Source organism: Trachypithecus francoisi, unplaced genomic scaffold (genome assembly GCF_009764315.1).
Source record: "Trachypithecus francoisi isolate TF-2019V2 unplaced genomic scaffold, Tfra_2.0 Lachesis_group5, whole genome shotgun sequence".
Taxonomy (NCBI): domain Eukaryota; kingdom Metazoa; phylum Chordata; class Mammalia; order Primates; family Cercopithecidae; genus Trachypithecus; species Trachypithecus francoisi.
In genome coordinates, this window is record NW_022681470.1 from 146,625,727 (window position 1) to 146,694,885 (window position 69,159).

The following is a 69,159-nucleotide window of genomic DNA, read 5'->3' on the forward strand; positions in this document are numbered from 1 at the left end:
GACCTTTCCAAATTCAGAGAAGGGCAGACACCATTTCTGCTCTCCTTGCCCTCCCCTTCCCCCAGGAGACCCTGCATGGCCTGAAACCTCCTGGCTTTGTCCCTCGCCCTCCTCCTTCTCTCCCCTCCTCCCTCTACTCCCCCTCCTCCCTCTCCCTCCTCCCTCTCTTTCCTTTCCCTCTCCCTTCTCCCTCTCACCTTCCTTCCTCTCTCCCCCTCCTCCCTCTCCCCTTCCTTCCCCTCTCCCCTTTCTCCCCCTACCCTTCCTTCCTCTCTCCCCCTCCTCCCTCTTCCCCTTCTTCCTCTCTCCCCCCCACCCCTTGGTTCACTCTGCTTCAGCCACACGGGCCTCCTCGCTGTTCCTCCAACACGCCAGGCGCGATCCTGCCCCAGGGCCTTTGCACCCGCTGTGCTCGCCGCCTGAATCACTGTCCCCAGATTTCCACATGACGTAATAACCCTTGTCATCCCAATTTCACTCAAAAGCCCCCTCCAGGCCGGGCGCGGTGGCTCACGCCCATACCTGAACACTTTGGGAGGCCGAGACAGGGGGATCACCTGAGGTCAGCAGTTGGAGACAAGCCTGGCCAACACAGTGAAACCCTGTCTCTACTAAAAATAAAAAATTTAGCTGGGTGTCTGTAGTCCCAGCTACTTGGGGAGGCTGAGGCATGAGAATTACTTGAACCCAGGAGAAGGAAGCTGCAGTGAGCTGAGAACACGTCACTGTACTCCAGCCTGGGTGACAGAGCGAGACTCAGGCCGGACATGGTGTCATGCCCATAATCCCAGCACTTTGGGAGGCCGAGGCAGGCAGATCTTCTGAGGTTAGGAGTTCGAGACCAGCCTGGCCAATATGCCAAAACCCCATTTCTACTAAAAATACAATATTTGGTGGCACACCCCTGTAGTCCCAGCTCCTAGGGGAGGCTGCGGCAGGAGAATCGCTTGGACCCGGGAGATGAAGGTTGCAATGAGTCAAGATAGGGCCTCCGTACTCCAGCCTGGGTGAGAGTAAGACTCTCTCAAAAAAAACAAACTAACAACAACAACAACAACAAAACCCTCAAAGCCCCTCCTCAGGGAGCCTCCAGCGTGGACTCAATTGTAAAACAGTATCCATCCACTGATCACCATCTGAAGGCAGCCCACCCACTTAACCGCTTATTATCCATCTCCTGCAGTGGACTGCGAGCCCCATGGCATCCGGGCCAGCGTCTCTTGCACACGCCTGCATCCCTAAGCCTGGCACAGGACCTGGCAGAACAGAGTTCAAGTATTCGCTGAATCAAGAGTTGAATGAAACTAACCCGGCTGGGCGCAGTGGCTCATGCCTGTATTCCTAGTACGTTCAGGAGGGAGGATTGCTTGAGGCCAGGAGTTCAAGACCAGCCTGGGCAACATAGCAAGATCTGATCTCTATAAAAATATTTTTAAAATTTAGTCGGGCCTGGTGGCATTTGCCTGCAGTCCCACCTACTTGGGAGGTTTAAGGCAGGAGGATCACTTGAGCCCAGGTCAAGGCTGCAGTGAGCTATGACTGCACCACCGCACTGCAGCCTGGGGGACAGAGCAAGATCCTCTTTTATTTTTTATTTTTCTTGAGTCAAAGTCTCGCACTGCCACCCAGACTGGAGTGCAGTGGCATGATCTTGGCTCACTGCAACCTCTGCCTCCCAGGTTCCAGTGATTCTCCTGCCTCGGCCTCCCGAGTAGTTGGGACTACAGGTACGTACCACCACCCTCAGCTAATTTTTCTATTTTTAGTAGAGATGGATTTTCATCATGTTGGCCAGGCTGGTCTCAAACTCTGACCTCAAGTGATCCTCTCGCCTCGGCCTCCCAGAGTGCTGGGATTACAGACGTGAGCCACCATGCCCGGTGTGAGACCCTGTCTCTAAAAAAAAAAAAAAAAAAAGGGAAAAAGAATGACCTGTGTATGTTAACAGGGAAGATGATGGGCTGGCTTTTCCTCTGAAAGGGGTTGTGCCTGAGTCCACAATGGAGCCAAAGCCACCTTCTGCCTGTACAGACGGGGGCAGCCACTGTCCACTCTTAGCCTTCCTAAGCTCCTGGAGGATCACGTAGGACCCCGAGAAGGTCAAAGCCCTGGACCCTAGAGCCTCCTGAGCTGGTAAAATTTGGTCCAGGGAGGCACAGCCCCCATGCCCCACGCCCACGCAGCATATGGGGGCCAAGCCTGGCCTCTGTCCACTGCCCAGGGAAGCCCGAGTACTGCCCCCAACCATTCCATCCCCAGTGGCCAACGGCCCCAAGCTCCGGGGTCAGGTGAGCCTCTCTCCTGCCCTGCAGCCCTGCCCTGCCTTCCTTTCGCTCTGGGTCCATCCCATCCCTCCCCTCCCCGCTGAACAAGCTTCTCCTGCCTTGTGTTTTGGGGAGGCAGAGACCCCATGCTGGGTTTGAGGCTCTGTCGCCGATTCCTAGAGGACCGTGGTGAGGGGTTGGGGCCCCTGTCAGTCTCTGAAGTTCCCTGGTCTGAGAAGTGGCAGCTTTGACTGCAGGGATGTGGGTCTTGCTCAGGAAGCCCCCAGCAGTCCAGGTCTTGGTCCAGGCCACACACTGGTTCTGGAAGCATCTCTGTAGCCCCTTCTCTGCACTCCAGGAACACAGCAGTGGAGGGGGAACAGGAGGAACCCACCCTTCTCTGCCTCCACCTGGCCTAGCCCCAGCATCACCCACCTGCGCCAGCCCAGTCACCTCTACCTGGTACTAGGCTAAACCCTCACCACCACCTTCTCTCCTCCCCGAAGCAGCTGTCAGAGGGCGCCCAGGAGCACCCAAGTCAGGGCCTGTCCCTCCTCTGCCCACAGCCCTCCATGGCTCCCACCTGCCTCGAGGTCAAAGCCCAAGTCCTCCCTACGGCCCATCAGGCCCTGCACAACCTGCCCCGTCCCCTCCCCTCCCCATCCTGACTCCCTCTGCTTGAGCCACATGGGCCTTCCTGCTGTTCCTCCAACACGCCAGGCCCCGTCCTGCCCCAGGGCCTTTGCACAGGTGGGCTGTGCCTCCGCTTGGAATCCCCTCCTCCAGGTTTCGCCCTGGCTGCCTCATCGTTCAGGTCGCAGCTCAGACACCGTCGCTTCTAGCCACAGTCCACAGGCTCCCGCCTCCCTCGGGGCCACTTCCTCAGCTGCTGCGGCCTCCCCACACCACCTCTCCCTGCTTCATCTTCTCACCGGCACATCTCTGCCTGTCCTCCTTCCCCGAGAGCACAGATCCCAGGCCAGGGACACATGGCAGCTCCACCAGTGTTTACTGAGTCCAACAACTGGGCAGGCCAGGAAGGGGCCTGGACACCAGGCAGAACCTGGGAAGGTCCCCAGGGCTTCTGACCAGGAGGGACCAACCCTAGTTCTGCACCTGCTGTGGAGGCTCTCAGTAAAACTCTGAACCTGGAGTTGGGGTTGGAAGCCGACTTCACACAGCCCACTGCCCATGGTCCAGGGTTGCAGAGTTCCCTCAGATTCACGTCCAAAAGAACCTCAGCCTTTAGCCTCAATTGGAAATGGGATCTTGGCAGAGGTCATTAGTTAGGGGGGAACATCCTCCTGGAGCAAGGTGGGCCCTGATCCAACACGAAGGAGGTCCTTGGAAGACAGAGACAAGGCAGGGGCTGGAACGATGTGGCCATAAGCCGAGGACGCCGGGAGCCCCAGAAGCTGGGAAAGGAAGGAAGGACTCGTCCTGGGGGCCCTGCCCACACCGTGACTTTGGATTTGGGGCCTCGGAGACGCTGAGGGTGGATTTCTGGTGTTCTGAGCCCCATAGTTGGTGGTGCTTTGTGATGGTGGCCCAGGAAACAGGTCCACCCATCACCCACAAGACCCTGCACACAGGCCCTCCTGGGGCAGGCGGGAGGAAGCGAGGCTGCGCGGCCCAGCAACAGCGGGTTCAGCCAGAGCCTCACTCTCCCGCACGGCCCAGCAGCCTTGGGCACAGGCCTGACCCACGACAGGCTGAAGCCTCACTCCAGGAGAGGGCAAGTCAGTGATGCGCTCTCCACACAGCCCTGCCCCTACGGTCATCCCCTAGAGGAACAAGAACCCCCAACGGTTGTCACAATACAATCCTCGCAGCCCCCAGACCAGACACTGGTGGTGATCATTCGATATGGCTTTATTTTCTCATTGGCCGGCTGCATCCCACAGCAGCCTGAGCCCCAGACGGTCAGTCAGTGCATCCATCCTGACGACCTGTCCGGGAAGGAAGGAAGGAAGCTCCCTCCGAAACGCTGGCCCGGCGGCACCCAGACAGAAGCCTGCTGGCTAGCACGCAAGCACTCCCCAGATTCTCTCATGGTGACAAGGTGGCAGCTGACTGGGTCCCAGAGTCCCAGCACAAGTGCCCAGAGGCCAGCGGGGATGGGCCCTTGGGCAAGTCTCTGGAGGAGGCGGGCAACCGGCAGGGCAGACAGGGGAGAAGAGGGTCCCCTGCCAACCTGGAGGAAAGAGGGGTGGTTATCCCCTCACCCCCCCAGGCCGCAGGTTCAGGAGGGCAGAGGTGTTGGCCGAAGAACTGGTGGCCAAAGTGAGAACCCCTGGTCCTATCTGGACAGAACCTCAAGTTCCCATGGGCCGGCCCAGGTCCCTCAGAAAGCACACACCTCCCTGGGCCACGGAAGGCAGATGGCTGTGGGTGCCCAGGCCAGGACTCGCCCAGCTCAAGCCCCTTCTTCCCCAAGTCTGCTCGGCACGCCCTGCGTGGGTTATATTGCTAAAGAACGGACACACCGGGATCTCCCTGAGCTCAACGCGGGCCTCCTTCCCTCCCACGCTCACACACGGCGCCTGGTCTGCGGGGTGGAGGGTTCTGTCCAAGGCTTCCTGGGGGCCCGGACCATCCTCCCAGGAAGGGTGGCCCCAGAGGCCATGCCCCAAGGGTCTCCTTCCCAACAAATGCTCTCACCTGACGCCCCCACCCTGAACACGTCCTTTCTATAAATGAGGAAGCTGAGGCCCAGGGCAGGGAGTGAGGAGAGGAGCCAGCAGGCCTCCCCAGGCCACCTCCTGCCTCCCAGTCCTCCACCTGCACCCAGTTCCCCAGGGAGGACCGGGTGGCCGTGCAAAGCCTGGAGGGCCTGGGGGCCCAGCACCGAGCCCAGGAAACACCAGGCACTGGCTCAGGACTCAGGGCAGGGAGCTGGGCCGGGGTCAAGCAGGTGAGGCTCCTGGGAGCCGGGCTGGGGCCAAAGAGGCATAGGGGACAGCGGGACAGGCTGGGAGGAGAGGAGCGCGGGGGAATGGGGGTGTGCAGTGTGTCAGGGGTCGGGGAGGCAGGGGCCCTGCCAGCCCCCCACGAAGCAGAGGCTGTCAACGATGGCGTCAGACCCTGCAGTCGGAAAAGGGGAAGGCCGAGTGGTATAGCTCCCCGAGAGCCCACTGTGGAGGGGCAGGTCACTGAGACCACATGGGGACAAAAGGCTCCAGCGGGGCTGGAATCCTGGAACCCCAGGGCTGGCACCGCCCTCCTCCAGGGAAGAGGACGAAGAGATAAATAACCATGTCCACGCCGCCATCGGGGAGCGGGAGGGGACGTCCAAGGACAGACGCGGAGCAGGGAGCAGGTTGGGCCTGCAGTCCAGGCCCCTCGCGGCAGGAGGCAGTGGGCGGAGGCTGCGCGCGATCGGGCAGGGGGTCCCGGCGTCTCCTCTTTAATCGTGCATGTGTGCTTACACCGGACCGAGGGCGGCCGGCTCCCGGGACTGCGGGGCTCGTTCGCAAGTCCGTAGCCTGGCCCCGGGATGTCTCCCAAACTCTCCTCCGAGGAAGTTCAAAGACAAGGAAAAAAAAAAGAATCCCCCCCAGTTTTGGAGAGCAACAGAGAAAAGCTCTGTAATTCAGTGTTTCAACCATCGCCGGGGAGGGAGAGGGCCCCTGTCCCCGCGGGGCCGCCTGGGGCGGGGCAGCATCCACTCACTCGTGCTCGGCCCCAAGGACTGGGGAGCGGCGGGGGCTCCGGCTGTGGGGGTGGCTGTGTCACTGTGTCTTGGCCTTCACGAGCAGCCTCTGGACGGTCTTGTAGAGGAGGCTGAAGTGCTGGGGACACAGCAGGAGGGAGTGAGGACGTGGGCGGGGCTGGGGCCCCAGGCCATGTGACTCTAAGCTGAGCCAGGGGACAGGATGCAGTCAGAGACATCCAGCCCAGCTCCTCCAGGCGGGCGGCCCCCTGCCCCACCTGAGCCTGGGCACTGCTCACCTGGACAGCCACATAGGCCATGCCGAGGTAGGCAGCAATGCCAACGGCTAGGAGCAGGTCAAAGACGGCTGGCTTGACTCTGCGGAGAAAGCAGGGTCCCTGTGGTTGAGGACGGTGCGGGCCAGCAACGTGGCCCCCTAGACCCCCGTGGGCCATGGTCCCCTCCGCTGTAACCCATAGGGGTGAAGGGCTCCAGGTCCCGCTGGCCGCCACTCACCTGTACGCATTCATCACTTGCTTCAGCTGGTCGTAGAAGACAAACTCGGGGTCCCTGAGGAGAGAGCAGTTTCTCAGGGGGCACCACTCTGCCCAGCTAGTTCTTAAAACAGGGTGTGTAGAGATGGAGACTGGGCGTGGTGGCTCACACCTGTCATCCCAGCACTTTGGGAGGCTGAGGCAGGCAGATCACTTGAAGTCAAGAGTTCGAGACCAGCCTGGCCAACATGGTGAAACCCCACCTCGTACTAAAAATTTGAAAAACTTAGCCGGGCATGGTGGTGGGTGCCTGTAATCCCAGCTACTCAGGAGACCGAGGTCCGAGAACCACTTGAAGCCGGGAGATGGAGGCTGTAGTGAGACAAGATCACGCCACTGCACTCCAACCTGGGTGACAGTGTGAGACTCCATCTCAAAGACAAATAAATAAATAAATACGGCCGGGCGCGGTGGCTCAAGCCTGTAATCCCAGCACTTTGGGAGGCCGAGACGGGCGGATCACGAGGTCAGGAGATCGAGACCATCCTGGCTAACACAGTGAAACCCCGTCTCTACTAAAAAAAAAAATACAGGAAACTAGCTGGGCGAGGTGGCGGGCGCCTGTAGTCGCAGCTACTCGAGAGGCTGAGGCAGGAGAATGGTGTAAACCCAGGAGGCGGAGCTTGCAGTGAGCTGAGATCCGGCCACTGCACTCCAGCCTGGGTGACAGAGCAAGATTCCGTCTCAAATAAATAAATAAATAAATACATAAATAAATACATAAATAAAAACTTAAAGCTTTAAGTTCATAGAGACGGGGTCTTGCTATGTTGCCCAGGCTGGTCTCCAACTCCTGGGTTCAAGCAATTCTTCTGTCCCGGCCTCCTAAGTAGCTGGGATTACAGGCATCTACCGCCAAACAGGCGTACTTTTTGTATTTTTAGTAGAGACGGGGTTTCACCATGTTGGTCAGGCTGGTCTCAAACTCCTGACCTCAAGTGATCCACCTGCCTCAGCCTCCCAAAGTACTGGGATTGCAGGTGTAGCCACCGCGCCCGGCCCTCATCCCATTCTCTCTTTGTATTTGCTCCACTTGGCATCCCCCAGGGGTGAGAGGGTGGGAGATCCAGTATGGGGAGGTACCCCTAGGCCCCAGGCTGAATGGGGCCAGTGCGGAGCCCCAGCCTCACCGCTTGTCGGCCTTGACGTGGTGCTGCTTGACGTCTTTCAGGTAGCGGCTCAGGTGGTGCTCCAGCGTGCTGAGGAAGGTGCTGTCCTTGTCCACCAACTGCGCGGCCCGGGGCTGGTTGGTGAGCCAGTCCATCACCGAGTCCAGCTGCTCCTGCTGGATCTGCTGTAGGGACGGCAACAGTGGTCACAGCCCGGCCCCGCCCGCCTGTCCGCCCACTCGCTAGCCGGGCCCCCTTACCATCTGCTCCGTGAACACCGGCATGTCTGGCGGCGTCCCCTGCGGAGAGAGGAGGGGACAGCCCTGAGTCCAGGTACCTGGGGCGGGGCTGAGGCTGGGTTTGGGGCGGGGCTGAGGCTGGGACTTGGGGGGGCAGGGGTTCGGGCAGGGCTGGGCTGAGATGGGCTGGGGCAGGGCAGGGCTGGGCCAGGGAAGGGGGCGGGGACGGGGGCGGGGCTGAGCTTGGGCTGGGGCGGGCTGGCGCTGGGGCACGGCTGGGGCTGAGCTCGGGCTGCCGCTGGGGCTGGGGCTGGGGCTGGGGCTGGGGCTGGGGCTGGGGCTGGGGCTGGGGCTGGGGCTGGGGCTGGGGCTGCGGCTGGGGGGCTGGGGGGCTGGGGGGCTGGGGCTGGCACTGGGGCTGGGGCTAGGGCTGTCACTGGCGGCAGCAAAGGCTTACCTTCTCCGTGAGGTTGTAGATGACTCGAGTCAGGGCCTCCGCGATGATCCTGGTGTTACGGGTCAGAGTCTTAGAATCCACACGGGACCTTCACAATTCAAAAACAATAATTTAAAATGTGGACTTGGAGCTGAGCATGGTAGCTCTCACGCTTGTAATCCCCGCACTCTAGCTAGAAGATAGAGTGAGACTCTTTTTTAAAAAAAAAAAATTAAGCTTAGCTTTAACTACTCAGCTGACATGCAGACGCAGGTTCACCCGGGGCTTCCCACCTCCAGGCCCCCCACACCCTGACCCGCCCCTGTGCGCAAGTGAGGCTCGCGCCCGGAGGCCTTGGTTCCTACTGACTCCGTTTTCTGCTCTTCTGGGATTTAAACAGGACTATTCCGTCCTGGTGGAAGAATCCATTCTGGGACCCTCTAGAAATCCCAGGTGGCCCTCCTGGGCTGACTCCTGGTGGTCTTGAGAGAGCTCAGCACAGTTGGGACAGCCATGTGCCCACCCTCACTTCCTGGCACTCTTTCCCGGTTGGTGGGCGACCGCCACCTCCATCCTTTTCAGGACTGAGATCACACACGGATGTGCCCCTCCCTCCGGCCACGGGCTTCTGCAGGCCTCCAATGGCCGAGCTCACACCACTCCTGAGGGCCCAGTGACCTCAGAGCAGAGCAGATGAACGGGAAGGGTCTATGCCAGGCCTGCAGGCGCTGGGGGAGGAGACAGCACCCACCTGCTGGTGCCAGGACTGGCCGGGGTGGCCAGACTGTTTCAGGCTCCACAAAAGCCTGCCCAGGGGCTCACATGATAGCAGGGAGACAAGCAGGACTCAGGGTCAGAGGACACAGGAAGCCAGAGAGACAGTGCCCAAGAGGGAGGCTGGGCAAGGAAGGGCTGGGGTGCAGTAGGGGGCCAGGCTCCCTGAGACAGTCACCAGGGCCCTGAAGAGGCCCAGAGGCAGGAGCTGCTTGCTCCTACTCAACAGGTGATGGGGTCTGGGGGTCCCACACAGGGCCATGACCCCAGGCTGCTGGCCTCGCCCTCCCTAGCCCGGTAAGGAAGAGCTTGCGAATGGCCTGACCGAACAGCCGGCCCCGGCCACGCACCAGCCTCTTCCCCACAGCCTGTGGGGGGGGGCCGCTCCCTCCAGGCTCTCACGGCCCCTGGAGTTGCGACCTGTGGCTCGGCCCCCAGGAAAGCTCTAGGAGGGGCTGGGCGGCACTGCCGTGCTCACCGCACGTCCATGATGCTGCTGCGCTGGCCGTCACGGTGGCTCTCCAGGTGGGACAGCGTGAAGGCGGGCAGCCGGCGGATGGCGAAGCGCTCGTGCTCCCAGGCCAGCACGTCCTCCGCCAGGTTGATCCGCTTGTGCACCATGGAGAACCGTACCTCGGGGAACTGGTGTGCGGCCACCTGCAGCCGGAGGTGCCATCAGCAGAGGACAGGCAGGGGTGGTGGCCACCCAGGTCCACTCCCCAAATGCCCCAGGGGCCTCCCAGAACCCCCGAGGGTGCAAAACAAGGAGAAACCCACCTGCCCCCGGGATCCCCCCTGAGGCCAGCTAGAGCCTCGGTGGACAGTGAGCACTGGGTAAGGAGGGACAGGGGAACACCCCGGGACAGAAGGCCCCAGCACAGCCCCGACGCAGTGTGCCCCTCAGAGCCCCAAAGGCAGACAGCAAGGACACCCCGGGACAAGACACCGCAACCCAGCCCCGCCGTGTGTGCCCCGCAGAGCCCGGGGTCCATCCATCAAAGGGGCACCCACCGTCTCCAGCTCCCGCAGGAAGGCGTGCTGCAGGGTGCCCTCCCGAGGCGGCTTGGACACGTGCAGGTGCAGGCTGCTGCCTCGGCCCACGGTGTCCAGGCACAGCACGAAGGCCACGTTGTCCTGAAGCAGGCTGGAGTCTGCAGGGCACCGAGAGCTGGTGGGGCGGGTGGGGACTGGGAAGTGGCCCCCGGCCCTCCCTCCGTGCCTCCCCACAACACCACCCCTGCGGCATCCCCACCCCCCCACCATCCGTGCTTCCCAACCACCTTTGCGTGTACACCCCCACCGCCACGCGGGGCCGCTCACCTGTGTGGTCCAGGTTGTCTTCCAGCCAGCGCTTGCTTCCCTGGTAGTTAAACTTGCCTCCCCCAGAAGCAAAGAACAGGAGGTTGTACCTGGCGGGGGAAAACCTGGCGTTAGCTTTGACAGGCACGCACCTGGGGTGGAGAAGGGACCAGGCCAGGTCACAGGTCCCTTAGGAGGGGTGTGAAGGCCTCCCCAAAGTAGGAAATCCTGACCAGTCCCTTAGGGCAGGGCATGACCCCTCAGCCCTGTGGACACCAGGGCCGGATGGTTCTCAGGGGCAGGATTGTTCTGGGCACTTGAGGGTGCGGAGCCACATCCCTGGCCTCGCCCACCCCACACCGGGAGCTTCCCCCAACGACAACCACAAATTACGCAGTGTCTCCCAGCAGCAGGGCCTCCCCACATTAGACTCCAACTCTAGAGGCTTCTCTGAGCCCAGGAGAAACCAGGGTGACCAACCAGTCAACAGACATCAGGAGGCCAAAAAAATAAAGTCTATTCACTTAAAGAAGAAGAAGAATTTTTTTCTTCTTTTAGGACGGAGTTTCGCTCTTGTTGCCCAGGCTAGAGTGCAATGGTGCGATCTCGGCTCAATGCAACCTCTGCCTGCCGGGTTCAAGCAATTCTCCTGCCTCAGCCTCCCGAGTAGCTGGGATGACAGGCCTGCACCACCACAGTCAGCTAATTTTGTATTTTCAGTAGAGACAGGGTTTCACCATGTGAGTCAGGCTGGTCTTGAACTCCTGACAGGTGACCCACCCGCCTCGGCCTCCCAAAGTGTTGGGATTATAGGCGTGAGCCACACAGCCGGGCCAAGAATTCTAATGGAGCACGGCCTGGGCTGTTAGAAGGATCACCAGGGTCAGAGAAGGAAACTGCTCAGCACGTCCCCTGCCCTCATCCTCCCATGTCCGCCCCAGACTCTCTCCAACCTAGTCCCTTCTGCCCCGGAAACCCAACCTCTGCCCCAGCTGCCAGGAAGCCCCCGGGCCTGGCAGAGACCAGCCCTGTTCACACGTGTTTGAAAGCATGAGCTTCTCAAAAGGCGTCAGTGGGGGGCTGGGGGAAGCGGTTCTGCAGCTTAAATAAAAAAAAGTTTTGGCTGGACGTGGTGGCTCACACCTGTAATCCTAGTGCTTTAGGAGGCTGAGGCAGGAGGATTGCTTGAGGTCAGGAGCTCGAGTCCAAGTTCCTGCCTAAACCTGGACGTGACTCCCGGCGCCTTGTGACTGTACGAAGGCTGAGAAACGTCTCAGCCACAGTGGCCCTGGCCTCTCTGAGCTGCTGACACAATGACGACAGCAGTACCGGCTCGGGAGCGGGCGGCTGTCTGGGCCAGGCTCTCACCTGGAGGCGGTTCTACCCACCCGGCACAGGAGACACAGTCATGCCTGGAGACATCTGTGGTGGCTACGTCTGGGGGCGCTCCTGGCATGGAGCGGGTGGTGCCCAGGACAGAGTCATCCACAAAAGACGTCCACAGGGCCACGGGGGACGAAGCCTGCATTCATGATCTGGGGAAAAATCGAGTCTGCCCCCTGCTGACACCAGACACCAGGATAAACTCCCGACGGGGCGGATGGTATAAACCAGGTGGCCCCAGCTCCTGGGATTCTCCTCCTCTCCCCCTTCCCACTCAGGGTGTGGATTTCAATGTGTGCAGCCTCCTGGGACCTCAGCGGGGCATATGAGCATGGGACAGTCTCTTGGGGGTCCATGGAATCCCCTAACCCAGGGGGGTCTCAACCAGGGGTGATTCTGCCCCCAGCAGAGTGGGCGATGTCTGAGGACACCTGTGACTGCCACAACTATGGGGTACTGCCGGCATGGAGTGGGTGGGGGCGGGACGCTGCTCAGCACCCTGCAGTGCCCAGGATGGCCGCAACCCAGCAAAAAATCCAGCCCTGCCCGCACAGGGCTGAGGGGATCCCCCGGTTCCAGGGCCCTTAGCCAAAAGTCTCTACCATTTGCAGCTGACAGCATCCCCAGCAGGTTCCTGGGGCGAGCAGCAGCCGGGCCCCGTGGGCCTCCAAGAGACGCAACCTGCGAGGCCTCAGCTTAGCCCTCAATAAACAAGGCACCCCAATTCCTGGGCTAAGGCCCACTTTGGGGCCAGGAGGCTCCACAAAAACAGCTGCAGAGGCGCCCGGTGGGTGGCGCTGTCCAGCAGCGCGGCCCCCGCGCCCGTCCCCCTGCCCGCCTCTGGCACTCACGCAGCGTGCGTGCGCTTGTAGGTGTAGAGCCGGGAGAAGAGGCGTGCCAGCTCCAGCAGCACGGAGACGCCGCTCCCGTTGGAGTCCGCACCCAGAGACAGCCACTGCAGGGGCAGGAGAGGCACGGTCACGGTCACCCCCGCCCCGCTCCCGCAGCCCCACCACCTCACTGCCCACAGCAGCCGCGGTCATCTCTGTCACCCCCACCCTGCTCCCACAGTCCCACCACCTCACCGCCCACAGCAGCCGCGGTCATCTCTGTCACCCCCGCCCCACTCCCACAGTCCCACCACCTCACCGCCCACAGCAGCCGCGGTCATCTCTGTCACCCCCGCCCCACTCCCACAGTCCCACCACCTCACTGCCCACAGCAGCCGCGGTCATCTCTGTGCTGTCCCCCAGCCCCTCTGCCATGTCCAGCGGGCAGCTGGGATTGTTCCCCTCTTGTATTCAATCACCAACTGATGGCCTGGGATCTGCAGGGCCCCGCCAAACCCAGGACTCTCCCCATCCACCTCGGCTCGGCCTGCGCCCAGGAGAAGCTACATGCAGAGTTTGGAGCCGGATTCGCTCACGGAGAGCAGCGTCTGTCCAGCCCTGGTCTTTGTGCGGGATCCCCTCCGTGGGACCAGCCCTTCCACCCTCGAGCACCGACCGCGGGGAGACCTGCACAGCCCGACCACATGCCTTTCCTGCCCTCGGATGCAGCCTTCTCAATAAGGCCACACTGCTTCTTGGACATTGCAAGGGCTTGGGACCGTCCCAAAACCACAGCATATAAAGGGGACCTCGGTGACACTGAATTCAGGGGGACAAAAAACACCCTCCTCAGTGCGAGAAGCCAGATCCAAAAGGCTTTGTTCCCAGCGCAGGATCCGTTCACAGGACCCATCCAACAGGCCAACCCATAGGTGCTAGGATGGACGTGCACGTGCCAGGGTTCGGGGCTGGGGAGGGGACCAGGAGTGACAGCTGATGGGGCAGGGCTGCTTTCTGGGGTGATGGAATGTTCTGGAATTAGAAAGAGGTGGAGACCGTACCACTTTGGATGTACTAAAACCCACTCGTATACTCTAAAATGGTGAACTTTATGTTTTATGATTATCTCAAAAAATAAATTTGGCTGGGCGCGGCGGCTCATGCCTGTAACCCCAACACTTTGGGAGGCCGAAGCGGGCGGATCACCTGAGGTCTGGAGTTCGAGACCATCCTGGCCAAAATGCTGAAACCCCATCTCTACTAAAAATACAAAAAATGAGCCAGGTATGGTGGCGGGCGCCTGTAGTCCCAGCTACTCGGGAGGCTGAGGAAAGAGAATTGCTTGAACCCAGAAGGCGAAGGTTGCAGTGAGCCGAGATTGCGCCACTGCACTCCAGCCTGGTGACAGAGCAAGACTCCGTCAAGAACGAAAGAAAGAGAGAGAGAAAGAGAGAGAGAGAGAGAGAGGAGAGGAGAGAAAAGAGAGAGAGAGAGAGAGAGAGAGAGAGAGAGAGAAAGAGAGGAGAGAGAGAGAGAGAGAGAGAGAGAGGAGAGAGAGAGAGAGAGAGGAGAGAGAAAGAGAGAGAAAGAGAGAGAGAAAGAGAGAGAGAAAAGAAAGAAGAAAGAAAGAAGAAAGAAGAAAGAAAGAAAGAAAGAAAGAAAGAAAGAAAGAAAGAGAAAGAAAGAAAGAAAGAAAGAAAATTTAAAACAAAAAAAGCTTCACAGGGGACAATGAGGACAGAGAAAGGCAGCAGCAGGCGCAGTGGCTCATGCCTGTAATCCCAGCAGGTTAGGAGGCTGAGGCTGGTGGATCGCCTGAGGTCAGGAGTTCAAGAGGCACTGCCCTGAGCAGCTTGAGTTTCTATGTGGGCCCCAGCGGGACCAGGCATTCTCAAGGCTGGGGACATAGCCCTCCAAGGGGTTGGGAACACAGGCAGGTAGCAGATCTGCCCTGACCCTCCGCACTCTGCCTGGTTCAGCTGATTTGTGTTGGGAGGAGGAGACAGGGCCGGGTGTGGTGGCTCACGCCTGTAATCCCAGCACTTTGGGAGGCTGAGGCGGGTGGATCGCCTGAGGTCAGGAGTTCAAGAGGCACCGTCCTGGCTAACGTGGTGAAACTCCATCTCTACTAAATATACAAAAAATTAGCCGGGCGTGGTGGCAGGCACCCATAGTCCCATCTACTCGGGAGACTGAGGCAGGAGAATTGCTTAAACCTGGGAGGCAGAGCTTGCAGTGAGCTGAGACTATGACACTGCACTCTAGCCTGGGCAACAGAGCAAGACTCTGTCTAAATTTAAAAAAAAAAAAAAAAAAAGGAGGCGGGGTGCTGGTTGACGCCCCCGACCCCGCTCCCACTCAACCCGCGCTGAGCAGAACAGAGTTTGTGCTGCAGGCCTGAGACCAGGAACCTGCACCAGGGACCTTGACCCTTGCTGACAGGACAGGCTCTGTCTGGGGCCACAGCTGGTCCTGCAGACACCATGGTTCACGCACACGCTCTGCTTCCCTCTGGAGTCTGGAATCCCGGCATGGGCCAGGCAGCAGGGCCCACAGAACCAGCCCCCATAGGAACCAGGTGCTGGGTCTCTGGGAGCCTTGCTGGTGATGGTGCTTTGGGCTGTCGTCCCAGCTCACTGCTAAGGATGAGGCGTGTCCCATGGGACACACGGGGAGAAGGCCTGGACGCTGGGCCTGGCCTCCCCGACCCACTGCATGCGCCTTTCCCTTCGTGGATTCTGCTCCTTGCTCTGTGGCCTCTCGCTGGGACAAACCACAGCCACAAGGAGGCCTCGTGCGGAGCCACAGCACCCAGCGCTGGCCTGACTCAGACTCCCTGGGCTCAGCCTCTGACACAGCCACCACCGTACCGAGACCTGGGACCCCAGGGCAAGAACCAGGCCTGTTTCAGTCCCACGACACCCACCCTAAGGCCCTTGTGGGGACCGGGATGACTGGCAAAGGCCGTCACAGGGTGAACCACTGACCCCGACCGCCATCCCCCACAGGCGCTTTGCCTCGGCACTGCCTGGAGCCGGAGTCCACGCCCTGTGGGGTGGGGGGATGGGACACTCATACGTACGGGAGCCACTCCGAAGGCGTCGTAGTGGGCCACGATGACGATGGTGGGAAGGTCCTCTCCGCCCAGCCCCGTCAGCCGCCCCTGTGGAAAGACAGCGGGGGAGTGGCCTGGCTACTCCTGGGGCAGGTGATCCATGTGTGGGGCTTGGAGACCCCTCCCCTCTGGACCACGTGGGGCCCGTCCGCCGGGTGCCAGCATCGGCCTCAGCACTGAGGCCCACAGGAGGTGCCAGCCTCTGACTCTGGGAGCCCCAGGGAGCTCCTCCAGGGAGGAGGTGGAGCTGGGAACAGGGACCCACCCATGCTCTGGCCCTCAGGTTGAAATCTTTAAAAATCGAGTTGGGGCCGGGCGCGGTGGCTCAAGCCTGTAATCCCAGCACTTTGGGAGGCCGAGACGGGCGGATCACAAGGTCGGGAGATCGAGACCATCCTGGCTAATACGGTGAAACCCCGTCTCTACTAAAAATACAAAAACTAGCCGGGCGAGGTGGCGGGCGCCTGTAGTCCCAGCTACTCGGGAGGCTGAGGCAGGAGAATGGCGTGAAACCGGGAGGCGGAGCTTGCAGTGAGCTGAGATTGGCCACTGCACTCCAGTCCGGGCGACAGAGCGAGACTCCGCCTCAAAAAAAAAAAAAAAATCGAGTTGGAAGGCCGAGGCAGGCAGATCACAAGGTCAGGAGATCGAGACCATCCTGGCTAACATGGTGAAACCCCATCTCTACTACAAATACAAAAAATTAGCCGGGCGTGGTGGCGGGCACCTGTAGTCCCAGCTACTTAGGAGGCTGAGGCAGGAGAATGGCGTGAACCCGGGAGGCGGAGCTTCAAGTGAGTCGAGATCGCGCCACTGCACTCCAGCCTGGGCAACAGAGAGAGACTCCGTCTCAAAAAAAAAAAAAAAAATTGGGGAGAGCAGGAAGATAAGTTTTTATAGGAACGGGGCTAATCCCCTCAGCCAGGCATTCGGATTCCTTCAGGATCTGTATGCACCCATCCCTGCCTCTTACCCCACCAAAGTTGGATTCCACTCTAGCCCAGGGGACGACAGACTTTCATAAAGGGCGAGAGGGGATATTTTCAACCTCGGGGACCAGATGGCGTCTGTTACGACTACTCAGAAACTGCCATGGGTGGTCTGCACATGCATCGGCTTCGCTGTGAGCCATAAAACTTTATTTACACAGCCGGGCACGGTGGCTCACGCCTGTAATCCCAACACTTTGGGAGGCCAAGGCGGGCAGATCACCTGAGGTCAGGAGCTCCAGACCAGCCTGGCCAGCATGGTGAAATCCCCTCTCTACCAAAAATACAAAAATTAGCCGGGCGTGGTGGTAGGCACCTGTAATCCCAGCTACTCAGGAGGCTGAGGCAGGAGAATCACTTGAACCCAGGAAGCGGAGCTTGCAGTGAGCTGAGATCGCACGCACCACTGCACTCCAGCCTGGGCAACAGGAGTGAAACTCCGTCTCAAAAAAAAAGAGAAAAAAGAGAATTACAAAAAATTAGCTGGGCGTGGTGGCACATGACAGTAATCCCAGCTACTCAGGAGGCTGAGGCAAGAGAATCACTTGAACCCAGGAGGCAGAGGTTGCAGTGAGCAGAGATCGCACCACTGCACTCCAGCCTGGGTGACAGAGAGACTCTGTCTCAAAAAACAAAAACAAACAAGCAAAAGCTTTATTTACAAAAGCAGCGAGAGGGCCGGCGGTGGCCTGGGGACTCCCCGTCTGGCTGTGGGAGTCTACCTGCCGTTTTTGCAACATGCTTTTCCACTTGGAAATCCTTCAAGGCTGAACTCAAAGCCCAGCGGCCAAGAGGGCTCTGCTCATAGGAGAAAGGGCACAGCCAGGGGAAAGGGAGTCGACATGTCCCCATGGGATCTGGAGCCCAGTGCCCATGCCACCGTGGAGTGTGATGCAGGCCAGGCCACAGGGTCTCATCGCGTACTAACTGGCACTGTGAACAGGACCTGCCTCCCGGGCCCACAGGACAATCCAACAGGAACAAACAGAACAGCCGCCCTCAACAAATCCCAGGGCTCCTCCGCCAAGGCCTGTGTATGGGGAGCCAGGGCCTCCAGGACACTTTCCCCACTCCCGCCTAAGCCAGTGCTTTTCCACTCGGGCCCCCCTCCAAGGCCTGGGTCCCTAAAACAGCAGGCATGTCTTGTTCAGGGCTCCCCCAACAGTGAGACAACTCCACATCTGTGTGGACTCCTCTGCGCCCTTCACCCGCGCTGTCCTGTGGGGAAATGCTGGGGGAGTCGGTGCTTTCTCAGGTTTTTTTTTTTTTTGAGACGGAGTCTCGCTCTGTCGCCCAGGCTGGAGTGCAGTGGCCGGATCTCAGCTCACTGCAAGCTCCGCCTCCTGGGTTCACGCCATTCTCCTGCCTCAGCCTCCCGAGTAGCTGGGACTACAGGTGCCCAGGTGCCCGCCACCTCGCCCGGCTAGTTTTTTGTATTTTTTAGTAGAGATGGGGTTTCACCGTGTTAGCCAGGATGGTCTCGATCTCCTGACCTCGTGATCCGCTCGTCTAGGCCTCCCAAAGTGCTGGGATTACAGGCGTGAGCCACCGCGCCCGGCCTTTCTCGGGTTTTTTTTTTTTTTTGAGACGGAGTCTCGCTCTGTCACCCAGGCTGGAGTGCAGTGGCCAGATCTCAGCTCACTGTAAGCTCCGCCTCCCGGGTTTACGCCATTCTCCTGCCTCAGCCTCCCGAGTAGCTGGGATTACAGGCGCCGCCACCTCGCCCGGCTAGTTTTTTGTATTTTTAGTAGAGACGGGGTTTCACCGTGTTAGCCAGGATGGTCTCGATCTCCTGACCTCGTGATCCGCCCGTCTCGGCCTCCCAAAGTGCTGGGATTACAGGCTTGAGCCACCGCGCCCGGCCCTTTCTCGGGTTTTAAGGCCCCTGCCGGTGCTGCAGCAGCAGCGACGTAGGCTTCACCCTCTGGATCTGCCTCGATGATCTGAGCAGCTGCTTCCACACCGGCAGCTCCCCACCTTCTCTCACTCTGCTGACACCAGGGGGTGCTTGGAAGGGTCTGTGAGGACGCAGTGTCTGGGCTGACGGGTGAGGTTCTGTGATGAGGGGAGGCTGGCGACGCTGCAGCCTGGAGGGGGCTTCCTGGGAGGGACAGCTGGTGCAAAGGCCCTGGGGTGGGAGGAGGCGGCTTGGTGTGTGGGGGCCCACGATGGAAGGAAGGAGATGGACCGGAGGCTGGCAGGGGCCTGGGCACTCCACAGAGTGACTCCCCAGCCATGTGCGAAGTTTGGGTTCCTTCAGCTGCCAGCGGAGCCACAGGTTTTCAGCTGGGCGGGGGAGAGATCTGACCCCAGTTTCCCATCAGAGGCTCCCCTCTGCTACGGCTGAGCCCGGGAGCCAGGCGGATGGCAGGGACCCCTGGGGACGCGGAGCCAACTCCGGGGCGGGTGGCACTCACCTCCACGCTGGCGATGAGCCAGTCACTCACGGCCTTGCTCTGTACCCCGCTGGTGACCATCTGGAAGCCATTGGCAGTGGCCGTACGCAGCAGTACTGGGGAGAGGGAGAGGGCGCGTCAGCCTCGGCCCAGCCAGGGTCCCAGCCAGGGGACGTCCCCAGCACCGACACCGCAGGTCGGGGGCTCGGGTGGAGCCAACCAGCTGGGTGTGGGACGTGACAAGCAGATTTCGATACCACGTGATACCCGTGCTCCCCCTAGCACAACCTTCTCTCAAAATGATTCACATCTCCGTTCTGGAACGTTCTGCTGGGGAATTTCTCCTCCATGCCATTCTGATCGTTTCCTCCCGGGCCCTCAATAACAGTTGTTCACTTAGAGACTTAGGGTCAGGGCCTGCCCGATAATGCCTGAGAGTTCACACAACTTTGAGTCTGCACTTCTGTGCTTTAAAGCGTTTTAAAAACACAACTTTATTTTTCTTTTTGAGACAGGGTCTCATGCTGTCACCCAGGCTGGAATACAGTGATGCAATCATGGCTCACTGCAGCCTCCACCTCCCAGGATCAAGCAATCCCCTGTCTCAGCCTCCCAAAGTGCTAGGATTACAGGTGTGAGCCACTGCGCCTGGCCTAAAAACACAATCGTTTGAAATAAAATAAGGGATAATAAAAAAATAATAAAACAAAAATGAAAACGCAACTGTCATGGGTATGTAAAATATGATTGGCCGTGTGCGGTGGCTCACGCCTGTAATCCCAGCACTTTGGGAGGCCGAGGCGGGCGGATCACGAGGTCAGGAGATCAAGACCATCCTGGCTAACATGGTGAAACCCCGTCTCTATTAAAAATACAAAAAATTAGCCGGGCCTGGTGGCGGGCGCCTGTAGTCCCAGCTACTTGGGAGGCTGAGGCAGGAGAATGGTGTGAACCCGGGAGGCGGAGCTTGCAGTGAGCTGAGATCACACCACTGCACTCCAGCCTGGGCGACGAAGCAAGACTCCGTCTCAAAAAAAAAAAAAAAAAAACAGAAATATGATCACTGGGGGAAGCATGCTCCTGGGAACTCTCTGTAAAATATATATATATATTTTTTTCATGTCAGAGTCTCGCACTGTCACCCAGGCTGGAGTGCAATGGTGCGATCTCAGCTCACTGCAACCTCCTCCTCCCAGGTTCAAGGGATCTTCCCACCTCAGCCTCCTGAGCAGCTGGGACTACAGGCAAGCACCACCACACCTGGCTAATTTTTTAAATTTTCTGTAGAGACAGGGGTCTTGCTATATTGCCCAGGCTAATCTTGGACTCCTGGCCTCAATCGATCCTCCTGCCTCAGCCTCCATAAGTCGTGGGACAACAGGCGTGAACCACCATGCCCAGCCCTCAACATCCTTTTTACCAGCTGCATAATACTCCACCAAGTAGATTCCTTGTTCAGGTTGCAGTGAGCCAAGATCGTGCCACTGCACTCCAGCCTGGACAAAGGAGTGAGACTCCATGTCAAAAAAAAAAAAAAAGAAGATTTCGCTTTCCTTCTTCTCTAACTGGATAATTAAGTTTTTGCAGAACTATACTCTTCTGTTGCCACAACAAAAATGGCCATTGTCAAGACTTTTAACCTAGAGCAGGGGTTGAGAACGGTTTCTGAAAAGGGCCAGATAACGCTTTCGGCTTTGCCGGCCAGATGGTCTCTGTTGCAGCCGCAGCAATTCAGCTCCGCTGCTGGGAATGCCACCCTGGACCGTGCATAAATGAACGTGGCCCTCTACCAATAAAACTTTATCAACAAAAACAGGTGGCCCCTGGGCCGGCATTAGCCAACTCTGGATCTAGAATCCCACGGATCTGGCTGTGTAGGATGAACCTTTCTTTTTTTTTTTTTTCTTTTTTGAGATGGAGTTTTGCTCTTGTTGCCCAGGCTGGAGTGCAATGGTGCAATCTCAGCTCACCACAACCTCTGCCTCCCAGGTTCAAGTGATTCTCCTGCCTCAGCCTCCCAAGTTGCTGGAATTACAGGTGGTCGCCACCATGCCTGGCTAACTTTCTGCATTTTTTTAGTAGAGACAGGATTTCGACATGTTGGCCAGTCTGGTTTCGAACTCCTGACCTCAGGTGATCCACTGCCTCGGCCTCCTTTTTTATAACTTGAAACCACAGCACCAAACTGCTTTTGCTGGGGCTGGGCCGGGACACGCCTGCCTGTCATGCCCTGTTCTCTGCCGCCCTGGGCTCTGGGGCCTCCCTTCTCAGCCCTGCTACCCCAGTAGCTGACGACTGCCCTGGGCAGGCCCCTCAGCTGCCTCCTCCAGTTCCTCTTTCTCCTCACTCTCCACAGCGGCCACTCCCATCCTTCCCCACCACAGGTCCCACCACAGAGCTGCAGGCTCCTGCTCTGAGCTCGCTACCAGCGCCCCGGTTCACAGGGCTGGAGGAAAGAAAGGTATGGGTCCCTTCTCCGTAAGAACACGGCCGGCACACCCACACCGCCGGCACACCCACACCGCCGGCACACCCACACCGCCGCCGGCACACCCACACCGCCGGCACACCCACACCGCCCGCACACCCACACCGCCCGCACACCCACACCGCCGCCGGCACACCCACACCGCCGGCACACCCACACCGCCGGCACACCCACACCGCCGGCACACCCACACGGCCCGCACACCCACACGGCCCGCACACCCACACCACCCGCACACCCACACCGCCGCCGGCACACCCACGCCGCCCGCACACCCACGCCGCCGCCGGCACACCCACGCCGCCCGCACACCCACGCCGCCCGCACACCCACGCCGCCCACACACCCACAGCGCCCGCACACCCACAGCGCCCGCACACCCACACTGCCCGCACACCCACAGCGCCCACTCGAGATGTGACGCTGAGAATGTCTTCGGCAGGTAGAGAACTGAAGAGATGGCCCATGTCTTCATCAACCCTGAGCCCCTGAGGATGGGAAAGGCTTCCCCTGAGTCCGTGGTTCTGGTCTTTCGTGTGCACAGAGCCAGTAGCCGGGTGGGGGACAGGGGACTGCAAAAATGCGGAGTCCCAGGTCCCAGCCCGGAGGTGGTAATGAAGCAGGTCCATGCAGGGCCCAGGAACCCCCACTGTTAACCCCGGCGAAGGGATGCCTCACACTGAGGGTGGAAACAGCCCAGGGTGACCGCAGCCCTCGGGACGGGGACGCCTCCCCATGCCCATAGCTTCCGTCCCTGCAGCCCGGAACCCACCTTCAGCAGCAGAGGCGGAGCCCTGGGAGGCGGAGGCGGCTTGGGTCTGCTCGTAGATGGACAGCAGGGCCTCGTCCTCCACGGCAAAGTACACGGGGACGATGGTCTCCATGGCCAGCATCTCGGGCTCAATCTCCATGAATTGCTGTGGAGCAGACGCATGCTTAGGGAGCTGCTGGCCTGGCGGGGGTGGCAAGGTAGCAGGGGGGCCAGTGGCTGTCCCTGGAGGGCAGGCAGGTCCTCAGAGCACGGCATCAACCATAGGACACTCACAGGAAACCAGGGCTTCCCCCATCCCACCTGCTGCATCTCATCTGCACAAGCATCTTCACCCAGGGCTCCTGCTGGATTCTACCAGCTCCTGTTCACTCAAGGCAGGGTCTCTCGTGCAGCCCTGTGGACCCTAGGGCCAGACCTCTCTCCGGGGTGGGGCCGTCCTGGGCACTGCAGGGTGCTGAGCAGCATCCCTGGCCTCCCCCCACTCCACACCAGGAGCGGCCCTCCCTGAACACTTCCGGTCATCACCCAGCATCCTCTGAAGACAGAATTGCCCCCAGGGAGATCAACGGTGCAGGGGAACAGTCCATCCTACTTTCCAAAGGGCTCAGAGAGGCGAAGCGACCTGCCTAGGCTCACACAGTTGCCTCCAACTCCTGCCCCAGCTCTGGACCCAAGCCGGATGGGGCAGGGCAGACGCTCACCCGGACAACGTCCTGGGGCACGGCGGCCATGGCCCTGGGCAGGATGATGACCACGGCGCCCGCCGACTGCCGCAGGGCCTTCTGGTACTGCTCATAGGAGAAGTCCAGTAGCCGCATGAGGACACAGCGGCGGCTCAGCACCTCCGCCGCCATGGTGCGCGCCTCCGTGTTCAGCACCGCGTTCCGCGTGCCTGTGGGGACAGGGGCGGGGTCATGAGCCTCAGCAGGTGGCCAGGCCAACGGAAGGGGACAGATCCAGGCCAGGAACCCACCCAGTAGCCCCAGCCCCAGCCCAGAACCTGGAAGACCTCCGACTTGAGAAGCTCCCAGGGTTCCCCAAGCCTGCACCCCGCACACCGGGTGATGGGCGCTGTGAACGTGTGCCAGGCCCATGCCCACGGGTTCAGTGCCACGCTAACCCTGAGACACTCTGGGATTCTCAGACCTCTTGAGAATCTTTGTTTTTTGGTTTTGTTCTTGAGACAGGGTCTCCCTCTGGCACCCAGGCTGGAGTGCAGCAGCACAGTCTCGGCTCACTGCAGCCTCCATCTCCCAGGTTCAACGGACTCTCCTGCCTCAGCCTCTCGAGTCGCTGGGAATTACAGGCGCCTGCCACCATGCCAGGCTAATTTTTGTATTTTTAGTACAGACAGAGTTTTGCCACATTGGCCAGGCTGGTCTCAAACTCCTGACCTCAGGTGATCCGCCCACCTTGGCCTCCCAAAGTGCTGGGATGACAGGCGTGAGTCACCACGCCTGGCCCCCTTTGAGAACATGATAAAAGCAGAGCCCCTCTCCCGGGAGAAACCCACACTTCCCACCCCCATACCGAAGTCCACACAGGATCCTAGACCAGGGCTTGGCAAACCTCTTCTGCAACAGACCAGAGAGTATTTCTGGTCTGTGTCTCGACCACTCAGCTCTAAAACGGCAGGGTGAGTGCAGCCATGTACAACAGGTGGAGCTACGTGCCAATAAAACCCTATTACATAGGCCCAGGGCGGGCCGGATTCGACTCCTGTTACGGGGGTCCCGGCTGGGGAATGCTCCCCTGAAGCCTGTTCATGGGCCCCAGGTTAAACCCCTGCACTGAGCCACGAGACTGGAACAGAGCCCCTCTCGGGCTCGCCTGCTCTGGGTCTACCCTACACGCCTTGGACATTTGAGCTTTCTAGAAGTCCAGGGGCTGGGGCGGCAGGAGGCTCAGCAGCTCGGGCTGTGGTGCGTCTGAGGCGAGGTGGGGCTTCCCCAGAAGGCCGGGCCGTGGCTGAGAGCCTGGGGCTGTCACCCCCGACAGGCTTCTTCGTTTCCGCGGTGGTGGTCCCCGCAGTCGCTGCTCTGGAAACGCGCCAGGGCTCCTGGTTTTGCTGCTGCTGTTTGCTTCCTGGGACTGCTCTTCCCTCCTCTCTCAGCAAAACGTCCTCCACCCAAAAAGACACAGCTCAGGGGTCCCTGCTCTGTGCACCTGAGCTGCACATGCACCCCCCACTTCCTGCCCCTTCACCCCTGCAAGTCTCAGCACCGCGACAATCTACCTGCTGTCCGCCACACTCTGCGACGGCCACCTGAGGGGCCCTGGAAGGACCCTGGAGAGCGCCGGCCCCTCTAAAGGGGCCACCCGTGTTCAGCTGGGACACAGGCCTCAGTGGACCACACAGGAAAGCTGGAAATCCCGATTCTTACATCACATCGCCCAAATGTTAAAAGACAAGCAATGATCTAAAACATCTCAGCGCCGCACAGGCCAACCCAACGCCACGCAAAGCACGGAAACAGACCTGACGCAGGTGGCCCGGGTACGGGCCTGACGCAGGGGGGGCCAGGGGCGGGCCAGCGGGGCCTCCCATGTGAGACCCATGCAGGAAGCACTCAAAATCACAATGCCCAGAGCCAACTCCAGCGTCCCCGTGGGAGCCAGCCCCACTCTGAAGGTGGATGCTGGATGCTGGGGAACCCTCATTCTCTCACCTCCGCACAGACGCAGCTCTTCCCAGGGCCTGCGCTGAGCCTTGGGCTTGGGGCCAGGGGCGTGCATGAGTCCCCAGCTCTGCTGTCCAGCAATGTGCTGTCTGGGAAGCAGCGGGAGGGAAGCAGCCTGCTCCAACGGGGCGTCCGATGGGCTGAGCTGGCTGTGTGGGGGGGGGACAGGTGGGACACGGAAGGGACACAGATCCCAGGTGGGAATGGGCAGGGTCACAGGTGCAGCACAAGGAGGTGGGCACAGAGAACCACCTCCAAGGCCTGGGATGGAGGAGCCACAGGGGCCACGCCGCCAGGCCCAGCAGCCTCACCCCCGTCCCCCTCTGAGTCTGATGTCACCAGGCCTGTTGGGGGCCCTTCCTCTTCCCGTGGGAAGCCCCTCAGGGAGGTGGCAGCAAAGCCCTCAAGGGAGTCCTGGGGGCTCCTGCAGTGCTAGGAGCACCCTCCCCTGCACCCCACCTGTCCCCACATGCCCTAGCCTCCCGGGGCGGCTCCAATGCCACCTCTTTGGGGCCAGAAGATGAGGCCCACTGGCAGGCACCCCACTGTTCTCCGGGCCTCGAGTTCCTACAAGTGGGACACAGGACATGCTTTAGGGAGCGAGTGAGGCCGGAGAAGGGAAGGAGCAGCAGCAAGTCAAAGGAATGGGGATGGACGCCAGCACCCAGAGCTCCCTGAAGGCCACCGCCTCCCCTTTAGGATGAAACCCCGCCCATCTGGGCCCCGCCTCGTGTCAGCACCAGCCAAGGCCATGCTGCCCTCCGGATCCCAGCCTCTGCTCACTTGGGGCCCAATGGCAAGGGCTCTCTGTGACCAAGGCCCATCTCCCCAGGAACACAGATGGCCTTGGGTGGCCCCAGCCTCCCTCGAGGGCCAGGGTCGGGCCAGGTGGCCACAACCTAGTGTGGACACGGCCCTCTGTGGAGGTGAAACCAGCACCAACTCCCTCAGACCTGCGTATGAATGGGCAGAGGCCACTTGTGGTGGATGCCATGGAGGGCACCGGGCATCCTAAGAAAAGTCACCAGTTCGTGTGACAGGACTGGACCTGAACAGCGGCCTGGGCACCTATCTCTCTATCAAGGGCCAGACGGCCAACCTTTCCCCTCTCAGGCCACAGGACTCTGGCACAATCACTGAGCTCAGCTGTTTCTGCGTGAAAGCAGCTAGAGACAAGATGCTAATGGATGGACATGACTGCATGCCAATAAAACTTTATTAACAACAATAGGCAGAGGGCCAGACATGACCTACAGGCTGCAGTTAGCTGGCTCCCAGATGAAGGAGTTCTGGCAAGTCTGACGGACTTGACAGATCCTGGGAGCTGGGCACTCCAAGGGGTGCTAAGGTTCCCACCTCACATGGGCCATGAGCTCCACGAGCCCCCCTGCTGTGAACGGCAGCAGAGCCCAGAAAGCCTTCACCCAGCAGGGCCAGAGTCCACTCACAGGAGAGGGGCGCTGCGCACCTGGCCAACAAGACCCAGATCACACCCAAACACAAAGGGCACCGCCCCACCCTGCGTCTCTCAACAGCAGCAGGAAGGAAGCTGGGAAAGGAATCTCCAGTGAACAAGGGTTGCAGCTCCTCCCGGTGGGGCACCCAGGGGTGAGAGCACACCAGGAAGATGGTGGTGGAGGGTGGCCTCCAACGCAGCACACCGGGGCATCTCAAGGGCTGTCCTCAGCAGGGCTCTGGTCCAAACCACCCCCAGTCTCTCAGGGGCGGCCACAGCGACACAGAGAGGTGTGCCGACCGGGCCTTGCCTACCCTGCGAGAGCCGGGCTGTGCTTCCCCGGGCGCAGATGAGGAGCACGAGGCTGAGGCAGGAGGCAGGGCGGCTGCCCCACGGGCTCCTCCACTCACCTCTAGAGCCCACGGACCAGCTGGGCGAGTGCCAGATACAGGGGAAGCTGGGCCCAGCTTCCTCACCAGGAGAGAGAAAAGCTGGGGGCCAGGGAGGAGGGTACAGGGGAGAAGAGGCCGATGAAAAGGAAGACTCCGAGGAACCCAGGATTGTGGGCAAAGGCTGCAGGGAAGCGAGGAAAGGGGCAAAGGCTGCAGGGAAGCGAGGAAAGGGGCAAAGGCTGCAGGGAAGCGAGGAAAGGGGCAAAGGCTGCAGGGAAGCGAGGAAAGGGGCAAAGGCTGCAGGGAAGCGAGGAAGGGGCAAAGGCTGCAGGGAAGCGAGGAAAGGGGCAAAGGCTGCAGGGAAGCGAGGAAAGGGGCAAAGGCTGCAGGGAAGCGAGGAAAGGGGCAAAGGCTGCAGGGAAGCGAGGAAAGGGGCAAAGGCTGCAGGGAAGCGAGGAAAGGGGCAAAGGCTGCAGGGAAGCGAGGAAAGGGGCAAAGGCTGCAGGGAAGCGAGGAAAGGGGCAAAGGCTGCAGGGAAGCGAGGAAAGGGGCAAAGGCTGCAGGGAAGCGAGGAAAGGGGCAAAGGCTGCAGGGAAGCGAGGAAAGGGGCAAAGGCTGCAGGGAAGCGAGGAAAGGGGCAAAGGCTGCAGGGAAGCGAGGAAAGGGGCAAAGGCTGCAGGGAAGCGAGGAAAGGGGCAAAGGCTGCAGGGAAGTGAGGAAAGGGGCAAAGGCTGCAGGGAAGTGAGGAAAGGGGCAAAGGCTGCAGGGAAGTGAGGAAAGGGGCAAAGGCTGCAGGGAAGTGAGGAAAGGGGCAAAGGCTGCAGGGAAGTGAGGAAAGGGAGACAGGACTGCAGGGGAAAGGGAGGGAGGCGCCGCCAAAAAGGGGCCGAGAGAAACGGGGAAGGAAATGGGGTGAACGTTAGGAGGCTGCGGAGAACAGGAGGCCACACAAGGAAATGGAAGGGACTCCAGGAGGCTGGAGAGGGTGTCCGTCCTGCTGCGGAATGGCGGGACACCTGCTCACTCAACAGCCAACATGCATTCCCTGGGCGGGCGTGCGGGGAGAGAAAGGGGGCCCACACCCACCCAGGGACAGTGCAGGAGCCACCAGATCCCACCTGCCCGGGGGGCTGGAGGGAAGCCAGGTAAGCTGGGGGCCCAGGCAGGAGACGCCAGGAGTGTGAACACGGCCTCAGAAGGGCCTGGAGAAACAGGGTATCTCCAGCTCTAGGAGTGGGAGCTCTGGAGTACAGACTGCCCTGGAAACCCCACGGGAACTGCTATGACAGCCACAGCCACGTGTGGCTACTTGGGTTTATGACCCTCAAGCAGCACTGGAAATTCTGCCCCTCAGTTGCACAGGCCACGTTTCGGGGGCTCAGAGCCTCCTGTGGCTGTTGGCTCCTGTGCCAGGCAGCAAAGATGGAGGCGATTCTACAGGATGGTGCCGCTCAGGACCCTTCCCCGGGGAAAATCCCAGCCAGCGTGGAAAAACGCGGTCATTGCATTAGGAGCCCCTGGCCTTCCACTGCAGCCCCTCCAGAGCCTGGGGCCTTGGGTTTACACCACCACTCTGCCCCAGGCGCGCTTCCTCTGGACACTGTGGACATTAGGACCGGATCGCTCTCTGGGGTGAGACCGTCCTGGGCACTACAGGGAGTTGAGCGGCGTCCCTGGCCTCCACTCACTCCATACCAGGAGCACCCGCAGTCGTGACAACCACAGATGTCCCCAAACATCACCCAGCGTCCCCTGGGTTGACAACAATGGCTCTAAATGAAAACATCGTAACTCTCGGGCAAAACGGGACCTAAGGCCAAAGTCTGGTTCCATCTCCAGAGATGGGCTCCCCAAGGGCTGCAGAGGCTGGGGTCCCCGCACCTCAGGCTGAGTCTGAGATGTGATGAGAGGGACCAGTCCAGGAGAATCTGAGCTCGGAACTAAGGGGGCCGGGAGAACATGTGGACGGGACTCCTTTACAGGAGAGGCCAGGCCTTGACTTCCAGGGACCTGAGGAGCCAGGCTGAAAAGAAAAACCAGGGACCAGAAGGTTCTGGAATGCCAGGGACAGCTATAGCCAGGAAAAGACAAGCGAATGTGGAATGTCTGGACACTGGGGTCAGGGCCACGACGAGAGGGAGCGGGGCTGTTGAGAAGGAGACTTGCAGAATCCAAGGGCAACGGAGGCTCTGCGGGTGCGAATTTGGAAGGGGATGAGGAAATCCTGGAAAGATGGAACAAGAGGGGTTCTGGGAAGGGGGTGAGGAGGCTGAGCTGAGGGGGTGGGTGTGCATCAAAGGCGGAACAGAAAGAGAGTCAATGGGAACCCCAGGCGAGTGGACTGAACTGGGGACGTGGGAGGAGGCCAGGGAAGCTGGGCTACCAGATTCTGAAACATGACTCACGAACTGGGACCTGAGAGCGTCAGGTGTCTGGGAAGAAATGGGCCCCTGACGCGGGGACCGGTGACCAGAGCGAGAACACTCAGAGCGGGGTGGAATTTGGGCACTGGACAAAATGCACTTGGCACCCAGGGCCGTGGGAGGGGGTGGGGAATGCCGGACCACGGCGTCGGATGGCTCAGCCTGGCAGAAATCAGTGCGAGGGCCTTCAACTCCAAACGCAGTCAGCTAAAGGCGGGAGGCCTGGGAACACGGACGTGACCCAGTGGATCCGGAGACCAACCAGATGGTCTCCAGAACAGGGCCTTGGGCGCTGGAGGTCAGGACGGGAGCGTCTGCTCAAGTGAGCCCGGACCAGGAAGCCCAGGGGGCCGAGGGGGCCCAGGAGGGAGAAACTCGGCAAGGCAGGTAGACGCAGGCCCGGCTGGGGAGAGGAGAGAGGGGACCTAGTGCTCCAGGGGCGCGAGACGCTTGGCCCGGCCACGAGTTCTGGGGCAGGGAGCCCGGGGCAGGGGCCGGGGACTGTGGGAGGGAGCGCGGGGGTTTCCTGGGCGCTAGGCAAGGAGAGTCGGGATTCCAGGGCACCCGGGGGTCCAGGGCATCAGGGATCTGCCTCGCCTGGGGCCTGAGCATGGGTCGGACGGCCCAGGCCGGAGCTAGGGATCGGCCTGGGGCTGGCCGGGCCGGAGTGGCGTGGCCGGGGAGAGCGGGGAGCCCCGAGGGTGGGCCGGGGACACGCACCGTAGGGCTGGCCCTGCAGGTCGTACTGCTGCATGCGGTACACGGTGAACTCGTGCGCGGCGTCGGCGGCGGGCAGCGGCGGCGCCACCAGCAGTAGCACGGCGGGCAGGAAGACGATGAAGCCAAGCGGCAGGCACGACGCCTTCAGCATGTTCTCCAGCACCTCGCCCGCTTCCTCCAGCATCCTGGCCGGCGGCGGGGCCGCGCGGGGCGGCAGCGGGGACGGGACGGCGGCGGCTGCGGCGGCTCCCGCGGACTCACCTCGGCATGGGTAGCCGCCGGGGTCCTGCGGGCGCCGCGCCGGGCAGCCCGCACTAGCACTGAGGTCCTGCGGGCACCGCCGCGAACCGCCCCGCCAGCCGCGCTGCCTGTCGGGAATTGTAGTCCACCCGGCGCTCGAAGCACCCCATTGGAGTTGTAGGCCCACTCTGGGACTCCCGGAAGGTACGGCAGGCTGTTCGGCTAATACTGCTGAGGTTTCACATAAACTCCAAGTCAAAAATGCAATAAAATGCTTTTAAAAACTATTTCGCGACATCACTATCTTAACCCTTAACGTCTTTGGCGTGGGTGGAATTGGGGTGAGGAGCGAAAGGTGAGGACAGGACGTGACCTTCCGACCTGGAAGGAAGTTGAGGCTAAAGGGAAAAGGAAGTGCCGGTGTGGCGCGCTAGGTCTTCTGGGAGTTGTAGTCCCATCGAACAAACAGAAAGAGTCACGGGAACTGTAGTCTTCCTGGCAGAAATTGCTGAGAAAAACAAAAATCACTTAACACTCCCAAGGATGTAGATGTCAAACTCCACGAGGGCAAAGACTTTTGTCAGTTTTGTGCATATGATGTATCCCCGGCACCTAATACAAGACCTGGCGAACAGCAGGTGGCCTATACCATTTTTGAATGAATGAATGAAAAATAAAAAGTCATGATAGTTCCTAAGGGAGGCCGCAGTGGGTTGTGGGACTTGTAGTCTGGAGCCTGTGGTTTGTGCAGGGATCGGTGGCAGGTGTTTATATTTATCTTTATTTATATTTGGGGCATACTTATACTAAAAAAGTATTTGTTATTCATCAGAAATTTAAAGTTAATTTCTGGGTGTTCCATGTTGGTCTTTTTCTAAGCTGCCAACCCTAAGAACCCAGTGTTTCAGGGCTGGAAGTAGCTAAGGAACGTCCCTTTGTACAGATGGGCAGACTGAGCCCCAGGGTGCAGCAGACAATAGCTCTGGCTCTCAGCACATTATCATCCCAGTCTCCGTACAGCTGCCTAAGGAGTCAGGGTTTCCTTTCTGTCCCGAGTGAGAAGTGGCATTTGTGCTGATTAAGAGCCTGGGCTCAAATCCCAACTCCTCCGTTTCCCAACTGTGTGACTTTAGGCAAGTCGCTTCACCTCTCAGAGCCTCCGTTTCCTCACATATAATGATAAAGAATCAAGCACTCTCCCCGCCAGCACCGTGTGAGAATTCTGTTTACTTTTTTATTTATTTATTTTTGAGATGTAGTCTCTGTCGCCAGGCTGGAGTACAGTGGCTCCATCTCAGCTCACTGCAACCTCCACCTCCCCGGTTCAAGCGAATCCTGTGCCTCAGCCTCGCGAGTAGCTGCAAATTACAGGCGTAGGCTGCTGCGCCCGGCTGGAAAGGGAGTTTCTGAGCGTGCTGCTGGATCACTGCGCACCTACTGTGTGCCAGGCTGTGTGGTGGGTGCTAGGGACACAGCCAGGACCCCGGCAAAGTCACGATATCCACCGACACGGAGCTCGAAGTCCGAAGGAGGAGATGGATTGTGTGACCAGGGGCGATGGGAGCTGGGATAGAGGACACACAGGCAGCTGGGGGAAGCCCCGAGGAGGCCTAGGGAGGAGAGGAAATCAGGGAGGCTTCCTGGAGGAGGTGACACTTAAGCTGAAACTCAAAAGATGAGCCGGGGCAGTCGAGTGAAGAACGAGGGGAAGCTGTGCCCAAGTAAAAGCAGAGCTGTCATGCAGGGAACGCAGGCAGCTGTGGGAGCCTAGAGGAGACCTAGGGAGGAGGAGAAATCAAAGAAGGTTTCCTGGAGGAGGTGACACTAAAACTAAGGTACAAAGAATGAGCAGGCAGAAGTTGAGTGACGAATGAGGGTAGGTGCGTGCTAACAAGGCCACTCTGTCAGGGGCAACAAAGGTCAAGCGAAAAGCCCCCAGATGGGAAGGACCGAGAAATAATTCAGCTCAGCCAAAGCAGGGCAGAGGGGGCAACAGGGTCAGCCAACACAGGACCAGAAGGCAGACAGAGAGCTCCGGGCCTGCCCAGACTCCACTCATCCCGAATTCCACCAACACCGCACGTTGCCTGCTGTGGTCCCCACTACACACACAGAGAACAGGAATCAGGAAAACATAAGAACTACCCTGGCTCATCATGCCCGCAGAGGGGTGTTTGGGACTTCACTGGTGAAATGGCCGGCCACAGTTCCATCTGTCTGCAATTGGCCAGCCATAGTAGCTCATGCCTGTAGTCCCAACGCTTTGGGAGGCTGAGGCAGGATGATCACTTGAGCCCAGGAGATCGAGACCAGTCTGGGAAATATAGCAAGACCCTGTCCCTCTCTTTTTTTTTTTTTTTGAGATGGAGTCGTGCTCTGTCACCCAGACTGAAGTGCAGTGGCACAAACTCGGTTCACTGCAACCTCCGCCTCCTGGGTTTAAGCAATTCTCCTGCCTCAGCCCCCCAAGTAGCTGGGATTACAGGCATGCACCACCACACCTGGCTAGTTTGTGTATTTTTAGTAGAGAAAGGGTTTCACCATGTTGGCCAGGCTGGTCTCAAACTCCTGACCTCAGGTGATGCCCCTGCCTCGGCCTCCCAAAGTGCTGGGATTACAGGCGTGAGCCACGGCGCCCGGCCCCATCTCTCCAAAAAATATAAAGTTAGCCAGGTGCAGTGGTGTGCACCTGTGGTTGCAGCTACTCGGAAACCCAAGGCAGAAGGATCACTTGAGCCTGAGAGACTAAGACTGCAGTGAGCCATGATCACACCACTGCACTCCAGCCTGGGTGACAGAGCAAGACCCTGTCTCTAAAATAGAAAAGAAAATAAAGAACTGTCCCCTCAAAATCTACGTGATCACCTCATAACCCCCAGGACCTCAGCATAGGATGTTATTTGGAACATAGGGTTGTGGCAGATGGCATTAGTTAAGATGAGGTCATACTGGAGCAGGGTGGGCCCTTAATCCCATATGACTGGTGGCCTTAGAATAATGGGGAAATTGGCCGGTCGTGGTGCTCACGTCTGTAATCCCAGCACTTTGGGAGGCTGAGGCATGCAGATCAGCTGAGTCAGGAGTTCGAGACCAGCCTGGCCAACATGGCAAAACCCCATCTCCACTAAAAATACAAAAACTAGCCAGGCATGGTGGTACCTGCCTATAATCCCAGCTCCTTGGGAGGCTGAGGCAGGAGAATCACTTGAACCCTGGAGGTGGAGGTTGTGGTGAGCTGAGATTGCCCCACTGCACTCCAGCCTGGGCGACAGAGCGAGAGTCCATCTCAAATAATAATAATAATACATAAATAAATACATTTAAAAATAGGAAAATGAGCTGGGCTTAGTGGTGGACTCCTGTAGTCTCAGCTAGTCAGAAGGCTGAGGTGGGAGGATCGCTTGAGCCCAGGAGTTTGAGACCAGCCTGGGCAACTTAATGAGACCTTCATCTCTTAAAATAAAAAAGGTTGAAGGAGTTGGGGGAGTTTGGACACAGACCCAGGGAGGACACCTCGTGGAGATGGAGGCAGAGATGGGGGAGATGCTTCTCCAAGCCAAGGAACATCAAGGATGCTTGCCACCAGCAGGACCTAGGAGAGGCCTGGGCAGATCGCCGTCAGCCTCAGGAGGACCCGGCCCTACTCACACCTTCATCTCAGACTTCCGGCTCCCAGAATTACGACAGCAGAAATGTCTGCTTTTCAAGCCTCCCCATCTGTAAGACTGTCATGGCTGCCCTAGCAAATCGATACACTAAGAGGCTAAATTTTTATCTTTCATTTAATTTCCTTTTTTTTTCTTTTGGTTTTGTTTTTGTTTTGTTTTTTGAGACGGAATCTCACTTTGTCACCCAGGCTGGAGTCCAGTGGTGCGATCTCGGCTCACTGCAACCTCTCCCCTCCGAGTTCAAGTGATTCTTCTGCCTCAGCCTCCCGAGCAGCTGGGATTACAGGCGCCTGCCACCGCGCCCAGCTTATTTTTTGTATTTTTAGTAGAGGCAGGGTTTCACCATCTTGGCCAGGCTGGTCTTAAACTCCTGACCTCGTGATCCACCCGCCTCGCCCTCCCAAAGTGCTGCGATTAAAGGCGTGAGCCACCGCACCCGGCCTAACTTTCATTTAATTTCAATGAATTTTCTTTCTTTTTTATTTTATTTTTTAGAGACAGGGTCTCACTCTGTCACCCAGGCTGGAGGGCAGTGGCACGATCACGGCTCCCTGCAGCCTTGACCTCCTGGGCTCAAGTGATCCTCCCACCTCAGCCTCTTGAGTAGCTGGAACCACAGGCACGCACCACCATGCTCGGCTAATTTTTTCAATTTTGGAGGATTTTTTTGTAGAGATGTGGTTTCACCATGTTGCCCAGGCTGGTCTCGAACTCCTGCGTTCAAGCAATCTTCCTGCCTCGGCCTCCCAAAGTGCTGTGATTACAGGCATGAGCCACCACGCCCAGCAATTTCCATGAATTTTTAATAGCCATGTGTGCCTCATGGCTGCTGTATTAGTGGGTAAATGGCCCCTACACACCGCATTCCCATCGTGCAGTGGAGAAATCATGACTTAAAGCAGAGCTGTCTGAGCCCAGGAGGCGGGTGGGGTGGGTTCTGACTGCCTCTGTCCAGACACTGGACTGGACGGGGCTGGCTTGGTCCTGGGAGGAGGTGGTCGAGAACTGTCTATCAGCTGCAAATGCTGGAGGCTTCCGGCTTCCCATCTGCACTGAAACTGCGGCTACCCACCCCATGGGGCCACCGAAATATAAACAGATTCAAATTAAACACAACCTACACTGCGAAATTCAGTTCCCTGCTTGCACCGTAGCCCCGTGGGGCTGGTGTCTCCCGTACTGAATGGTGTGGAGCTGGCACGTCAGCCTCTCTGGCTGGTGCTGAGGGCGTACCGGCAACCTTGTGCTACGGCTTCAGTGATTAAACCACTTGACAGACCAGGAAAGCTGAGGCCGTTGGTGCTGAAGGGGATGTGAGGGAAGATCCCCCAGGCCCGGAAGCCAAGGCGGCTGCCGGTGCCGGCCCCCAGACTGGGTTCCCAAAAGATGCAGAGGCCAGAGCCGCTGCATGGGCCCTGCTGTTTCTAAAGGGGAAGCGAACAAGAAGAGGTGGGGTTAACTGTCACTGTTACCCCCACTTCCTGCAACGTCCAGAGGTTGTTCACACACGCACACTCTCCACCCTTACAGCCACGCCTCCAGGGCACTGGCCCGTGGCCCTCTCTAGCAAAGACACACCTAGCTGCCCCTAGATCCACAGCCCCCCTGAGCCACGGTCCCCACACATGCACACAATGGGGAATAAGAGGCTGCAACATCACGTACCACGATCGAACTTCAATGTTGCCAGGACATGCATCCCACAGTCCACCCCTTGCAGCCTGGGAGCCCTACGGAGGCCCGCCCGGAGAGGGGCTGGAACTTCCCAAGAATCACACAGAAGTGGGAGTGTGGGGAACCCACTCGCCCCCACACCAGGGCACTCTGTTCCTACAGGGAGGTGGGGTGGTTGCCTCCTTGTCCACGGGGACCACGGGAGGCTCGTTTGGTGTCAGAAGGCCCAAGAGGCCACCAGGACGACCACGGGGGGCCTGTCCCGTTCTCCGCTCCCCATCCAAGCGAGGCTCCGTGCACACGGCTTCCTGCACCCCAGGAGGGCCTGCCTGGCACGTACCCGGTGGCTGCACCGTCCGTATGCAAGGCTGCAATCTCAGATGCTCCGCACGCTGGAGATGCTGGACAGGGGCTCCCGCATCCGAAAGCTGAGTGACCGGGAGCCCCGAAAGCTGTCCCTCGGCCTCAGAGAGCTGTCGGTGGTGGAAGTTCCAGAGTGAGCCTCGACGGCCTGGGCCAGGCAGTCCCCAGGACCTCGCATGCCCAACCGGAGACACCCGCAGCAGAGGAAGCTGAGCACGGCTCTGCACACCTCCCTGCTGCGGAAGGAGTAGATGATGGGGTTGACCGCCGAGTTGAGGACGGCCAGGGCCAGGATCCAGTCCATGCCCCGCAGGTACTCCTGGGCCCAGAGGTTGGAGCCAAAGACGTCGGCCAGCAGCAGCCCAAAGAGCGGACCCCAGCACACCAGGAAGGCCAGCAGGATCATCAGCACCGTCTTCAGCAGGCGGCGGGCCTTGCGGCGGGCAGCCGGGCGTGGGGCCTTCTGCCCACTGGCCCGCACCAGGCGGAAGATGGCCCCGTAGAGGCCCATGATGGTAGCCAGGACGCCGGCGAAGATCACCAGGCAGAAGAGGATGTAGTGCTTGGAGTAGAGGGGCAGAAGGCTGGAGCAGCGGTCAAAGGCGCACAGGCAGTTCCAGCCCAGCAAAGGTAGCATCCCCAGCAACGTGGCCAGCAGCCAGCAGAGGCCGATGAAGCTGTAGACGCGGCCGGTCTTGGTGGCCCCACTCTCGGCCACCGGCCGCACCATGGTGGCAAAGCGCTCCCCGGCGGTGAACAGCAGGCTGAAGGTGGAGGCGGCCAGGGCAGTGAAGAGCAGGCCCTCCCGTAGGAACCACTGGGCGGGCGCCAGGCGGAAGGTGCGGGCCCCCGACAGCAGCACGTTGGCCAGGTAGGCCGCGCCTGTGAGCAGGTCGCTCAGCGTGATGTTCACCAGGCAATAGTAGACCCAGCGTCGCGACCGCATGTGGCTCGTGATGGCCGCCAGCACCAGCAAGTTCTCCAGCACCACCAGGCAGCTGGCGGCCACTGACAGCCCCCGCAGGGCCCCCAGGCCGCCGTCCTCCGGTCCCCCACGCCCGGCCAGCCGGCCCGAGTGATTGTAGTGCATCACAATGAGCCGGGTGTGCCCGCCGGCCACCAGCTGTTGGCAGGACTCGGGGACCACCGGGGTCCCCGTGGCGTTCATGGCCTCCCCCGGGGGCTGACTGAGGCCCCGAGGCAGGGTGGAGCCACCCGACTTACTGGTCTTGGTTTCCTGTTATTTGAAATTTCCTGTTATGTTCAAGGTACCCTCCAGGGTTGAGGTAAGGCCGAGGACAGGGAGGGGCACCCCAACGGTCGGCCCCCACCCAGGCTCCTGGAGACAACCTGCTGGGGCCGCCCCAGCTGTGAGACCCCCCCCGCCGACCTCTGCCCTGGCTGCCCTCTTCCTGTCCTCGAAAGCCAGAGACCCGCAGGGAGCCCCAGAGCTGTCATTCACAGAGGGGAAATGGGTCTCCACTCAGGACGGGCCCCCCTCTGCAGCCGACGACTCCTCCTGCCAGCCCTGATCACCCCTGAAAGACTCGTCTGCCCCACTGAGGTCTCCCCAGATGCTCCAAGCACGCTCAGCACACAGCAGGTGCTTAATAAATGTCAAGTGCCTGCATGGCCTTGAGCACCGACTCCTCCGACTTGATCCCCTCAATGGGGCCGGATGCATTATACAATATCGGCCCTGATGCGTTACAGAAGGGGAAACTGAGGCTGAGAGAGCCTGAAGCGTTACAGAAGGGGAAACTGAGGCTGAGAGAGCCTGAAGCGTTACAGAAGGGGAAACTGAGGCCCAGGGAGCCCGATGCGTTACAGAAGGGGAAACTGAGGCCGAGAGAGCCCGATGCATTACAGAAGAGGAAACTGAGGCCCAGAGAGCCCGATGCGTTACAGAAGGGGAAACTGAGGCCCAGGGAGCCTGATGCGTTACAGAAGGGGAAACTGAGGCCCAGGGAGCCCAATGCGTTACAGAAGGGGAAACTGAGGCCAAGAGAGCCTGATGCGTTAGAGAAGGGGAAACCTAGGCCCAGGAAGCCTGATGTGTTACAGAAGGGGAAACTGAGGCCAAGAGAGGCAGCCTGAGGCCGACTTCCCGCCCATGGGAGGACATGCACCTCCAGGGAGAGGGAGACCCAGGGACGAGCTGGTAGGGTCTGGGGGGCAGGCCCCCATTTTGGGATTCATGGTTGCCTCTCCTGCCCCTGAGCTCAGCCTGCTGGGAGCAGAGCTGCTGGCCCCCCAGGGCAGCCCCCCGCCTGGATTGAGGTGCATAGGAAAAGTAGGGACTTACTCGCCCTGCCCCCATGGCCTTGCTGAAGCCGGCTCACCATGACTCAGCCTGAGGTGGGGTGGCTGTGGGTCTAAGTGGGAGACACACCCTGCCCTGGTGTCTGAGGGAGGAGGCAGGCTCTGCCCTGCGTCTGAAGGGAGAGACTTGGACGTACCTGGGGTCTGAGGGGGGAGGCTTGGCCTTGCCCTGGGGTCTGACCGGGAGACTCAAACCTGCCCTGGAGTCTGAGCAGAAGGCATGTCCCTATCCTGGGTCTGAGGCGGGAGGTGAGGTCCTGCCCTATGGTCTGAGAGGGAGACACAGCCTGCCCTGGGTCTGAGCAGGGAGACAGGCCCTGCCCTGAGGTTTGAGTGGGGAGGCTTGGACCTGCCTGGGGTCTGAGCGGGAGGGTTGGCCTTGCCCTGGGGTCTGAGGGGGGTGGCTCAGACCTGCCCTGGTGGCGGAGGCAAGGTCCTGCCTTGGGGTCTGAGCGGGGAGGCATGGCCCTGTCCTGGGTCTGAGGCGGGAGGCGAGGCTCAGACTTGGGGTCTGAAGAAGGGAGGCGAGACCCTGCCTTGGGGTCTGAGGGGAGAGGTGAGGCCCTGTTCTGGGGTCTAAGGGAGGAGGCAAGACCCCACCCTGAGGTCTGAGTGGGGATGCATGGCCTTGCCCTGGGGTCTGAGGAGGGAGGCTCAGCCTTGCCCTGGGATCTGAGGCATGTAGGGGCTTGGACATCATCTGTCATGGATGGACAGTGGGGTCTCTGCTCTCCAGCTCCCCCAGTGTCTGTGACACCCCACTCATCTTCATCCAGAAGGCCTTGGGGTGTAGGGTGGTTTGGGAAATAATGCAGGCCCCAGAAGTGTGAGCAGGATCCAGGATAAGTCCCTGCTGGGCGCCTCCTCCCACCCGCAAGCACCCCCAGGCCAGGCCCACTTACCACCAACCAGGGTCCTGAGAGACCCCACCTGCCCCCTGTGCCCCCAGGAGCCTGGAGTCTTCAGCCTTTCTGAGACAGTGGTGTCCTTGGCCTCAGGGTGGGGGCAGCTGAACTAATTCTACCAGTAAAGTGTCCTGGAAGGGTCACGAGTGTACCATGAGGACAAAGGCGTCCCATGAGGGGCACAGATGTCCCATGAGGGCTCAAGTGTTGAAGGCTGAAAGAATGAGGGTCGTGATCAACTCAGTGTACATAGGATCAATATGAGTAAACAGCAAACTGTTCTCATGAAAGCAGGATGTTGGCAAACTGACAAACTGCGTCTGCCACCCACAAGGAATGCTGAGGGCAGTTGCGCCCCAGGCACAAGTGTTTCTTGCAAATCTGGAGCCTGTTAGCAATAATGTGAACGTGTGATCAATCAAGCAGCTGATCAATCGTTTCCTCCTCCCTGCTCTTTCTACCCAATAAATACAAAGGGCTGTAGAAGCTTGGGGGGCTGCCTTTGCTCACTAGAAGCAGGGAGCTCTCTTCTTCTTCCCCTGGCCTCTTCCTTTAAAACAGTTTCTTTTGTCTTAAGTTTTCATTTCTACATTTGTCCCTTCGTTCAGTCTTGTAATGATGGTCTCAAGTAGTCACAGTAGTAACTGTCGTAGTGACAGTCTCAAGTAGTAACCGTGGCAGCCACACACAGGCGTCCCATGATGGCACAGGTGCCCATGAGAACACAGGCATCCCGTGAGGGCACGGGCATCCCATGAGAACGCAGGCGTCCCATGAGGGCACAGGCATTCCAAGAGGGTCACGGGCATTCCGTGAAGGTCACAGGTGTCCCATGAGAACACAGGCATCCCATGAGGGTCACAGGTGTCCATGAGAACGCAGGCGTCCCATGAGAATGTAGGCGTCCCATGAGGGCACAGGCATTCCAAGAGGGTCACGGGCATTCTGTGAGGGTCACAGGCGTCCCATGAGAACACAGGCGTCCCATGAGGGCACAGGCGTCCCATGAGAACATAGGTGTTCCATGAGAACACAGGCGTCCCATGAGGGCACAGGCGTCCCATGAGAATATAGGTGTTCCATGAGAACACAGGCGTCCCATGAGGGGCACAGCCATCCCATGAGAACACAGGCATCCCATGAGGGGCACAGCCATCCCATGAGAACACAGGCATCCCATGAGCAGCACAGGTGTCCCATGAGAACACAGGCATCCCATGAGCAGCACAGGTGTCCCATGAGAACACAGGCATCCCATGAGCAGCACAGGTGTCCCATGAGAACACAGGCATCCCATGAGCAGCACAGGTGTCCCATGAGAACACAGGCATCCCATGAGGCGCACAGGCATCCCATGAGCAGCACAGGCATCCCATGAGGGACATAGTATCGGCCTTGAGAAGCGGGGGCACCCCAGGGAGGGCAGGGCTGGCAGGAGACGGGGGTTGACGGCAGCAGGTGCTGGGGCCCCATGGTCCTTCCCTTTGCTTACAGTTCAGTTCCGAAGCAGGATAGTGTCGGGAGGCTCCCTGCGAGGCACTGACTGGGGAGACGGCTGCCTTTTGTCACTGGAGGTCACCAGGTAGAAAGGGGATCTGGAAAGGGATGTGGGGCTCAGGGAGGAAGGCCCGGCAGCTGGGAGGTGAGGTCAGGAGGTAAACAAGCAGCCAGGTCTTGCCCAGGCAGTGCCCTGACCACTGAGTAGACAACTGAGCCTCAGTCCAGCCTCACATGACGCAGGCACCTACACAGAGAGACAGTGTGTGTTCTGAGGCTGAGTGCCTCATGATGGACTAAGCCCTGATCCCAGGCTAAGCCCCCTATGCTCGACTGAGCCCTGATCCTAGGCCCAGCCCCTTACTCTGCACTGAACACTGATCTGCGGCTCAGTCCCTCATCCTAGACTGAGTCCTGATTGCTGAGTCCCAGGCCCAGGCCCCTGTCCTAGACTGAGCCTTGAACCCAGGCCTAGCCCCCCACTCTGTACTGAGACTGGATCCCAAGCCCAGTCCACATCCTAGACTGAGCCCTAATCCCTGGACTGAGCTCTCATCCCAGGCTTGGTCCACATCCTAGACTGAGCCCTTATCCCAGGCTCAGCCCCCTACCCCAGACTGAATGCTGATCCTAGGCTCAGTCCACATCCTAGACTGAACCCTAATCCCAGACACAGACTCCAATCCCCGACCAAGACCCCCAGGACCCAAGCCCAGCCTCCATCCTAGACTGATGCCTGACCCCAGGCTCAGCCCTGACTCCAAGCTGAGCCCTGATCCCTGGCTGAACCCTGACCCTGACTGAGCCTATGACGATGGACAAACCCAGACCTTGACCCTTGATCCTGGTTAGAACTTGCTCCTGGACTGGGCTGGGCACAGTGGTTCACACCTGTAATCCCAGCACTTTGGGAGGCTGAGGCAGGCAGATCACTTGAGGCCAAGAGTTGGAGACCAGCCTGGCCAACATGGCAAAACCCCATCTCTACTGAAAATACAAAAAAAAACTAGCAAGATATGGCACAATCCTATAATCCCAGCTACTTGGGAGGCTGAAGCATGAGAACTGCTTGAGCCCGGGAGCCGAGATCATGCCACTGCACTCCAGCCTGGATGACAGAGCGAGACTCTCTCCAAAAAAAAGAAAAAGAACTTGCCCCTGGAGTGATCCCTGATCCCAAGCTGAGCCCCAACTCGGCCTGAGTCCTAAGCCTGATTGAATCTTGACCTCAGCTGATCCCCAGACCCCAGGCCCAGATAGCAAATTAGGACCAAAGTAAAGCGTTATCAGAGAGCAGGGTTTAGCCTAACTTCAGGCCAAGCTATCTGACCAACCACCTTCTACCATGAGTTAATCACCTGCCTCCTGGGAAAAAGGCTTTATGTGCATTAAAACTTATTTAATCTGGCCAGGCACAGTGGTTCACATGTCATCCCAGCACTTTGGGAGGCTGAGGCAGACGGACCATCTGAGGTCAGGAGCTAGAGACCAGCCTGGCCAACACGATGAAACCCCGTCTCTACTAAAAATACAAAACTTAACTGGGTGTGGTGGTACGTGCCTGTAATTACAGCTATTCAGGAGGCTGCGGCAGGAGGATGGCTGGAACCCAGAAGGCAGAGGTTGCAGTGAGCTGATCGAGCCCCTGCACTCCAGCCTGGGAGACAAGAGCGAAACTCTGTTTCAAAACAAAACAAAACGTAATCTAACCATTATTCCCACCTGCAAAAGGGCAGGCCCCTCTTCTAGAAATTCACCCTGAAGACAGAGCTCGTTAAGACCAAGTACGTGTGCGGAAGGTCATTCCCTAAAGTGCTATTCGTGAATGCACAATGCTGGGTTCAACTCGAATATGTATACACAGGACAGAAGTGGATGAATGAACTATGCCCCAGCCCAGAAAGGAGGACTTCCCAGCTGTGCAAAAGAACAAAACACAGTTCCGGCCGGGCGCGGTGGCTCAAGCCTGTAATCCCAGCACTTTGGGAGGCCGAGACGGGTGGATCGCGAGGTCAGGAGATCGAGACCATCCTGGCTAACACGGCGAAACCCCGTCTCTACTAAAAAATAGAAAAAACTAGCCGGGCGAGTTGGCGGGCGCCTGTAGTCCCAGCTACTCGGGAGGCTGAGGCAGGAGAATGGCGTAAACCCGGGAGGCGGAGCTTGCAGTGAGCTGAGATCCGGCCACTGCACTCCAGCCTGGGCGACTGCGAGACTCCGTCTCAAAAAAAAAAACAAAAAAACAACAACAAAAAAAAACACAGTTCCATAAATGGAATGCAGTGCTTGCCAGGACATGTTGGGATTTTTTAATTTTTTTTATTTATTTATTTATTTATTTATTTTGAGACAAAGTCTCGCTGTGTCACCCAGGCTGGAGTGCAGTGGCCGGATCTCAGCTCACTGCAAGCTCCGCCTCCCGGGTTTACGCCATTCTCCTGCCTCAGCCTCCCGAGTAGCTGGGACTACAGGCGCCCGCCACCTCGCCCGGCTAGTTTTTTGTATGTTTTAGTAGAGATGGGGTTTCACCGTGTTAGCCAGGATGGTCTCGATCTCCTGACCTCGTGATCCGCCCGTCTCGGTCTCCCAAAGTGCTGGGATTACAGGCTTGAGCCACTGCGCCCGGCCTATTTATTTATTTATTTAGAGACGGAGTCTTGCTCTGTTGCCCAGGCTGGTGTGCTGTGGCACGATCTCAGCTCACTGCCACCTCTGCCTCCCGGGCTCAAGCGATCCTCTCAACCTCTCTGGTAGCTGGGACTACAGGTACGCTCCACCTCGCCCAGCTAATGCTTTTTTTTTTTTTTTTTTGAGACAGAGTCTCGCTCTGTCTCCCAGGTTGGAGTGCAGTGGCACGATCTCAGCTCACTGAAACCTCTGCCTCCCAGGTTCAAGCAACTCTCCTGCCTCAGTCTCCTGAGTAGCTGGGATTACAGGTATCCGCCACCACACACGGCTATTTTTTTTTTTTTTTCATTTTTGGTAGAGATGGGGTTTCACCAGGTTAGTCAAGCTGGTCTTGAACCCCTGACCTCAGGCAATCCACCTGCCTTGGCCTCCCAAAGTGCTGGGATTACAACCGTTGTCTTGTTTTGTTTTGTTTTGTATAAATGAGGTCTTGCTATTGCCCAGGCTAGTCTTAAACTGCTGGGCTCAAGCAATCAGCCCACCACAGCCTCCCAAAGTGCTGGGTTTACAGACGTGAGCCACCATGCCCGGCCTTTTGTGTAGTTTTAAGCCCTATTCTTGGTTTCTATATTCAAAGATCAAATTGATCAACAAGGATGGAGGGAAAAGCTTTAGGATGGAATAGGCCGGGCGCGGTGGCTCAAGCCTGTAATCCCAGCACTTTGGGAGGCCGAGACGGGCGGATCACGAGGTCAGGAGATCGAGACCACCCTGGCTAACACGGTGAAACCCCGTCTCTACTAAAAAATACAGAAAACTAGCCGGGCGAGGTGGCGGGTGCCTGTAGTCCCAGCTACTCGGAGGCTGAGGCAGGAGAATGGCGTAAATCCGGGAGGCGGAGCTTGCAGTGAGCTGAGATCCGGCCACTGCACTCCAGCCTGGGCGACAGAGCGAAACTCCGTCTCAAAAAAAAAAAAAAAAAAAAGGATGGAATAACAGTAGAAAACAAATGAACCAAACTGTATTTCAAATGAAAAACGTAACCACAGAGAGACAGAAAAGAACCAGCCCGCAGAACTTGGATACACAGCACTCACTCTAAAAACGAAAGAAGGCCAGGTGCTGCGGCTCACTCCTGTAATCCCAGCACCTTGGGAGGCCAGGATGGGTGGATCACGAGGTCAGGAGTTCAAGACCAGCCTGGCCAACATGGCAAAACCCCATCTCTACTAAAAGCACAAAAATTAGCTGGGCGTGGTGGCGCACACCTATAATCCCAGCTACTCGGGAGGCTGAGGCAGGAAAATCACTTGAACCTGGGAGGTGGAGGTTGCAGTGAGCCGAGGTTGCGCCACTGCACTCCAACCTGGGTGACAGAACAAGACTCTGTCTCAAAAAAAAAAAAAAAAAGCCGGCTGTGGTGGTGGGCGCCTGTAATCCCAGCTACTCAGGAGGCTGAGGCAGAGAATTGCTTGACTGTGGGACGCGGAGGTTGCAGAAGGCGAGATTTTGCCATCGCACTCCAGTCTGGGTGACAGAGTGAGGCTCTGTCTCAAAAAAAAAAAAAAGAGAGAGAGAGAGACAAAAATAATTGCAAAGAAACTTTGACCTTTATTTAGCAGATTTGTCATTGGGGAACATATGGGTGTAGCAATTTTGAAACTATCATGTGTTTTACAGAACTGAGCAAAGTAGCAAATACAGAGATATTATTAGGAACCAGGGTCTTGGCTGGGAGAGAAAGATGTAACTATGACCTGGGACAATGCAAGAAAGAATGCTTGCCGGGTTGAATAGGACTTCAAGTTTCCCAGCCTGTGCAACACGGCAAGACCCCATTTCTCCAAAAAATAAAAATGAAATAACCCGGGTGCAGTGGCATGTACCTGTGGTCCTAGCAACTCAGGAGGCTGAGGCAGGAGGACTGCTTGAGCCTGAGAGGTTGAGGCTGTGGTGAGCCATCATTTCTCCACTGTACTCCAGCCTGGGTGACAGAGTGAGATCCGGTCTCTTAAAAAAAAGGGGGGGGGGCGAGGCTGGGTGTGGTGGCTCACGCCTGGAATCCCACCACTTTGGGAGGCAAAGGCGGGTGGATCACGAGGTCAGGAGTTCGAGACCTGCCTGGCCAAGATGGTGAAACCCTGTCTCCACTAAATATATAAAAATTAGACTGGACGCAGTGGCTCACGCCTGTAATCCCAGCACTTTGGGAGGCTGAGGCAGGTGGATCACAAGGTCAGGAATTCGAGACCAGCCTGGCCAATATAGTGAAACACCATCTCTGCTAAAAATACAAAAAATTAGCCAGGCATGGGGGTGCACCGCTGTAGTCCCAGCTACTCAGGAGGCTGAGGCAGGAGAATCACTTGAACTGGGGAGGCGGAGGTTGCAGTGAGCCGAGATTATGGCACTGCACTCCAGCCTGGGCGACAGAGAGAGATTCTGTCTCAAATGAATAAATACAAAACTTAGCTGGGCGCGGTGGTGGCGGGTGCCTGTAATCCCAGCTACTTGGGAGGCTGAGGCAAGAGAATCGCTTGAAACCAGGAGGCAGAGGTTGCAGTGAGACGAGATCTCGCCGCTGCACTCTAGCCTGGATGACAGAGCAAGGCTCAATCTCAAAAAAAAGGATTGCAAATATCAGTGTAAATTCAGGATCTCATGATTTATGCAAAACAAACAAACAAAAAAAACCCTGTCCTACTTCTCCACTGAGATAATCCCAGAGCAAGGAGCACCTAACACCCAGCTCTTGACTTCTAAAGATCACCTCTCTCCCCCTACAGCCCCTTGCTGAAAGGATCCAGGGAACCTGGGAGAAAGGGCTGATTCCAAGAGTAGGGCAGGAGATAGCTTGGAACATCTCAGTGTGCCAAAGAGGCAGGGCGTGATCACAGAGGGAGGAGGACCTGGCAAAGAACACGGGAGTCAGCTCGGACGGGCTGCTGCTGGCCCACCCTGGGTTAGAAATGGATGGATGACCTCAGCACATGAACCAGCAGTTGGCTGCTCGGGTCACACTCAGGAGGAATGCAAACAGGTCCACTCGAAAACTCACACCTGGCCAGACAAAGGGGCTCATGCCTGGTATCCCCGGGGAGGCTGAGGCAGGAGCATCCTTTCAGTCCAGGAGTTGGAGGCTGCAGTGAGCTGAGATTGCACCACTGCACACCAGCCTGGGTGACAGAGCAAGATAACAGGGGTTAAAAAAAAAAAAAAAAGGCCAAATAGTAAATATTTTTGGCTTCTGGGGCCAGAGAGTATCTGTAGCAGTTACTCAATTCCACGGATGTAGCAACAGCTTGCATAGACACAGGTACATGAATGGACATGACCATGTTTCAATAAAACTTTACAAAAACAATTGAGAGGCTCTGACATCCCTTTGAAGAACAGCTCAAGAAACAACCAAGCAGAACTCCTCCGACATGTCACAAGGAAACCGAGGCACTGTCCCAGAATGAGGAGAGGAAGAGAAAGGCAGCTCAAGGCGACGTGGGATCCGGGATTAGACCCTGGCCCAGGAAAGGAAGATGGAAGCGTGAACCTGCCATATTCTTTTTCTTTTTTTTTTTTTTGAGACGAGTCTCGCTCTGTTGCCCAGGCTGGAGTGCAGTGGCGCGATCTCGGCTCACTGCAAGCTCCGCCTCCTGGGTTCACGCCATTCTCCTGCCTCAGCCTCTCAAGTAGCTGGTACTACAAGCGCCCGCCACCACACCCGGTAATTTTTTGTATTTTTTTTAGTAGACACGGGGTTTCACCTGGTTAGCCAGGATGGTCTCGATCTCTTGACTGTGAACCGCCCGCCTCAGCCTCCCAAAGTGCTGGGATTACAGGCATGAGCTACTGCGCCCGGCCTGAATCTGCCATATTCTAATAAGGTCCACACACAGGTTTGTTCATAGGATGCTCGCTTATGTGAATTTCCTGGGTTGTACTAGGGTTACATAAGAGGTAACAGGAAGCTGGGTGGAGGGCGTTTGGGAACTGTGTACAACTTCTGCAACTTTTCTATGAGTCTAAAATTCTTACAAAACAAGAAGAGGCCGGGCACGCTGGCTCATGCCTGTAATCCCAGCACTCTGGGAGGCTAAGGCGGGCGGATCATGAGGTCAGGAGATCGAGACCATCCTGGCTAACACAGTGAAACCCCGTCTCTACTAAAAAAAATACAAAAAAAACTAGCCGGGCGAGGTGGCGGGCGCCTGTAGTCCCAGCTACTCGGGAGGCTGAGGCAGGAGAATGGTGTGAACCCAGGAGGCAGAGCTTGCAGTGAGCCGAGATCGCACCACTGCGCTCCAGCCTGGGCAACAGAGAACAGAGTGAGTCTCTGTCTCACACAAAAAAAAAAGAACAAATTTTTACAAATTATTTTTTTAAAATATTTTTTACCAATCTAGTTTTTTTTTTTTTTGAGACGGAGTCTCGCTCTGTCGCCCAGGCTGGAGCACAGTGGCCGGATCTCAGCTCACTGCAAACTCTGCCTCCCGGGTTCACGCCATTCTCCTGCCTCAGCCTCCCGAGCAGCTGGGACCACAGGCGCCCGCCACTTCGCCTGGCTAGTTTTTTGTATTTTTTTAGTAGAGACGGGGTTTCACCGTGTTAGCCAGGATGGTCTCGATCTCCTGACCTCGTGATCCGCCTGTCTCGGCCTCCCAAAGTGCTGGGATTATAGGCTTGAGCCACCGCGCCCGGCCACCAATCATTTTTGTAAAAATAATTTGTAAAATTTATTTTCCAGATAATTTATAAAATATTTACAAAATTATTACAACAAAGAATTTGTAAAATTTCATAAAATTATTGGTAAAATTTAAATAATTTGTAAAATTATTTTATAACTTTTACAAACAATTTATAAAATTATTTTATAACATTTATTTTACAAATAATTCATAAAATTATTTTGTTAAATTTTATTGAAAATTTCTAAATTTTATTTTACAAAAATTGGCCGGGCGTGGTGGCTCACACCTGTAATCCCAGCACTTTGGGAAACTGAGGTGGGTGGTTCATTTGAGGTCAGGAGTTTGAGACCAGCCTGGCCAACATGGTGAAACCCTCCCTCTACTAAGAATACAAAAATTAGCCAGGCATGGTGGCGGTGTCTATAAACCCAGCTACTAGGGAGGCTGAGGCAGGAGAATCACTTGAACCCAGGAGGCAGAGGTTGCAGTGAGACAAGATCGTGCCATTGTACTCCAACCTGAGGGACGACAGAGCAAGACACAGTCTCAAAAAACAATAATAATAATTAGTAAAATTATTTTGTAATAAGGCTGGAGTGCAGTGGCACAATCTTGGCTTACTGCAATCTTTGCTTCCTGGGTTGAAGCAATTCTCATGCCTCAGCCTCCCAATTAACTGGGATTACAAGCATGCACCACCACGCCCGGCTAATTTTTGTATTACAAAATATCTTTTATAGATTGAAATGTGGCTCCCCTAAAAAGATATGGTCAAGTCATAACCCCTGGTATCTGCGAATGGGACCTTATTTAGAAATATAGCCTTTGCAGATGTAGTCAAGTTACCATGGGGACAACAGGCTGAATCCTGATCCAGTGTGACTAGTGGTTTTATAAGAAGAAAAGTTGCCAGGCGCGGTGGCTCAAGCCTGTAATCCCAGCACTTTGGGAGGCCGAGACGGGCGGATCACAAGGTCAGGAGATCGAGACCATCCTGGCTAACACGGTGAAACCCCGTCTCTACTAAAAATACAAAAAACTAGCCGGGCGAGGTGGCGGGCGCCTGTAGTCCCACCTACTGGGGAGGCTGAGACAGGAGAATGGCTTGAACTCGGGAGGCGGAGCTTGCAGTGAGCTGAGAGCCGGCCACTGCACTCCAGCCTGGGCGGCAGAGCAAGACTCCGTCTCAAAAAAAAAAAAAAAAAAAAAAAAAAAAAGAAGAAAAGTTAGGCCAGGCATGGTGGCTCATGCCTGTAATCCCAACCACTTCGGGAGGTCGAGGGAGGCGGATCACTTGAGATCAGGAGTTTGAGACCTGGCCAACATGGTGAAACTCCGTCTCTGCTAAAGAATACAAAAATTGGCCGGGTACGGGTGCTCACGCCTGCAATCCCAGGACTTTAGGAGGCCGAGGCGGGCGGATCACGATGTCAGATCAAGATCACCCTGGCTAACGCAGTGAAACCCCATCTCTACTAAAAATACAAAAAAATGGCCAGGTGTGGTGGTGGACGCCTATAGTCCCAGCTATTTGGGAGGCTGAGGCAGGAGAATCACTTGAACCCAGGAGACAGAGGCTGCAGTGAACCGAGATCACATCACTACACTCCAGGCTGGGCGACAGAGCGAGACTGTCTCAAAAAAACAAACAAAAAGCCACAAATGTGTTCAAGGTAGGAATAGGATCCTGCCTCTGTCCATTCCAGATGTGTGAGCTTAGTCCAATTACTCCCTTCTCTGTGCTCCGGATTCCTCATCTATAAGGTGGGGTGCTATGGCTTGCACCACAGATGACTGCCCTGAGAATAGTAAGAGGACTTCTCAAAGCTGGGAGGTGGCTGCTGCTGGAATTTCGAGTCAGTAGCCACGGAGGGGTCTGCTCCAATGTCCCCCTAGCCAGGGAGGGAGGTTGGACTCCACATCCCGGCTTGCAGGACTCACAACCCCCACAGTTCTGAGTACCATGGCCAGGACAGGTGGGTAGACAAGAAGTATAACTTTTTTCCTTCCTACTCCACGTTGCTCCCCGCACTGTAACCAGTGCCCCCTGCCGAGAAAGGGATGCAGAGGGATAAACAGGACGCTGGCGACACAGCCTCTAAGAAATCTTTAATTTCACCCCGCACGGAGCCCTGCAGAAGGTGACGGAATAAATACAAAAGGTTAAGATGCAGTATGCCCACCCCCAGCCTGCAAAGGACGAGGGGATGTTTGTGGGCCGCGTTTTCTCCCATCTGCAAACCGAGGCAGGACACGCTGTGCGCCACGGAGCTCTGAAAGGGACAGTGTTTTCCAGCGGTCTGTTACCCTTTGCAAAAGGAAGTCCCCGCAGCCCTAGTCCGCAGGCTCCTGGAAGGCGTTCCTTCTGCTGTCCACTAGAGCGCACCAGAGTCCACGCCCGAAGGCGCCTAAAGGATCTACTAGCCCCATGCCAGGGTGTGCGTCACCCACAGCGGGTCCCAGACCCCTGCCCAGGAGGTGACATGTCCGGAAATGGGGTCCTGAGAGATGCCCACCCACCCAAGTCCTCGATCCCCTGATTTCTTCACCTTTTCATCCACCCTGGCATCCCAAATGGCCGTTTTGCTCCTTCCCTTTCATAGGAGGGAAACTGAGTCAAGCAAGGGCAGGAGTACCCTAGGGGGCGGCTGTCCTGGTGAGAGGCAGAGAAGAGAGCAGCCAGTAGCGGGCCGTCCATCCCCCGACTCACTCGCGTGTTGGCCGAGGCTGGAGAGATAGACCAGGGACACTAGGGGTCCCTGCAGCCACCCCCACCTCCCACCCGCCCGCCAGTGCCGCCTGCCCCAGGTGGGGCCTGGGTCACAGCAGGTTTATCTCGTCCAGGTAGCGGGCGAGCACCGAGTCCCGCACGTCCTTGAAGACCTTGCGGATGTTCTGTGTGTCCGTGGCACATGTGTAGTGGCTGAAGAGGCGTCGGGAGCGCGCGCCCTTCTTGCTGCCGTCGGGGCCGTCCACGCAGCCGGCGTACATCCTGGTGTACATGTCCAGGATGAACCTCTTGGCTGCCTCGGCATCCTGCTTAGGGCCTGGGGAAACAGATTGCGGTAAGTGGGTGAGGACCCTCCATCTTTGGACCCTGGGGGCCTCTGGTGACCCTCTTCCCTGTAATACCAGACCTAAAGGGCCCCAGGGATCCCTCCCGTCATTTTTCTGAGCATTGACGCCATCTTTTGTAGTCATAGCTGGTCACATGACTCACGCTCAGCCAATGGGAGCACAGGAGGTTGTCTCACGAGAGTCATGTGACCTGAAATGGACCAATGAGCTCCAGCTCTGGGACTTTCGGCAGAACTGGGTTAAAGAGAGACATTCTCTTGGCCTCGCTTCCAGCCAGTGCGGTTGGCAGACTGGAATCACAGAGACAAACATCCCAGGACTGTGCAGACAGGGGCAGCAAGGCCAAAGAAGGGGAAGAGAGTCCTCAAAGTCAGCCTGGGTGGCTGCTCTGATAACACATGTCAGGGTGTTCAATACCTGTGTACTGAAAGCACAACGTGAATTAAGGGCTTTGGGAGCCCTAGACTTGGCTCTGCTACTCACTCACGAGTTGGGTTATCTATAATAGTATGTTAATACCTGTAAACTCTGTGAGCCTGTTTCCTCATTTGCAAAATGGGGATCAGAACAGTCTTGGGCCTCACAGAGTTGTCTCGAGGATTTAACATTATGTAGAGGGTTCGTTGCTTAATAAACAGAAGACTTCATGGTTGTAACCTATCAATATTATTTCAGAAAGACAATGTAGTAGTAGAACGATTAACTTCAGACGTTCTGGCTCTGGGTCTGGACAGCCTGGGTTCAAACTCTGTCTCTGCCTCTCACTGTTTGTGTGACTGTTGTCAAGAGACTACATCACTCTGTGCCTCGGTTTCTCCACCTCTATAACGGCTAGATGAGTAAGTCCTGCTGTGTAGGTGTTTTTTGTTTTTTGTTTTTGAGATGGAGCCTCGCTCTGTTGCCCAGGCTGGACTGCAATGGTGCAATCTCGGCAGTAGCTGGGATTACAGGCGCCTGCCACCACGCCCAGCTAATTTTTGTATTTTTAGTAGAGACGGGGTTTTGCCATGTTGGCCAGGCTGGTCTTGAACTCCTGACCTCAAATGATCTGCCCGCCTTGACCCTCCAAAGCACTGGGATTACAGGCGTGAGCCACTGTGCCCAGCCCTGCATAGGGTTTTAACATGAAGATTAAACAAGCTATGTAGAGTAGCTTCCACCAGTGCAGCAGATGTGTTGGCTATTGTTATTTATTATTATTATTATTATTATTATTTTGAGACGGAGTCTCGCTCTGTTGCCCAGGCTGGAGTGAAGTGGCATGATCTCTGCTCACTGCAACCTCTGCCTCCCAGGTTCAAGCGATTCTCCTGCCTCAACCTCCCAAGTAACTGGGATTACAGGCCCCTGCCACCACATCCAGCTAATTTTTGTATTTTTAATAGAGATGGGGTTTTGCCATATTGGCCAGGCTGGTCTCGAACTCCTGACCTCAAGTCATCTGCGCGCCTCAGCCTCCCAAAGTGTGGTTTATTATTATTATTTTTTTTTTTATTTTTTTTTTTTTTTTGAGGCGGAGTCTTGCTCTGTCGCCCAGGCTAGAGTGCAGTGGCCGGATCTCAGCTCACTGCAAGCTCCGCCTCCCGGGTTCCCGCCATTCTCCTGCCTCAGCCTCCCAAGTAGCTGGGACTACAGGTGCCCGCCACCTCGCCCGGCTAGTTTTTTGTATTTTTTAGTAGAGACGGGGTTTCACCGTATTAGCCAGGATGGTCTCGATCTCCTGACCTCGTGATCCGCCCGTCTCGGCCTCCCAAAGTGCTGGGATTACAGGCTTGAGCCACCGCGCCCGGCCGGTTTATTATTATTATCATGAATATTATTTAGCACAGCGGAGAGAAGGGCTGAGAGACAGCAAAGGGTGCACCAGCCACTTGTGCTGGGAGACAAGGATGAGTCATGGGAGGTTCCCTTTGACTTGAAGGAAAAAATATCTACCTTATCCTGTTCCCAAATTCTCTAAACTATGATCTGATTACCAGGGCAGGGAAGAGGGCCTGTCTAGGCCACTGTCCTGGAACAACTTGACATCTATCTCCCAGACCCTGAATCTTGCGGGTATGATTGGCTGAAATTGGCCTCACGGGCTCTGAGACATGACAAGACCAGGGGTCAAAACCTGGTGACTTCACCAAAGCTTATGTTTACTGATTGTGGACCCAGTGTCAAGTATGTACTAAGGACTCATCTACTATGGTTGCTTGTATATTGAGGTGAACAGTGTCCCCCAAAATTCATGTCCACCTGGAACCTCAGAATATGACTTTATTTATAAATCAGATCTTTGCAGATGTAATTAGGTGAAAATAGGTCACGGCCGGGCATGATGGCTCACGCCTGTAATCCTAGCACTTCGGGAGGCCAAGGCAGGTGGATGACAGATGTGTGGTTGGGCCCAGGAGTTCTAAATCAGCCTGGGCAACATGGCGAAAGCTTGTCTCTACAGAAATATACAAAAATTAGCCAGATGTGGTGGTGCATGCCTGTAGTCCCAGCAACGCAGGAGGCTGAGGTGGGACGATCACCTGTGCCTAGGAGGTCGAGGCTGCAGTGAACTGTGATCACACCACTGGACTCTAGCCTGGGCAACAGAGCAAGACCTTGTCTAAAAAAACAAAAAAGAGGTCATACCAAAGTATGGGCCCTAAATTCAGTGACTGATGGTCTTATAACAACAGGAGAGGACACGTAAAGACACAGTGAGAAGACAGCCGTGTGAACATGGAGGCAGAGATTGGAGTAATATGTTTACAAGCTAAGGGTTGTTGGCTTCTGGCCACCACCAGAAGCTGAGAGAGAAGCATGGAATGGATTTTCCCTTAGAGCCTCCAGAAGGAACCAATGCTGCCAATATCTTAACTTTGGACTTCTGTTGTTTTAAGCCACCCAGTTTGTGGTATTTTGTTATGGCATCCCAGGAAATGAAGGCAAGTTATCTCCAAGATGGCTGCCATCACTTCCTTCCCTCCCTGTATGCGTGTGTCATTCTTCCTTCAAGAAGTGGAGTCTCTTTCTTTTGAATCCAGGCTGATATGAGTGATGTGCTTGACAAATAGAATGTGGCAGAGGGAACGTCTGACACTTCTGAGGCGATCATGAGATGCAGCTTCCACCTGGGCTGAAGTCTCTCTACCCTGAGGCAGCCATATTGTGAGGAAGCTCAAACCATATGAGGAGGCTGTTGATCATGAGGCCCCAAATGGAGAGAGAGAGAGAACAGGGGAGGTGGAAAAGGAGAGAGAGAGACTGGAAGGAAGGGGAGGAGAGATAGATGAGATGGGAGACGGAGGCAGGGAGAGACAGAGAGAGAGAGGCCAAGAGCACCAAGGCACCAGACATGTGGGGGAAGAAGCTATCTTGGAAGTGTATCTCCAATCCCAGGCACCTCAGCTGATGTCACATGGATCAGAGATGAACTTACCCAGTTCAACCCTTCCCAAATTCCTGACCCACAAAATCATGAGCAAAGGAAAATGGCCAGTTTAAGTCACTAAGTTTGGGGACGGTGTGTTACTTGGCAGTAGCTAAGCAGGATACTTCTGCCACCACACTTTATCCTCACAGTGGTGTTCTGGGGAAAGTGCTAGTGAATATATACCTTTGTCATGTCGGTCCCTGGATTAACCACAACTCTGCCTCCCCTTTGTAAAATATACTAAGTGGTGCCCAACACTAGATGGTATGTCTCTGTAGTTGCCCTGTGGCCCTTTCACCCTCTGGATGTACTGAGAGTTTGTTCCCAAACCTGTTTTTGCCCGTTGTACGTGTCTTGGTTCATATGCAATTAAAAGAAACGTTATGCAAATCTATACCTACAAGAGCCACATGAAAGAAGGTCGTTATATTTACAAAAACTGTGTGCTTTGGAAACATTGTTCAAGGCTCTGCTTTTAAAAATTAAAGAAAAAGGCTGGCGCAGTGGCTCAGGCCTGTAATCCCAGCACTTTGGGAGGCCGAGGCAGGTAAATCACTTGAGGTCGGGAGTTCAAGACCAGCCTGACCAACATGGAGAAACTCTGTCTCTACTAAAAATACAAAATTAGCTGAGGTGGTGGCGCACGCCTGTCATCCCAGCTACTCGGGAGGCTGAGGCAGGAGAATCACTTGAACCCGGGAGGGAAAGGCTGCAGTGAGCCAAGGTCGCACCACTGCACTCCAGCCTGGCGACAGAGCAAGACTCCGTCTCAAGAATAAATAAATAAGTAAAATGTTTAAGGTGTACATGATACGCTACCTATTTCTAAGAATATCTCACTTTACTCAGTTCCAAGGCCCTTTGCTATTTTATTCCATTCCACAGAGGAGGAAACAGATTTAATGAGGTTGGACAGTGGATGGAGCTGAGTATAGAAGGCGGGTCCTATGTGAAACTTCCCGTGACTCCAGGCTGAAGTAGAGCCTGGATTAGCATCTCTCTTTGGAGCTGCTTTTGGGAGGTGAAGGGTATGGAAAGTTCTAGAACTGCTTACCCTGGAAACTGGGGAAGTAGGTAGCCAGGTGGGAGGTGGGGATTTTCTCCTCCAGGATGTCGGTTTTGTTGAGGAAGAGGATGACGGAGGTACTCTTGAACCAGGGTAGTTCCAGGATAGTCCCGAATAAGGCGAGGCTCTCCTTCATACGGTTCTGTGTTGGGGGCAGAAACAGGTTATTGCTTCAACCGGCCAGCTCGGACAGGAAACCCTCCCATCGCGGAGATGGGGCTGTTGGCTCTAGGGGCGTGGGCTCACCCCTACCTGCCTGGCTGGGGCTGAGGCGGGTGTGCCCGTGTTTCCGTGTGGACAGCTGCCTGGGTGTGCCTGACATGGTTTTGTGCCTGTGCTGGTTGGAAGGGTGTCCTCCCAAAATTCATGTCCCCCCAGAGCTTCAGAGTATGACCTTATCTGGAGAGAGAGTCTTGAACTCCTGGCCTCCCAGTATGCTGGGGTTACAGGCATGAACCACCACACCTGGCCTGGAGATAGGGTCTTTGAAGAGGTCGTTGAGGTGAGGCAATACTAGAATAAGGTGGGCCCCCAAGTCTGTGACTGCTGTCCTTATAAGAAGAGGGAGGCCTGGCCAGGCGCGGTGGCTCACGCCTGTAATCCTAGCACCTTGGGAGGTCGAGGCGGGCGGATCACCTGAGGTCAGGAGTTCAAGACCGTCCTGGCCAACATGGTGCAACCCCATCTCCACTAAAAATACAAAAATTAGCTGGGCATGGTGGTGCACGCCTGTAATCACAGCTACTCGGGAGGCTGAGGCAGGAGAATTGCTTGAATCTGGGAGGCAAAAGTTGTGGTGAGCCAAGATCACGCCACTGCACTCCAGCCTGGTGACAGAGCGAGACTTCATCTCAAAAAAAAAAAGAAAAAAAAGAAAAAGAAAAAGAAAGAAGAAGAAGAAGAAGGAGACCTGGCCGGACGCGGCAGCTCACAGCTGTAATCCTAGCACTTTGGGCGTCCAGGAGTTCAAGTCTGCAATGAGCTATGATCACATAACTGCACTCCAGCCTCGGTGACAGAGCAAGACTTTGTCTCCAAATAAAAAGGAGGAAGTTTACCCACAGACATGCACACAGGGAGGACACTGTGTGTTAGGTGGAGGCAGAGATCAGGGTGACACCTCTACAACCAAGGATCTCCAAGGATTTGCAGCCACCACTAGGACCTAGGAGAGGCTTGGGACAGATTCTGTCTTGTCAGAAGGACCCAGCCTTGCCCACGCTTCCCTCTCTGACTTCTGGCCTCCGGAACTGTAGAGAATAAATATCTGTTGTTTAAACTGCCGGGTCTGTGCAGCTTTCTTATGAAAGCCTTAAGAAGCAAGTCCATTTCATGTGGCTAGACTCGAGGACAAGCAGTATCAGGATGACCTAAAATTCATTCCATCTCATTCAGCCTGAAAGTCAAAATTATATCATCTGACCCAAACTGGGTGAAACCTTAACCCTTACAGTCACGCCTTGCAGGTGATAATGCACCCAACCTTTGCGCTCAAGGATTGAGCAGGAGAAAAGTTCACACTCGTAAAAGAAGCAGCCTCAGGCCTTTCCGAAAAGAAGCGGAACATCGCCCCTGGGGAGAGACCTGCTCTCCTGGGACGGCTGTGCTTGCCTGTGTGCAGGCGGCCGTGTCTCTCTCGGGGCTTGACTGTTCCTCGATGCGGCCGGTACTTGTGTAGCTGTGCATCCATGCGTGACTCCCTCAAGGATGTGTTTGTGAAGAGTGTGACAGAAGCCCTGGTGTTCCATGGTGCGGCCAGCATGCGGACAGGAATTTCCACGTGTGTGAGCACGTGTGTGAGCACTTGTGTGTGCAAGTGCATGTGCGTGTATGTGTGTGTCTTCCTGTATGTGCATGTGTGTGCATGTGTGTGCGTGTGTGCATGTGCCTTCATGTGTGTGGATGTGTGTGCATGTGTCTTCATGTGTGTGCATGTGTGTATATGTGGGTGTGTGTGCATGTGTGTGCGTGTGTCTTCATGTGTGTGCATGTGTCCTCTGTGCGTGTGTGGATGTGTGTGTGTGTGCATGTGTCTTCATGTGTGTGCATGTGTGCCCATGTGTGTATATGTGGGTGTGTGTGCATGTGTGCGTATGTGTGCATGTGTCTTCATGTGTGTGCGTGTGTGGATGTGTGTGCGTGTGCATGTGTCTTCATGTGTGTGCATGTGTGTATATGTGGGTGTGTGTGCATGTGTGTGCGTGTGTGCATGTCTTCATGTGTGTGCATGTGTCTTCATGTGTGTGCGTGTGTGTGGATGTGTGTGCATGTGCATGTGTCTTCATGTGTGTGCATGTGTGTCCATGTGTGTATATGTGGGTGCGTGTGCATGTGTGTGTATGTGTGCATGTGTCTTCATGTGTGTGCGTGTGTGTGGATGTGTGTGCGTGTGCATGTGTCTTCATGTGCGTGCATGTGTGTATATGTGGGTGTGTGTGCATGTGTGCATGTCTTCATGTGTGTGCATGTGTATGTGCATGTGTGCGTGCGTGTGTGCATGTGTGCGTGTGTGTGCGTGTGTGGATGTGTGTGCGTGTGTATGTGTAGTGTATATGTACGTGTGTGATGCATATGTGCATGTGTGCATGTGTGTGCATATGCATGTATTGCACACGTGAGTGCATGTATGTGCGTGCATATGCACACGTGTGATGTATGTGTGTTCACGTGCATATATCGTGCATGTGCATGCGCTTATTGCATGTGTTCATGTGCATGTGTGTGCACGTGTGTGCGTGTATTGTGCACATTCGTGTGTGTTTATTGCATATGCGTGTGTGCATGTGTGTGCATTGCATGTGTGTGTGCATGTGCGTGTGTGCATGTGTAGTGTATGTGTGTGTGTGTGTCTGGGGTCCTGGCCAAACACTGTGGGTCTGTGTCTTGGGTTGCTGCAATCTGACCACGAAAGCCTGAAGGGGCAATTTCATAGCCATGCTGGGCACACAGGCCCGTTCAGGGCAGGGACACCTCCCTTTCTGCACCAGAGCTTCCTGCTCAGGTGACGGGCCTTGGGCCAATAAGTGGGTACGGTGAGGGAGGCGGTGGCGCACCTCCTGGTTGTTCTCCTCCAGGCACTGGTCATATTCACTCAGCGAGGCCAGGTAGATGAGGGCGATCACGTTCTCGAAACAGTGGATCCATTTCTTACGCTCTGACCTCTGGCCCCCGACGTCCACGATCCTACAGGGAATCGAGGTTCCCCCTTTCAGAGCTCAGGACCCTGCTCCGTGACACCCCCAAACCCCATCACATCTGGGATATGCCAAGATCAATAATAGCAACAGCAAGAATAGGTGCTAGCCTCTCGTGGATTTGCCATGTCATTCCCGCAAGGCAGGAATGAGTCTTACGCCCATTTTACAGATGAGGAGGCTGAGATCCAGGGAGGAGAGGGGACTTTCCCAAGCTTCTGCTGTGCTGGGCTGCCTGCTTTCTACCCCTACATTACAGGGTCGCAGGTCAGACAGATCTGGAATGTGCCCTGGTGCTGGCTGGGCACACCGCACACCGCAACAAAAGCCTGCCCCCACCTTCCTGTTCTCTCTCTTCTGAGAAATGTGGGTCACTGATAACCATCTGTGCGTCATTTCCCTGGGGATGCAACCGTTACTCAGGAAGTGCCAGAGCAGAGGCTTTGGACGGGCCCAGGCCAGGGCCTCAAGCAAGATGGGACTTGCCCCGTTGCACAGGAGGGGAAATCGGGACTGATGATTAAGCAGTTAGGCTGCAGCTGCTGTATGTGTCTCCTGATCCCTGAGACCCACTCCTCCCATGCGTCCTCAGAGTCCCTCAAATCCCACATCCAGAGCCAGATGGGGTTGAGAGGGGGGTCTGGAGAATGAGACACGGGGTGGGGTTGGCCACTGGCTAGTTGGGAACTTCGGGCATCATCTTTCATCTCGGGTCTCAGTCTCCTCTGAGCCCTCACTCCATTCATTCGCCTCACTCCTGGGCCACACCTAAAAATCACCTCCTCAGCCCAGACTTCCGCATGATTTCTCAGCCTCTACCTTCACTCCTAAACTTTTACCCACCCACCCACCCATTCATCGATTTATTCGCCCATCCATCCATCCATCCATCCATCTATCCACCCACCCACCTATCCATCCACCCATCCATCCACTCATCCATCCTCCCACCCATCCAGTCATCCATTCATCCATCCATCATCCACTCATCCATCCTCCCACCCATCCACTCATCCATCCTCCCACCCATCCACTCATCCACCATCCATCCACCCACCCATCCATCCACTCATCCATTCATCCATCCATCCACCCATTCATCCACCCATCCATCCACTCATCCATTCATCATCCATCATCCACTCATTCATCCATCATCCACTCATCCATCCTCCCACCCATTCATCCACCTACCATCAATCCACTCACTCATCCACTCATCTACCCACCATCCATCTATCCATCCACCCTTCCATCTATCCATTCACTCATCCATCCATCTATCCATCTACCCATCTATTCATCTATCCATCATCCACCTGCCTGTCCACCCATTTACTCAATCCACCTATCCACCCACCCATCCATCTCTCCATCTACTCATCCATCCACCCATCTATCCACCCATTACCCATCTACCCATCCATCCATCTACCCATCTCTCCACTCACTCATCCACTCATCTACCCATCCACCCACCCTCCCACCCATCCAGTCATCCATTCATCCATCCATTCATCCACTCATCCATCCATTCATCCACTCATCCATCCATCCTTCACTCATCCATCCACCCATGCATCCATTCATCCATCACACACCACCCATCTACCCATTCATTCATCCATCCATCCACTCATCCACCCATCCATCCACCCATTCATCCATCCATCCACCCCACCCATCCACCTATCTATCCATCCACCCTTTGGTCTATCCATTCACTAATCCATCCATCTATCCATCTACCCATCTATTCATCCATCCATCATCCACCCCCCTGTCCACCCATTTACTCAGTCCACCCATCCACCCATCCATCTCTCCATCTACTCATCCATCCACGCATCTATCCACCCATTACCCATCTACCCATCCATCCATCTACCCATCTGTCCACTCACTTGTCCACCCATCTGCCCATCTACCTACCCTCCCACCCATCCACTCATCCATTCATCCATCCATCCATTCATCCACTCATCCATCCATCCTTCACTCACCCATCCACCTATTCATCCATTCATCAACCACACACCACCCATCTACCCATTCATTCATCCATCCACTCATCCACCCATCCATCCATGCAGTCACCCACTCATCCATCCATGCATTCACCCACCCATCCATCTATCCACTCATCCATCCATCCTTCACTCACTGATCCACCACCCATCCATTCACTCATCACCCATCCACCAATCTACCCATTCATTCATCCATCATCCACTCATTCATCCATCCATCCACCCATTCATCCATGCATCCCACCCATCCATCTATCCACTCATCCATCTATCCTTCACTCAGACATTCACCCATTCATCCATTCATGTATCACCCATCCATCCATCCACTCATCCCTCTTTCCATCCATCCATCCATCCATCCACCCACCCATCTACCCATTCATTCATCCACTTGTCCATCCTCCCACCCATCCATCCACTCATCTATCCCTCAACTTATCCATCCATTTATTCATCTATCCATCCACCCATTCATCCACCCATCCATTCCCTTCCATCTTTCCAACCATCCATCCACATTTACCAACTTCTACTCTGACCTTTAGCTATTCACTAAAGAATCAGAGGAATCAAACTCAGCCCCTAACCTTATGAGGTCTCCATCTTGTGGAGGAGACCCACAGGAAACAGATAAATTATGAACCTTCCTGGTAAGGACTATTGCAGAGGCCAGAACAATAGGTTTGGGGGATTTAGGGAAAGGAAGGCCAAATAGGAGTAGGTCAAACAGAATTCCTGTCTCTGGGCATCACCTTGCACACCTGCTCAGTTCCCTGCCATCAACCCATGGAAACAGATCTTGCTAAGGTCACCAGTGACCCTCTAACTGCCAATCCCAGCGTCATTCTTCTCACTGTATTCTTGACCTTTCCTTTCCTTGACCTTTGACATTGGCCATTGCTCTGCTGGGTTCGGGTCAGGGTTGCTGCACTGGCCATTCCCAACTCTGTCTGCCAGCTAAGGTGGTGTCCAGCCACCTCCCCAATGCCCCTAGGCCCCTCAGACTCAACCTGTCCCAAAGGACTCCATCTTTACCTTTTCATCCCCCAGCCCACTGGCTCCACTGTCTACCCCCATCACTTTGACAAAAAACTCGGGTGTCATTTTTGACTTCCTGTTCTAATTCCCACACTCATCCACTCCTGCCCATTCCACATCAGAAACAACTCTTGCCCATTCCTTCCTTTCCATCCCCACACCCACTGTCCTGGCTCCTCCTTTCTGAGTTTCCTGACTTCCAGCCTCACCCTCTAGTCCATCCCCCAGTGTTGATGACTACAGGGATCACCTCTGAGCTCCCCAGACCAGGCCTCCCCAGGCCTGGTCCTGACTGTATAGTCTCGATTTCCTCCTCCCCAGCAGCCCCTTCAGGGTTAGGACTAGTGAACTCCAATTCATCTGTCAAAACCCCATTAATGTCCCCTCCTCCAAGAAGACATTCCCTCCTGGATCTCTGATGCCTCAACCTGGGCTCCTCCAGGTCCCACTCCTGACTACCTGGGGGCCTGGAGGTGTCTACATCGAGCTTGGCTTCCCCTAGCTTGGCAGCTCCTTGAAGGCTGGGACTAAGAAACTCCTACTTGGCTGGGTGCGGTGGCTCAAGCCTGTAATCCCAGCACTTTGGGAGGCCGAGACGGGCGGATCACGAGGTCAGGAGATCGAGACCACCCTGGCTAACACGGTTAAACCCCGTCTCTACTAAAAATACAAAAAACTAGCCGGGCAAGGTGGCGGGCGCCTGTAGTCCCAGCTACTCCGGAGGCTGAGGCAGGAGAATGGCGTAAACCCAGGAGGTGGAGCTTGCAGTGAGCTGAGATCCGGCCACTGCACTCCAGCCTGGGCGCCAGAGTGAGACTCCGTCTCAAAAAAAAAAAAAAAAAAAGAAACTCCTACTCATCCCTCAGGGCCCCAGCTCCTTTGCCCCTCCTCCTCCTACAGGAAGCCTTCCCTACCCCCCTAGGCTGGGCCTAGGTGGAGCGCTCACCGCAGGATGGTTTTCTGCACGGAGAAGCAGTACTCGTTGATGCCAGTGGTGGGCATGCGGCTGCGAAGCACGTCCTGAGCCGTGGGTACGTAGCCCTCCTCGGTGATGCGCTCCAGGTGGGACAGGTAGCTGCAGAGCGAGGAGTCCTGAGGCCCAGCCTTACAGCCAGCCTCCCTTTGCTTCCCAGGCCCCTACAAAAGGCCCAGCAAGGACCCTGCTGGGGCCGCTTGGGGAGGAGAGCTCCCTGGGTGGGGGCGGGATCCCTGGGGTTGGCAGATGGCCCAGGAGTGTCCCCCACCTGAGGCAACGGAGCCCCAAGGAAAAGCAGCTTCACACACAGAGCAGGGTGACCCAAAGGACGGTGTGACATGAGGAACGGCCTCATCAGGGAGTGGTGTCCCCTGGGAGAGCTGCTAAAGTTTAGAGTCCCCCCGAAAACAGGGTCACTCTAGGAACAGGGTTCCCCCAAGAACAGGGTCACTCCAGGAACAGGGTGCCCCCAGAATAGGGTCTCCTCAGGAACAGGGTCACTCCCAGAAAAGGGTCCCCCCAGAACAGGGTCCCTTCTAAAACAGGGTCACTCTAGGAACAGGTTCCCCCCAGGAATAGGGTCACTCCAGGAACAGGGTTCTCCAGGAATAGGGTTCCCCCAGGAACAAGGTCCCCCCAGGAACAGGGCCCCTCCAAGAACAGGGTCACTCTAGGAATACAGTCCCCCCAGGAACAGGATCACCCCCAAGAACAGGGTCACTCCAGGAAAAGGATCAACCCCAGAAGAGGATCCCCCAGGAAATAGGGTCTCCCTGGGAACAGAGTCACCCCCAGGAATAGGGTCCCCCCAGAAACAGGGTCACCCCTGAAATAGGGTCCTCGTGGGAACAGGGACCCCAAGGCACAGGGTCACTCCAGGAACAGGGTTCTCCAGGAATAGGGTCCCCCCAGGAACAGAGTCCCCCCCCAAGAACAGGATCACTCTAGGAATACAGTTCCCCCAGGAACAGGGTCACCCCTGAAACAGGGTCCCCGCAGGCACAGGGACCCCCAGGCACAGGGTCACTGTAGAAACAGGATTCCCCCTAGAACAGGGTCTCTCCAAGGAACTGGATTCCCTCAGGAACAGGGTGACCCCTAGAACAGAGTCCCCCTGTGAATAGGGTCACCGCAAGAACAAGTTCACTCCCAGAACAGAGTCACCCCCAAGGAACAGGGTCCACCCAGGAACAAGGTCATTCCCGGAAGAGCGTTCCTCCAGGAAAAGGGTCACCCTCAGAACAGGGTCCCCCAGGAATTAGGGTCCCCCCGGAAGGACCTCATCCCGGAGCAGGACCACCTCACCGCCCATCTGCGCCCACAATACCTCCTGCTGCAGGAAACCAGCCAGCCTGGCCCCTGCCCTCAGCCCCTCCCCACGCGCCCATCCCCCGCAGACCCCAGACTCACTACACGGCTGAGTCAAGCAGGTGGAATTCCCGCCGGCGCTCATAGCAGGCCCGGACGCCGGCATCCCTCCACAGCCACTGCATGGCCACGGCGTAGCGCTTCTCAAACGTGGTCACTTTATAGGGGTCCTGGCTCATGACCAGGCTGGCGTGGTGCTGGGGAGGGAGGACGGGGGCAGCTGGGGTAGCCTGTCTGAGCGGGGCTGCCCTCCCCAGGCATCTCTGCAAGCCCCGCGGCCCTCCCTGTAACACACCCTCTTCCCACTACCCTTCTTGTTCCCCAGAAGCCCTGAGCCCCCCACACACGTTTAATTTGTCCTCCGTCTGTTTGTGCATGGAGCACCGGAGGGACAAGCACAGGCCAGCACATGAGGGGCTGCAGACGGCACATGTGCTCGGACGATCTCAGGCTCAGGGGGCGCATGGCACCCGCAGGGGTCAAGGGCCTCCTTGGCAGCCAGCCCTGCTCTTTACACTAGCTGGCTCCCAGGAAGCACGGTGCTCACAGTCCCCCTGCTCTATACAGGCAGACACAGAGCACTGAGGCACTCTGCCCCTCAGAGGCCCCCAACAGGCGCGTGAACCCTGAGCTGCCCGCCGGACCCTGGGCTTCCCCTGCTTTTCCCCAAACAGCCCTGGCTCCCTCCAGGCACTACTAGCATTGCTCAGACCTTTGTGATGGACTGAGTGTTGCGTGTGCATTTCTCTGTGTGTGTTCACGTATAAGTGTGCTCATGTGTGTGCATAGATGTACACGTGTGCATGGGTGTGTCTGGGTGTGTGATTTGTGTGCATATTTGTGTGTGGGGCACGCGCATGTATCCTTGGGTGCATTTGTGGGTGCGTACATAGGTGTGTTTGTGTGTGCATTTGTATGTGTGCACACGTGTGCGTGCATGCGCATGGGGGGATTGCATTGCAGGCGTGTGTGTATCTTTGTGTGAGTTTCCGTGTGTGCATGTGTGTATGTGTATGCATGTGGGAATGTGCATGCACGCTTGTGTGTGTTTGTGTGTGTGTTCACGTGCATGGGCGTGTTTGGGTGTGTACATTTGTGTGTGCCCTTATTTGTGTGCATCTGTGTGGGGGCAGCTGCATGGATCCTTGTGTGCATTTGTGTGTGCACATGTGTGCATGTATGTGCGTATACTTGTGTGTGCACTTGTATGTACGCACACATGTGCACGTGTGCATTCATCTGCGTATGTGTGTGCATGTGGGCATGCACGTGTATCTTCGTGAGCATGGCGGTGTTTGTGTGTCCTTGTGTACGTGTGTGTGCGCATACATATGCGTGTGTGCGTGAATGTGTGTATACGTGTGTGTGCACTTGTATGTATGCACACATGTCTGGAGGACATGGCCTTGCCCCAGGGTTTAGGGACCCTGCCCTGCCCTGAAGTCTGGGGAACTTGGCCCTGCTCCGGGGTCTGGGCCCCTGCCTGCCCTGATGGCTCACCTTGCTCTCAGACCTGCTAAAGGGGATCTGCATCCGCTCCATGGCCTCGATCATGGCCCGCATGGACACGAAGATGTTCTGGTAGACCAGGGGCCGGAAGCCCTTGCGCTCCTCCTCTGAGTAGCCGGCGCCGTGGATGATCCGCATCTGCTTGATGAAGGTGCTCTTCCCGCTCTCGCCAGGGCCTGGGGACAGAGCAGCAGAACCACTCAGCCCACCACAGGGCTCCCACCCCCGACACCCCAACCCCACGTCAGACACCCCCAACTCCACGCCAGGCCTCCTAGGTTCAAATCCCAGTGCAGCCGGGGCATCACTCGGTGACCCTAGGCTAGCAATTTTGCCGCTCTGTGCCTCGGTTTCCCCATCTGTAAAACATGAACTTCAGGCTGGGCACGGTGGCTCACGCCTGTAATCCCAGCACTTTGGGAAGCTGAAGCAGGTGGATCACCTGAGGTCAGGAGTTCGAGACCAACCTGGTCAACATGGCGAAACCCCGTCTCTATTAAAAATACAAAATTAACCGGGTGTGGTGGTGCATGTCTGTAATCCCAGCTACTCAGGAGGCTGAGGCAGGAGAGTCGCTTGAACCTGGGAGGCAGAGGTTACAGTGAGCTAAGATCGCACCATTGCACTCCAGCTTGGGTGACAGAGCGAGATTCTGTCTCAAAAAAAAAAACAAGACAAAAAAAACAAAACACAAACTAAAAAACATAGACCTCAACAGACCATGCCTGCTGCATCAAAATGAGGGCCAAATGAATTGATTATAAAATATTCACAGTAAGGGTCACAAACTCTGGTTCCCCCAAGGGGCAGATCCAGCTATTTTTGTGTGGCCAGCAAGTTTTTGTGTTTTTAATACTTTTTATAGTTATGGTTTTTTTTTTTTTTCTTTTTTAGACGGAGTCTTGCTCTGTCGCCCAGGCTGGAGTGCAGTGGCATGATAGCTCACTGCAAGCTCCGCCTCCCGGGTTCAGGCCATTCTCCTGCCTCAGCCTCCCAAGTAGCTGGGACTACAGGCGCCCACCACCTCGCCCAGCTAGTTTTTTTGTATTTTTTAGTAGAGACGGGGTTTCACTGTGTGAGCCAGGATGGTCTCGATCTCCTGACCTCGTGATCCACCCATCTCGGACTCCCAAAGTGCTGGGACTACAGGCTTGAGCCACCACGCCCGGCCTATAGTTATGGTTCTTATGGGTTTTTTCCTTTTTCTTCTTTTTCTTTCTTTCTTTCTTTCTTTTTTTTTTTTTAAGACAGAGTCTTGCTCTGTTGCCAGGCTGGAGTGCAGTGGCGTGATCTCGGCTCACTGCAACCTCTGCCTCCTGGGTTCAAGCAATTCTCCTGCCTCAGCCTCCCGAGTACCTGGGACTACAGGCGCCCGCCACCATGCCCAGCTAATCTTTGTATTTTTAGTAGAGACGGGGTTTCACCATGTTGACCAGGATAGTCTCAAACTCTTGACCTTGTGATCCGCCTGCCTCAGCCTCCCAAAGTGCTGGGATTACAGGCGTGAGCCACCGCGCCCAGTCTTCTTTTTTTTTTTTTTTTTTTTTTTTTTTTTTTTGAGACGAGTCTCTGTTGCCAGGCTGGAGTGCAGTGACGCAGTCTTGGCTCACTGCCACCTCTGCCTTCCAGGTTCAAGTGATTCTCCTGCCTCCCAAGTAGGTGAGGTTACAGGCATGCGCCACCACTCCAGGTTAATTTTTGTATTTTTAGTAGAGTTGGGGTTTCACCATGTCAGCCAGGCTAGTCTCAAATTCCTGGACTCAAGTGATCCATCCACCTCAGCCTCCCAAAGTGTAGGGATTACAGGTATGAGCCACCACGCCCGGCCTATTTTTATTCTTTACCATAACAATGCTAATATGTATTATTATTTGCTACAATAATTTCAGGTAGAGAAACTTTTATGAAAGAAATAACATAGGATAAATAGGGCAAGGAGTAATTAGGTGACCATGATAGCCACGCAGTCAAGGAAGGTCGCTCAGTGGAAGTGACTTGTGAAGGCTGGAAGGTCACTCTCAAAATCTTAGAGGGCACACCAAGCGAAGGGAACAGCTCGTGCAAAGGCCCTGGGGCAGGACCGAACCTGGCATATTGGAGGAACATTGAGGAGGCCCGTGTAGCTGAAGCAGAGTGAGGAGAGGGAGAGAGGGAGGAGGGAAGGGTGGGTTGTGCAAGGCCTTATAGATTGCAGGGGAGTCTTGGGCTTTGACCCCGAGGGAAGTGGGAGCCACGGAGGGCTGTGGGCAGAGGAGGGACAGGCCCTGACTCAGGTGCTCACAGGCGCCCTCTAGTGGCTGCTGCAGGGAGGACAGACTATGGGGGTGGGGGCCAGGACCAGGGCGGAGAGGACTGCACTGGTTCAGGTGAGCAGCCTGGGGCTGGACCAAGGTGGCTGTCATGGAGCTGGAGAGAAGAGGACACATTTGAGAGACACTGAGGAGACAGAATCAACCTGACCTTGCTGACAGATGGTACAAAATCTGGCAGGGTCCTTGCTGGGCCAGCTACAGAATTTCTGGGGTTGGGTGCAAGCTGAAACTTCAGGCTCTTCTGAACCCGGAATCCTCTGTGACAGCCCAGTGGACGTACCTGCCAAGCCGGCCCTGGGTCCGGGATGCTGATGCTGGAATCTTCAAGAGCCTGGGACTAGAGGTTCAAAGACCCCAGCTCAGCTCCCCGCTAAACTCTGACATCCCAAGGCTGCCCTTCCCCCTCTCTGTGTCTTAATTTTCTCATCCGTAAAATGGGTGTGATCCACCAGGTGGGAGGTGGGGGCTGGAGGCTTGACCAGCATCTCATCTGGCTCCTGGGAGCACCAGCATGGGCCCCTCCCAGCGACGGGAGAGGGGATGGGACTGCTTCTGCCTCCAGGGCAGAGGGCGGGGGTGGGGGTCGGTGCAGGCAGAACTTGATCGAGCAAGCGGCAGCAAAAAGGGAAGGGGTGGCTTGGTTAGGGTCCAGAAAGAGGAAACAGGAGCAGAGAAGAAGGCCAGACAGGGAGAGGGGCGGGGGTGTCACCTCCCATCTCCCCAAAGGGCTGTCTCCAACGTCTCCAACTCTACCCAGCAGATGCCACCTGCACACTGGAGAGCTGTGTGGGCAGGTCGGGGGTGGCCGCCTCGCCTCTCCAGTCCTCAGTTTCTCCAGGGGTCATGTCTATTTGGCTCAAAGTCAAGAAACAGGCTTTTCTTGTCTGGGCACAGTGGCTCACGCCTATAATCTCAGCACTTTGGCAGGCTGAGGTGGGCGGATCACTTGAGGTCAGGAGTTCGAGACCAGCCTGGCCAAAATGGTGAAACCCTCTCTCTACTAAATATACAAAAATTAGCCTGGTGTACTGGTGGGCACCTGTAATCCCAGCTATTTGGGAGGCCGAGGCAGGAGAATTGCTTGAACCCAAGGCAGAGGTTGCAGTGAGCTGAGATAGTGCCACTACATTCCAGCCTGGGTGACAGAGTGAGGCTCTGTCTCAAAAAAAAAAAGGAATAAAGAAAGAAAAAGGCTTTTCTCTTGCTGTAAAGGACA

At 56.5% G+C, this 69,159-nt stretch overlaps 3 protein-coding genes across 6 annotated transcripts in view; all 3 read right to left on the bottom strand.

Annotated features, from left to right (window-relative positions):
- Positions 1-4,115: 4,115 nt before the first annotated feature.
- NCLN (nicalin) lies at positions 4,116-35,688 on the bottom strand. 4 transcript variants are annotated; one of them, XM_033198210.1, is made up of 16 exons: positions 35,546-35,688; positions 29,973-31,822; positions 23,002-23,192; positions 22,301-22,445; positions 19,062-19,156; positions 15,623-15,703; positions 12,562-12,665; positions 10,349-10,437; positions 10,040-10,179; positions 9,507-9,685; positions 8,276-8,363; positions 7,840-7,878; positions 7,601-7,764; positions 6,433-6,486; positions 6,216-6,294; positions 4,116-6,055 (listed from the first exon to the last, which is right to left on the bottom strand). In XM_033198210.1, exons 2-16 carry the CDS (start codon positions 30,154-30,156, stop codon positions 5,996-5,998), a joined length of 1,692 nt encoding a protein of 563 aa, XP_033054101.1. In that variant the 5' UTR covers positions 30,157-31,822; positions 35,546-35,688; the 3' UTR covers positions 4,116-5,995. The 4 variants fall into 4 exon arrangements, with proteins under 4 accessions (XP_033054101.1, XP_033054100.1, XP_033054102.1 ...); XM_033198209.1 differs by having other exon boundaries at positions 29,973-31,990; positions 35,546-35,686; XM_033198211.1 differs by lacking the exon at positions 35,546-35,688 and having other exon boundaries at positions 7,601-7,761; positions 29,973-32,566.
- Positions 35,538-37,610, bottom strand: S1PR4 (sphingosine-1-phosphate receptor 4). The gene has a single exon (XM_033198213.1). It carries the CDS (start codon positions 37,083-37,085, stop codon positions 35,931-35,933), a length of 1,155 nt encoding a protein of 384 aa, XP_033054104.1. The 5' UTR covers positions 37,086-37,610; the 3' UTR covers positions 35,538-35,930.
- A 12,435-nt stretch (positions 37,611-50,045) lies between these two features.
- Positions 50,046-69,159, bottom strand: part of GNA15 (G protein subunit alpha 15) — a 30,892-nt gene continuing 11,778 nt past the window's right edge. The window contains exons 2-7 of the mRNA XM_033196863.1: positions 65,623-65,807; positions 64,165-64,319; positions 62,725-62,853; positions 58,567-58,696; positions 55,502-55,655; positions 50,046-51,004 (exon numbers count right to left, since the gene is read on the bottom strand). Coding sequence (XP_033052754.1) covers positions 50,778-51,004; positions 55,502-55,655; positions 58,567-58,696; positions 62,725-62,853; positions 64,165-64,319; positions 65,623-65,807 — 980 coding nt within the window. The 3' untranslated portion in view covers positions 50,046-50,777. The remainder of the gene's footprint in view (positions 51,005-55,501; positions 55,656-58,566; positions 58,697-62,724; positions 62,854-64,164; positions 64,320-65,622; positions 65,808-69,159) is intronic.

Excerpts from the sequence above, each read along its gene's own strand:
- NCLN (XM_033198210.1), bottom strand. The coding sequence starts at position 30,156 with ATGCTGGAGGAAGCGGGCGAGGTGCTGGAGAACATGCTGAAGGCGTCG. Across the intron at positions 19,157-22,300 it reads CTCCGCCTCTGCTGCTGAAG|TACTGCTGCGTACGGCCACT; the intron begins GTGGGTTCCGGG and ends CCCTCTCCCCAG. Across the intron at positions 10,180-10,348 it reads AGACAACCTGGACCACACAG|ACTCCAGCCTGCTTCAGGAC; the intron begins GTGAGCGGCCCC and ends GGTGCCCTGCAG.
- S1PR4 (XM_033198213.1), bottom strand. The coding sequence starts at position 37,085 with ATGAACGCCACGGGGACCCCGGTGGTCCCCGAGTCCTGCCAACAGCTG.